The sequence below is a fragment of the Mercenaria mercenaria genome, chromosome 6 (genome assembly GCF_021730395.1).
Source record: "Mercenaria mercenaria strain notata chromosome 6, MADL_Memer_1, whole genome shotgun sequence".
Classification (NCBI taxonomy): Eukaryota; Metazoa; Mollusca; class Bivalvia; order Venerida; family Veneridae; genus Mercenaria; species Mercenaria mercenaria.
The window spans coordinates 60,475,739-60,540,027 of NC_069366.1; the positions used below are offsets into that span (position 1 = coordinate 60,475,739).

The 64,289-nt window shown below is 35.1% G+C and overlaps 2 protein-coding genes and 1 long non-coding RNA gene across 3 annotated transcripts; 1 reads left to right on the top strand and 2 right to left on the bottom strand.

The window, feature by feature from the left end:
- Positions 1-22,466: 22,466 nt before the first annotated feature.
- LOC128558057 (uncharacterized) lies at positions 22,467-23,296 on the top strand. Its single transcript, XM_053546843.1, has one exon. It carries the CDS (start codon positions 22,467-22,469, stop codon positions 23,250-23,252), a length of 786 nt encoding a protein of 261 aa, XP_053402818.1. The 3' UTR covers positions 23,253-23,296.
- Positions 23,297-24,305: 1,009 nt separating this feature from the next.
- On the bottom strand, positions 24,306-26,149 carry LOC123550446 (uncharacterized). The gene is made up of 3 exons (XM_045338875.2): positions 25,949-26,149; positions 25,551-25,735; positions 24,306-25,386 (listed from the first exon to the last, which is right to left on the bottom strand). Exons 1-3 carry the CDS (start codon positions 26,147-26,149, stop codon positions 24,306-24,308), a joined length of 1,467 nt encoding a protein of 488 aa, XP_045194810.2.
- An 11,916-nt stretch (positions 26,150-38,065) lies between these two features.
- LOC128557783 (uncharacterized) lies at positions 38,066-42,104 on the bottom strand. The gene is made up of 4 exons (XR_008371383.1): positions 41,962-42,104; positions 39,553-39,645; positions 39,270-39,354; positions 38,066-38,230 (listed from the first exon to the last, which is right to left on the bottom strand). It is a non-coding gene; the product is annotated as an uncharacterized LOC128557783 (long non-coding RNA).
- Positions 42,105-64,289: the final 22,185 nt, after the last annotated feature.

Genomic DNA, 64,289 nt, shown 5'->3' on the forward strand with positions numbered 1-64,289 from the left:
GGGATCCGATCATGGGTATACACCGTAAGTTCCATACCAGTGAAAAAAAATCTCAAACTGAATACATCACAAATATTATGCTACTAATTAGTTATCGAGTATTATCTTTAACCGAGGTCAAACTGTGAACAACAAATTTGACACGAGGTGACACGTTAATTGCCGATAATTACTGGCCATTCGATCATAACAATAGGGGATTACACCTTTGTTTATCAGTTTTAATTGAGAAGCTCATGTCATTTTGTCGTTCTTGTGGTGAAGTCACGCGAAACTTAGCAACCACGTGCTTCTCAAAATCGGGTACCTTCGGCGATTATTGCCTAAAAATAATTGGTTTTGGAAGAAAAATGGCCGCTGAAAGGGGTCAAATACGGCGGTCGGGAGGCAATTTCGGTGGCCGCTGGCCGCGGACGGCAGGTGGCCGCTGAATAAAATGATAAAATAGAGGAAAATCCATCGGGGGCATCATAAAATGGCCGCTGAACGGAGGTGACCGCTGATCGGAGGTGACCGTTAGTACAGGTTAGACTGTACATCAATTTTATTTCACTGATAAATTCAGTATTTCACAGAAAAGCATAAAATAAACATTAAATTTTGTATTCTGTTTACTTTTTAAAGACAATTATTGTAAATCATAGAGTAACTACATGTTAACAAATTTTCAAATCATCTCACTTTTATCAAAGGAAATCTCAACGAAAACAAGCTTATTTGGAAAATATAAGGAGAATATTTGTTTGTTTCAGTGTAAGATCGAAATATATTTCACCGAGTCAACATCATATGCAATATATTCACGAGTGGCGCATCCACAAGAGAAAATGTAGATTATCGTTTTCAAGAGTGAAATATATTTCGATCTTACACTGAAACAAACAAAATTTCTTTTTATTTTATACCTTTTTAATGTTTTTCAGCAAATTATATCCAGTTTACCCTTGCGATGTCACGTGCATCGCAATATGACGTCATGAAGTCACGATGTCTTTGTAGAAAAACTGTCAAATAGTTCTATGACGTTTCCAGATTTCTTTTAGATTTTATTACGATGGAACGTAGGTATATCTATATGAGCCTGTATATATGTACATTAGAATCTTAACTGTATATTTTGCAAGGATTATCTATAATTCATATTCTTTCGCATTCAAGTGTAGTTTTGTACCAGTGAAAAATAAAAATGATATTTTCACTGTTTGAAACAGTGAAAATGTCAATTTTATGTCACTGATAAATTTCAGCATTTCACTGAAAAGCAAAAAAGATTTTTTTAATTGAGTTTTTATTCCAATAATTACGTCTCCGGAGATAAATGTCATTATATTTCAATAAAATAAATCAGGCGTTATTAAACATTAGAATAGTAAGATTAAAAGAAAAAAAAATAGAGGATATTTGTTTGTTTTAGTGTAAGATCGAAATATATTTCACCGAGTGAACACTATAATGCAATATTTTCACGAGTGGCGCAGCCACGAGTGAAAATGTAAATTATGGTGTTCACGAGTGAAATATATTTCGATCTTACACTAAAACAAACAAATTTTCTATTTATTTTATGCATTTTTAATGGTTTTAACCAAATTATATCCAGTTTGTCCGCGCAACGTCACGTGCATCGTATCTTGACGTCATAATACCGTGACGTCAGAATATCTTTGTAGGAAAAATGTAAATAGTTCTATTATGTTTCTTGATTTGTTTTACATTTATTTATAAAAGAATTTAAATATTTATGATCCTGTTATTATCTTTATACATTTATACCTTTACGAACGTACATTTTGCAAGGAATTTTCTTTAATTTATAATTCATATTCTTTCGCATTCAAGTGTAGTTCCGTACCAGTGAAAAATAAAAATGATATTTTCACTGTTTGAAACAGTGAAAATATCAATTTTATTTCACTGATAAATTTCAGTATTCCACTGAAGAGCATAAAATAAATAAATATAACCATCTAAAGGCAATCTTTGAATCATCATATTTACTTACAAATAATATATCATAAAATTCCTGGTGACCACACGCTCCTTCCTTTAAAACTTCATGTTGATTATCTGTAACTGGTGTTGTGTTCAACAAGAAGAAAATATTCGGTAGGAATTTCTGGTACGGGATATTCAAGTCACATGTTGGCCGGGAGTCTTTGTTACATAGGTAGCAATACACATTAGCATACACTTTGTTTTCCATATAGACTGTCAGCGCACCTATGAAATGAAAATGATTATATTTGTAAATAATTATCAAGAATGTAAACTATTTATATTTTGAGAAAGGAAGATAGAAATTAGTAGGCTACTGTCTTTTGACATCAGTGCTATAAGGCTGAAAGGGGGCGTGGTTTACCGAACCCATACCAACCATATCTGCCGAGCCCGTGATAACGTCGATATCAAAATACAATAGTCTGTGCTTCTATTTATCCGACTTTCTCCGAACGAAACCTATAGTTTACGAATGCGGATGTACGGTATGGGCACGGTACGGGATTAGAAACAACTGTGACTCAATGCAGAGTTGGAGCGCCGGTATAAATTACAGACTCCAGTATATGTCGGATTGAAGCAATTTGAACTAAAAGTACTTTAAATGTATATATTTTGTAACCATGGTGATACTTACCCTAACCTCTAGTCAGTATATTATACATATTATACATTAAATGCATGAAACATTCAATAATTTGCGAATTTTTGCCGTACGCGACATTAGATAATCACTTCCGGGCATGCGCAGAAGACCGCTCCAACTCTGAAATGAGCTACATCGATTAGAAACACAACCAAATTGGCACGGTGTTGGGGTAAATATCGACCCGTCCGGAAAAACTGTAGCGAGCGCCTTTAATGCAGATTTTGAAAATTTTAATGATGAACAAAAATGAATGTTTGTACTCTCCAATGTTAACTTTGCTAAGCTAACTGCCAAAACCTGTTATTATATTCTTCAAGTACGTTTTGAGACACTATACAATGGGACCCCATTGGAAATAAGTGATTGATTTTACTTTGATGGGTCATCCCAGGTATTAAGATCATATCTTTATTCTATTTAATAGATCATAAAGTATAATTGACGTAATCTTTCATGTATTAATTAGCATATCTATTTTAAGATGTTTATAACATTATAATCAATTCATTTTAATCTATATTAGCTATTGTATACATGTTTTTTATTGCATTAGTTTTATATAATGTTTTATGATCTTATGCTTGAATAAATTTGAATTTAACAATATCCCAATATCAGAGATACAAGTTGTATGAAGGTTTAGTAACAATATCACAATATCAGAGATACAAGCCGTATGAAGGTTTAGTAACAGTATCCCAATATCAGAGATACAAGCTGTGTGAAGGTTTAGTAACAGTATCCCAATATCAGAGATACAAGTTGTATGAAGGTTTAGTAACAGTATCCCGATATCAGAGATACAAGCTGTGTGAAGGTTTAGTAACAGTATCCCAATATCAGAGATACAAGTTGTATGAAGGTTTAGTAACATTATCCCAATATCAGAGATAAATACTCGTTCGATATTTCTGGCTACCAGTATACTTTGTAAACTCTAAATTTTAGAGACATATTAGTCAATTTAATTTCCACTCACTTTGGATATAACTATACTTTTTAGCTCGACTTTTCGAAGGAAATGTATCTAGCAATTGCACTCGCCCCACTACACCAGAAGAAACAATTCCCATAACTCTGATTGGAATTTTGACAGAGTTATGCCCCTTTTTAACTTAAAATTTTTGGTTAAACTCTTTGATAACATCAAATATCTTTGTTACTATCAAGTTATTGACTTGAAACTTAAAATGGAAACGAATCCCATAACTCTGATTTGAATTTTGACAGAGTAATGCCCCTTTTTAACTTTTTTTTGGTTAAAAGATTTTATTAACTTTTTACTGGCAAAGCTCTAATTCGGTGTCAGACACTGAGATAAGTCGAGCCTGCTGTCTTACGGACAGCCCTTGTTATACTTTAATATCTTTATACTGTAACTGGGATATGGGTATCTATGCCTTCATACAGTATGTTAGAATATTTGGGTTAAAATTAGAAGTGAACCATCTCTTGTAACTCAAATTTATGACTGGCAACACATGTATTTTATATATGTTTTATGTACTATCTATTTGTATTGTGTTGATGAGATGTAAATAAACTAAATAAACTGTATTTGTTTATTTTGCGTCGCAAAATAATGCAAACAGATTGTCCCTTAAGGTATACAGACACTAAATAGGATAAGGCGCGAAAAAATGGCATAATGGCGGATTCAAATAGTTCTCAGTTTTTCTTTTGCTCTGTACAAAGAAGTATAAAATATATTTATTTTTTTAGCTCTTTGCTCTGTAGCGCTATATGGAAATTTGTCAATTTCAAAGCAGGCCAGTTATTCGGTGTGTTCATGCCTTTAGATATGCGGCCATATTTATTATATTTGTATCTTGTATAAGAACCAGCACTATACTATAGAAACCAATGGATACCTCAAGTTAAAATTCTGTTCCGTTGCATTAAATAATAAGTGAAGAATTTCTTCACTTATTTTTCTGTGGATTACAAAATGATTATATGTACACTTGTACTTACTTTTGTCGTTCGCACACATTTCCTGTAGTTCCTTGGTGGTATTATCCGGATATCGATCCTGTGTGTTGACATCTGGACAACTGGATATCAAGCGTTTCTCCTCGTGACAAACTGCATATTTCCATTGTGTTATGTTTGGTCGTATGAACGGAAGGGAACAAGACTTCATCAATTTATATGCCAAGAAGGATGCATTATGATTATCCAAAAATGCTTCTTTAATGCAAAACCAATCAATTAAAATTTTCCAGGCAATTACATCAACTTCACCATGACAAGCTGCACAGTGTCTGTTTTTGTACACAATTTTACCGTTGTCTGAAGAAACAAAAGGTATATCCTCCAAAGATTCAGGCTCATCAATTTCACATTTATTTCTGGTTTGTTGATCCGAATAACTTTCAGGACATGTAGCACGCACATAGAAACTTTGAGTACTTGATCTGTATCGTGCCGATCTGTATCGCGCAGTTTTCGCATATTTAATCGAAGGTAAACAGGCTTGCCTGATTGCATGTCCAGGTATGTCTGCGATCATGTCCCTATCGCTACAACATGTCCCCTTTTCAAGGCAAATGTCAGCACATTCACAGGGTCGGCAACATGAATCACTTGGAAGAGAATTGTTACTTCTTATAGAACATGTATTTGCTCCTCCGCAGACATCTTTCACGTAGTCGGCGATATCGGAGTAAGCATTGTAGAAAACACAAATGAAAATAATGACGCGTATCGAAAATACAACCATGATTTATAGTTTATGTATCAGTCTGAAAAATGTCTACATGCCTGATTTGTTCACTTCCGGTCCCAGTAATTAAGAAGTTTTAAATATCATTGGGCTTGAAATATCAAGACACATGTATATATATCCCACTAGTAGAAAATCCTTGCGCATAGAATTCAGCGCCATCTAAAAGCAGTCCGTCAGAAAATCGTGATGATAATCGATATGCTGAAATGTTTGCATTTAAAACGTCATGTTTAGCTGGTACAAGTACATTTTACGCGTGAACAACGAGAGTTTGTGAAAATTGTAACGTTCTGAATTAAGACCTCATTAAATTAATCCTAGACCTAACTGTATCCGTATAAATACGTGGGTCGTGTTACAATAATTCATATATCATCATCAAACAAAACGTATGGCAACTTTGCAAACATAATGCAGGAAGAAACTGAAATCTGCTGAGTGTTATATAGATCTATAATCAATATAAACGTGCTAAACGTTTTTCGTTAGGTTTATCAACTTCCATTCGATGGGGCCCTGCAGGTGACGCTGCAAAAATGAAGAATAAACAATGTATAATAAGTCATTTAATCATTAACCTGCTGTTATATTTTCAGGCGTCAAGATGATTTATAACTGAATTGCATACATTTATATTAGGATACATGATTTTTTAAAAAAAGTTGAAAGGCCCTTTACTGTCTTAATTATCAAAACACGTTTATTAAACAACCTAAGATTGCATCAGATACTCACAAGAACCTTTTTATATATAAGAACTTTCAATTTTATTTCTTTTGTTTTTCTAATTCTAGCAATGGCTTTATAAGCGTTTGACTAGACATTCACTATGTCTTTTCAGAATGAAAAAGATTTTTACATTTTAACGGAACTGGCCTCCAGATCGTTCGACAACAACAACAAAAAATTTTTTTAGACATCTGGAAATAAATGCTATTTTTCTTAAGAAGGCTTTAAAACTTAATTACTGACAAACTATATGTTACGGAAACACATGAGAATTTGCAGTTTTTACTACTTTTTACGAGCGTTTGTAACGCTTTACGTCTCGATTATAAATATCTGTATTTAGAAGTTATAAGTCACTATAACGCTATTGGTTACGACGACTGAAAAATTGTCTTTATTGCCGCGGCGGACCAGGGTTCGATTCCCGACGCGATCATCTTTTTATTTTATTTAGTATTTTTGAAATATTTTAGAAACAAAAACTGATATTCTAATGTTCATAATATGACCAAACTTCAATTTGAAAGAAAGATTACTTTTAGCCAAATCTGGAGGTCAGTGCCTTTAAAATGGTACAGAAGTAGTCTTTGAATTAAATTTACTGGATCTATTTAGATATTGCAACCTAACGTGTTTCACCTTTGTATAAATTAGAGTGTACAAGTAAATAACATTTCTGTGTTCAAGTTCTTCAAGTCTTTAGAAGTAATTATACTGAACTAGCAAATTAGACAAGGACTTTAATTTGTTTGTTTGTTTGTTGTTTTTTTAGCGCCGTGTTTAACAGTTTTTCAATTTTTCTGTCTTTCTTTGGTGGAGCTTTACAGAATGTTATATATATATACACAATAAAAACGTTCATAGGGGCCTCCGTGGCCGAGTGATTAAGGTCGCTGACATCAAATCACTTGCCCTTACCGATATGGGTTCGAGCCTAACTCGGGGCGTTGAATTCTTCATGTGAGGAAGCCATCCAGCTGGCTTACGGATAATCGGTAGTTCTACCCAAGTGCCAATAATGCACGCAGGGGCATCTGGGATCTTCCTCCACCATCAACGCTGGAAAGCCGCCATATGACCTATAATTGTGTAGGGGCGACCTTAACCCCAACAAAAATAAAAACATTCAGTAAGATTATTTTTTATTTATCAGTATTTCGGCGAACAGTTCATATTCTTACAAGTCTTACAGCGCCAATTCTATACGTATTTCTTTGTAGTTAGGCATACAAGGAGTAATTTATATTACTGCATGAGTCAGTGTTTTTGAAATTCTAAGTATATATGTGACAAAATCTTAAGTATAATCCACAAAGTCAAGTGTTAACTTTTAAAGTACCTTTCACATGCTGTTACATGTATATTAGAATTTATTTATAACCCCGATGCCGTAAAATAGTAATATTCAAACAACTGTTTCCATTAGGTGCTCCATTATGCAGTAAATACAGCAAGACATGATAGAGTATGATCAGCTGCTGAATATTTACCCTCTATTCAATAGAAAGGTGTGGGTTTCACTAATTAATATTGCATGAAACTGGGACACATGTAAAAACACGTGCTTTATTACGACAATATGGAGACAAAAAGAAACAACATTATTGTCTCATCAATATCGTTTTGATGTCTATATTATATTTAGCTGCTAATAAGTTTCGGCACTCTTTCATTAATTTTCCATCTGTGGCTGCTAATTCAATTCAGCATTAATTATCACTGACGCAAAGCGTATCCGATACGCAGACAAGGTGCTAATGACATATATTGTTATGTAATATGTGACGAAACTGTGGTAATATTACAGAACAGAACAGCATAGATTTTATTTCTCACAAAAACAATTACAGTTTCTAGTGACAAGCTATAACATTTAATATTCATTTGATAACAAAGAATACAGATGTGTCCAAATGTATGAATGGAAAATATTTTCGTATGGATATACATAATTAACAACAGTTTGATGTTTGTCGATATCAGTTTACAATTAAATATATACAGTCTAAAGCTAATAATTATTTCTACCAGCATCACCTTCATTATACAATATGTTTAATATCTACACTTTTTATCCGTATATTGAACAGAAACGAATATTACACAAGTGCTATACTTGATCTGCCAAAAACTCACGATATGTCTTATGATCTGGCATATCACACATTCACTCTAGTGTTTTATAAATAGTAGCCTTATAGCACAAAAACAATAAACTTTATTATAACCGAACCTGTTGCTTACTGCATGACCTCAGTCTGCTTTGGCAAATTCAAGTACTCGAATACTAAAACATGTACAATCTTGCTTTAGAGCAGAAGTTATATTTACAAATGACACAAACATAATTATAAATAAAATAAATTATATTACAGTCTAAATGTGCATATTTCAAGTGCTTCCTGGATGAATTTAGCTAACATATATAGTTCTGATTTATTTTTGGTGGATAACAGTTGGGTGAATTTAAACATACTTGTTCTAGATCTATATTAGCGTTTGATGTATTAACGTCTCACTTGTTCATACGGGAAACATTTAAATACAAATGAAATTCAACTTCTATATCATTGCTGTTACATATTTGACAAAACCTTAAATTTCTATCTATTCTATCTCGTCCATATCTTCAGTCTCAGACTATAAGCAGACACTCGAAGTTTTGTAAGTGCAATACGCAGATTGCGAGACACAATATTATCTATATATGGTTTCAGTTCTAATGATTCTTTACACTTTTATACAGAGTTAATACTTCCATACTAATAGACATTTACCAATTAAGTCTACAGTGTGCCCATACTTTGACGTCATTTTATGGCTAAGACGGCAAGCCAAATTCCGTCGATTCGATTCTTCAAAGTGGCGTAAGTTCTTTATTTCTTGATCAAATATGACCAAATCAAGCGCAGGCTAAGGAAAAAAGTGAGTACTTCACTCACAAGTAAACGGTTTTATCAACAGATGAACAGTTTTGGCCTGAAAACGGGAAAACTGTTTTGTTTAGAGAAAATGAGCATGGTAAGACGGCAAGCAAGGGCCCTTTTTGACAGAAAAACGGATGATTGTACACATCAGAGGTGTCGCACGTATTACCGATTCACAGGAATTTAATGCTGGCTCTGTTGGAGGCCTTAATTGACAAAAATGTAGCCGAATTATTTAAAAACTTTTTAAAAATCCAAAATATGCTAAGACGGCAAGTCCGCTAAGACGGCAAGTCATTTTTATACTAATATCGTCTATGGAGTCGCACTTCTATATAAGTGGTCACCGGATGTTTACCAATAGCAGATCATTCTTCTTCTTGTCAAAACTATAGGTAAACATCAAAGAACCGTTATATAAGTGAAGCCATATGATGTTTTGAACTACCTTATATGCCTTTTTTTTGTACAGTTGCTAAATTGTGAGGCTTAATAGATAAATTAAACGAGAATTATGATTTGCTCCAGCAGGATTGGCATATAAGTGAGAACTGTTCTAGAAAGGTTAAGAATTCAAAAGCTACACATGTATACCATCTTGGATGTACCTCTGCGTGTCGGTCTTTAAGATTAAAGTATGTTAAAGCGGTTCGAAAACTAAAGAACAAATATACAGTATGCAGCAGGCAACAACAAAAATACACATTTTTGACCTAATCAATACTACTTTATATGTTCAAAAGTCTGTTGTACATATGTTTGAGTGAATGTTTTCTTGACAAATCGTTACGTATTAAAAATAAGGCTACTTATTAAGAACAGCCATTCTGTGTACTTCCACAAATCAAAAACACAATTTTCAGATATATAGAATAATGTTTTGACAAATAAGAATCTTATGCTTAACTCAGTCTATAAGCTAGAAGACATGCTTTAAAAAGTATTTCTATGTAGCTGTGTTCAAAGTATTGAGTAGAATAGAAAAATCTTATTTTTTCCCCAAAATTTAACACGATATCACGTATTAAAATAGAAATGGAAACTCCACAGGTCGCTCAACACAACAAAAACGAAAATGTTGCAGGCTAGGTTTGATTGAGCCTGTTCGTGGATGGTAGTGGAAATGCATGCTACCGTCCACGCCCTCTAGCCCCGGCTTGACCAGAGCTCAACATTTACACATGCGAAAAGTACAAAAAGCAATTTAGAGACATCCGCAGATGTATTCAAACGATGATGAACATGGAACCTTCACGTGATACACGTGTTGAGGCGTGTAATTCCATGAAGAGCGGCGTTTGGTCCCCAGATAAAGTAAAGGGTTTGCCCCAAACGAGAAAACAATGGGCAGAACTAAACAAACTAGAATTTAGGAAGGGGATCTGAGGTTATGGAACCTGCGTTTCACAGGAACAGTCAAAAGACAAAATTAAAAAGCAGACACCATATCCAAGGGGTGATTAAACAATACCCAAGGCTATGAAAGCTGGAGTATTGGAACCACCCACAAATACACCAACTTTCACAATTCTTGGAGAAAGGGTTGTATAATTCTACACATTTCTGCAAAATCAACTACTTGTTTAGCCGAGCCTAATAAAATAAAATGTACTGATGTCATGACTTAACGACCTGTGAAGTTTCCACTTTTTTCTATTTTAAGTAATCTTGACACCAAAACATAAAAAATGTTGCAACCCTACTTCTTTAATTCATGGGTTGTTGTCTTTAAACTCCACTACCTTGTTAAAATGTTTGTACAAACGACCGACCCTGCTTCGACAACAGTAGAAGTCAGTGGGGTCCGCCAAACTGGAAACTACCCAAAGATCCTGCTGTTTTGAGATAAGAAAAAGAACCATACACATGAAAATCATCGGGAGAAGACGCAAATGCCCCGTTGATATGCTTTGATTCAATTTTGCTTAAAAGAAATCAAACAGTTCCATTTATCGGGCACACATACTTAGAAACTTCACATCAGGCAAACATCAACATTTGATATACTAAGATAAGATTTATTAATTGAGTCGGAAAGTCAAAATACAAGTAACATTAGCTCTGATGAGATTTTTAACCGACTAGGAATTCTCGTTATGTACTGTTATGATTCTATTTTGCTTCATAATCTATTTTAAAAACTCTGTAGCTTTTACTCTGTTTTATTAACGTTTATCAAAATGACAACTTTCATGTAAATTTTTCAATTCAGTAACAATTATAATAATCCGAGACTGATGTAATGTTGTTAAAAGTCATAGTAAAGTACCCCTAACATCTAAATGTATTCAGTATTTGCAAGGAATGTCAATTATTTATCTTGTAAGTATTAATATAGGATATTACATTAAATATCGAGACAAATAGGTAGGTTAACCAAGCGTGTACTTGCATCACGACCATTTTCCTTAAAGCCCTGCTCCCGTCCTACCTTTTAACTTGAATTGTCACTGAAAAAGCCTGAAAATACTGACTATTAACAGTGACGTCTGTCAAAATAGAGTCTATTGTATATGAAATTCTATATGAAATACCTGTGGTTTTGCGTGCTAAAGGTAGGCACGTGGCCGTTAACTGTTACCTATTGTAATCATGGGTTGCATACACACAAAAGAATGTGAATAGCCGCGGAGCAGGGCTTTTACCTGTCACGTGTAGCTTTCCATGTAACAGTGGAGCACTGTAGCAATTAATATACTACATATATAATTATTTATAAAAAGGAAATCTTAAACAAATATTTTGACTCAGCCTTACAGAGATTTTAAAACGATAAAGCAAAATGTTAAATAATAACTAATATGAATCAGTCGTTATAAAAGCTGTACAAAAATAAGGGTAAAATAAGAATAAAGGGAAGTAATTCAGAAAGAAAATCTATTTTTAAATTAAATAAAGCAGTTTATCATTTAACTTACTCATACACAGTGATCTCTCTTGTCATTCGAATCAGGACAGGTAGAAAAAATCGCATACAGATCTATATCCTATACAACTTGAAAAAATGATTCAGATCAAAATTATGCTGTTTTATTACTGACGAGTGCATTATGTATTAAAGATAAACTAGAGAAATCTTTCTTATACGTTTTGAACTATTTTTTCATGGCATATTTTTATGCGCTTCGGTCACGTCTGAGGTTTTTCTGAATTGTTTTAAAGGAATGCACCTTCGCTTTTCAACTTAGTCGTGCTCGATGGATCAACAGACTTAAAACATAATTTTAATACGAAATGACGCATTCTTTAACCTTATTGTATTTACATATGTATGAAAATATCAACCGACTGTAGAACAATGTTCAGAAAACATCAATAAGAATATCTGTCGATTAGCCCGAAAAAACGGGCAAAAACCTTACTGCGGATTAATCTGTCTTTCAGTGAAAATGGTTAGGCTGATATTTTTGCAAGTTCTGGAATACGGTATATTATAGGTCTCAACCACTTCGTGGGTTCAACCTAAAAATCAATTTAGCAACATCCGATGATGTATTCATCCGGCGATGCAGATGGTAATTTCAATGGTAGTGTGTAATTCCACCAAAACGGTGTATGGTCCAAAGTAAATTAAAATAATTGTTTTACCTTAATGAGAAAACAGTGAGGATAAACCGTTCATATCTCTTTTGCCCGGCACTAGTGATTTAAGGAGAAGATGAAAGATGATCAATGAATGTCACTGAACTTTTATGTAAGTGTTCATTGAAGGTTCCATGTTCACCGCCGTTTGAATACATCTGCGGATGTCTCTAAATTGCTTTTTGTACTTTTAGCATGTGTAAATGTTGAGTTCTTCTCAACCCGGGGCTAGAGGGTGTGGACGGTAGCATGCATTTCCACTGCCGTCCATGAACAGGCTCAGTCAAACCGAGCCTGCAACATTTTCGTTTTTGTCGTGTTGGGCGATCTGTAAAGTTTCCACTTTTCTCTATTTTATTTCACAAGCATTGATATAACATAGTCAAAATGTTATTGGCGGACGGATTGATAGAAGGATGGACGGCCTGTAACCACGGAAGTTTTGAATTACGTAAGTTGGTGCAACCAGGTATATCTAATAAAAATGACTTGCCGTCTTAGCGGACTTGCCGTCTTAGCATATTTTGGATTTTTAAAAGTTTTTAAATAATTCGGCTACATTTTGTCAATTAAGGCCTCCAACAGAGCCAGCATTAAATTCCTGTGAATCGGTAATACGTGCGACTTCTTTGATGTGTACAATCATCCGTTTTTCTGTCAAAAAGGGCTCTTGCTTGCCGTCTTACCATGCTCATTTTCTCTAAACAAAACAGTTTTCCCGTTTTCAGGCCAAAACTGTTCATCTGTTGATAAAACCGTTTACTTGTGAGTGAAGTACTCACTTTTTTCCTTAGCCTGCACTTTATTTGGTCATATTTGATCAAGAAATAAATAACTTACGCCACTTCGAAGAATCGAATCGACGGAATTTGGCTTGCCGTCTTAGCCATAAAATGACGTCAAAGTCACGTGGTATGGGCACACTGTCTACGTGGACTGTGAACACCTAAGACGATCGTTTTTTCAAGGGGACCGTCTCGACATGATAATTTTAATTTATGTGTGGTAGGAAAACATTCCAATAATGATGGTAAGGTCTGGCTTATTATGTTACCGCACAGGATAAGATTTGGATTTGTCTGTCCGTCTGTCTGTTCGCTAGAGAGGTGTTTTGTTATGCATATCGCAAAAAGTATTTGATCTAGCGTCATAACACATTCCCGAAAGGTTCTTCAATATTATAAGTTGCGCATCTGCGACAAAGTTGAAAAAATGAGCTTATCTGTTCGCAATGTATCCGTATTCCATCGTCGTCGTCGTCGTCCGAAATGAAAATAAATCTTAACTGGGTTAGCTGGGATCAAAATGTAGGTCAGCAGGTAAAACATTGTGAAAACTGTAGAAAACGTAATATCTTGCGTCTCCATTACTTTGTTGTTATTATACACTCGAAGGAACGTATTTTGGTGTTCGTCTGACCGTCTGTGTGTCCGTCTTAGGAGTCAAAGGTCATATAACTTTGTTTCGAGTGCGATGTGTTACTCTTAAACTGCTGAAGGATTTAAAAAAAATCTTGGCACAAATGTTCACCACATTGAGACGACGTGCAGAGCACATAGCTCGCTTCAAGGTAAAGGTCACACTTAGAGGTTAAAGGTCACATGACTTTGTTTTGTGTTTATGTTGCTTTGCATTGCGGTGCTCTTGTTTTTATTTGGCAGATTCTTTTTTTTGTTCACTTACAATATTTTTTTTATTGAATTACTTCCCTTTTATGTTACTAGAAATAGGTTATATTGTAGCTTTTTTATTATTAGCCGTAGGTAAAAACCGAGACCACTTTTCTTTGGTACAACATGGATGGTACCTGCAAAGTTAAGGTGTATTTTGACACATTTGTACCTGTTAATAATTTTAGTGGACTAAGAGTTTTTCGGGGAATTTCTTCCCTTTGTTGTCATTTTCCTTAGGACTTCAACAGTAAAGTTCTTTAAATTTTGCTCTCATCCTCTGATATTTGACTTTATCAAAACTTTTGGGGCCTCCGTGGCCGAGTGGTTAAGGTTGCTGACTTCAAATCACTTACCCTTCATCGATGTGGGTTCGAGCCTTACTCGGGGCGTTGAATTCTTCATGTGAGGAAGCCATCCAGCTGGCTTACGGAAGGTCGGTGGTTCCACCCAGGTGCTCGCTCGTGATGAAAAAATTGCACGGAGGGGCACCTGGGGTCTTCCTCCACCATTAAAGCTGGAAAGTCGCCATATGACCTATTATGTGTCGGTGCGACGTTAAATCAAAAAAAAAAAAAGATTATCAAAATCTTTTACCAAAAATTCTAAGTTAAAAAGGGACATAACTCTGTCAAAATTCAAACACAGTTATGAGGATTGTTTTTCCTGGTGTAGACTTTGATAGTAAATAACTATTTTAAGTTTAAAGTCAATAGCTTTGATAGTAACAGAGACATTTGACTTTATCAAAAACTTGAACCAAAAATTCTAATTTAAAAGGGGCATTATTCTGTCAAAGTTCAAATCAGAGTTATACGGATTGTTTCTCCCGGTGTAGACTTTGATATCTAATAAATATTTTTTTAAGTTTCAGGTCAATAGCTTTGGTAGTAACAGATATATTTGACTTTATCAAGAACTTAAACAAAACATTCTAAGTTAAAAAGGGCATAATTATGTCAAAATTCAAATCAGAGTTATAGGGATTATTTCTCCAGGTGTAGACGTTTATAGTAAATAAGTATTTTAAGTTTCAAGTCAATAGCTTTAATAGTAACAGAGATATTTGACTTTATCAAAAACTTTAACCATAAATTCTAAGTTAAAAGGGGCATAATTCTATCCAAATTCAATGAGAGTTATGAGGAATATTTTTCCTGATGAAGACTTCGATAGTAATTAACTATTATAAGTTTCAAGTCACTAGCTTTGATAGTAACAGAGATATTTGACTTTATCAAAAACTATAACCAAAAATTCTATATTAGAAAGGGGCATAATTCTGTAAAAATTCAATCAGAGTTATGGGGATTGTTCTTCCTTGTGTAGACTTTGATAGTAAATAAGTATTTTAAGTTTCAAGTCAATAGCTTTGACAGTAACAGAGATATTTGACTTCATCAAAAATTTTAACCAACGGAGACGCCGACGACGACGCCGGAGCGAATGCAATAGTTCTACTTTTTCTTCGAAAAGTCGAGCTAAAACAGGCACATCCAAATTTTATATCACCTACCGCATAGTGATGATATAATAACTCAAACCCTGTTGTCGTTATAAACTCTTTTTCATATCACGCATAATATAATTAAACTATGTTGAGACGGTCCCCTTTAAAACTCTATCGCCTTAGGTGTCCACAGTCCATGTAGACTTAATCCGTAAATGTCTAATAAGACCAGTTCGCCATTCTTGCGTAAATTCGTCTATCAGATAATAATGATAATAATACAAAATGGAACGCAGAATATGATTATTGCCCGTTTTTTTTTTTTTTTTTTTTTTTTTTTTTTTTTTTGGGGGGGGGGGGTTTAATGAGCACACTAAAGAGTATGATTCTCGTACGAGGGATGTTCAAAAATTGAAGTTTTGCGCCTATTTCGACAAGAAATTTAAGTTAAATGTATATCACCAATATGGAATTTTCTGCAGATGTGGCAGCTATCCAGTAATACCAGCAACATGTCAACTTTTTTCCTACCGCAACTGATTCACATTCTGCATTATATTTATGTCCTATTTGGATAGATATATGAGCTGACACACCGGTACAATTAAGACGTTAGTTAATCATGTCTGATTATAATACTGGAGAAAGACACCAGGTGCACTTTCATGCATTATATAGGTCCCGTCGGCACCTAGGATTTTAGGGCAAACAATCTATCTTTTGAACCATGTTAAAGAATCTACATTCCTCCATCCGCCCTTTCACAGTCATATTCATTAGTTTGTGTTCAGACCTTGCTTTGTTCAAATTTTGTATTTTGTATAAACATGTCCCTTCTCTTCTCAAAATACCAGATAATTAGAGCTAAAATAGATCAGTCAGAATTTATACGAGAAATTAATAAAAAAAATACTAAAAAGATAATCTAGTTATAGTAGCCCGACTACATATTAATGTCCCCTTGGGGCAAAGTTTTCCTTCCATTAAATAAAGAACGTAAACACTATATATAAAACATAAGAACATCCTGGCAATAAACGGTATGGTAATTGATTCAAACGTAACTATTAATGGTAAATTCAAACATTTTAATGAATCAAAATCAGTTCACCCTTGTACAATGGCAAATGCGGTCAATACAGTGAGGTTCATTTCCTGCCTTACATGTCGTACACTCGGCCTGGTCTGTGCATGGCACACCTAAAATATACAAAATACAGTGAGGTTCATTCCCTGCCGTACATGTCGTTCACTCGGCCAGGTCTGTTCAGGCACACCTGAAATTATGCTTAAAGAGGTAATGTTCTTTTCCGAGTCCACACATCAACCGTTGTTCCTCGTAAATAATACAATTTTTGAATTCCATTTTTGTTTAACTGACACACAAAACGAGCCATGTTGGAATTATCAAATAATCTTTTATTTTAATTCTAACGTGTAATGCTAATGCGGCTATTTAACGTCATAGAGTAGAAAAATACCACCAAACACGAAAAACTATTACAATTTTAATATACCGACGTTTCGCCGAAAGGCTTCATCAGGGTAAAACATAAATTGGACGTAACGTCAGCGTGAAAAATAGTGTCAACGCGCTTAACAACGTTACATACTTTTTTACTATTTAACGTATTAATCGACGTCATAACATTCTCTCACCGGTCTGTGTGTCATCCATTGATTATTGCAGAATATGCAATGCTTGACTTCATACTTTGCTTATTTGAAAGAAAAATTGAGCAACATGGAAAACATAAACTTGAAACTTAAAGATTAAAAGATCCAAGTATAAGCTATGCAAAATATTCAGCAATAATTTGATATTTATCTAGAGCACTTAATAAAACTCATCATCAGTACGTTCATCAAGTGTAAAAAAGTTAACGATATTACATGTTGCACATCAGTCATTGGAATGGACTGTAACAGTTACTATGTTTACCTCCAATCCGCTAGTGACATTTCCACGTCGCTATATACGCTCTGTTACGACGTATGCGTATCCTTACCAATAACTACTGGGAAGTATACATATGCTAGGAGGAACACTGATTTATCCTTACCCATAAGTACTGGGAAGTATACATATGCTAGGAGGATCACTGATTTATCCTTACCCATATCTACTGAGAGGTATACATATGCTAGGAGGATCACTGATTTATCCTTACCCATATCTACTGGGAGGTATACATATGCTAGGAGGATCACTGATTTATCTTTACCCATATCTACTGGGAGGTATACATATGCTAGGAGGATCACTGATTTATCTATACTCATATCTACTGGGAAGTATACATATGCTAGGAGGATCACTGATTTATCCTTACCCATAACTACTGGGAAGTATACATATGCTAGGAGGGATCAACTGATATATTATCCTTTACCCATAACCTACTGGGAGGTATACATATGCTAGGAGGATCACTGATTTATCCATACCCACTGGGAGGTATACATATGCTAGGAGGATCACTGATTTATCCATACCCATATCTACTGGGAGGTATACATATGCTAGGAGGATCACTGATTTATCCTTACCCATATCTACTGGGAGGTATACATATGCTAGGAGGATCACTGATTTATCCATACCCATATCTACTGGGAAGTATACATATGCTAGGAGGATCACTGATTTATCCTTACCCATAACTACTGGGAGGTATACATATGCTAGGAGGATCACTGATTTATCCTTACCCATAACTACTGGGAGGTATACATATGCTAGGAGGATCACTGATTTATCCATACCCATATCTACTGGGAGGTATACATATGCTAGGAGGATCACTGATTTATCCATACCCATATCTACTGGGAGGTATACATATGCTAGGAGGATCACTGATTTATCCTTACCCATAACTACTGGGAGGTATACATATGCTAGGAGGATCACTGATTTATCTTTACCCATATCTACTGGGAGGTATACATATGCTAGGAGGATCACTGATTTATCCTTACCCATATCTACTGGGAGGTATACATATGCTAGGAGGATCACTGATTTATCCTTACCCATAACTACTGGGAGGTATACATATGCTAGGAGGATCACTGATTTATCTTTACCCGTATCTACTGGGAGGTATACATATGCTAGGAGGATCACTGATTTATCTTTACCCATATCTACTGGGAGGTATACATATGCTAGGAGGATCACTGATTTATCCTTACCCGTATCTACTGGGAGGTATACATATGCTAGGAGGATCACTGATTTATCCTTACCCGTATCTACTGGGAAGTATACATATGCTAGGAGGATCAGAGGTTATGCTTATCCACATGTACTGGGAAATATACATACAATGGGAGGATCAGAGGGTTTTTACTTACCAACATCTACTGGGAAGAATATACATGCGCATAATTGAATGTTAGGATAGCAGACAACACGAGAACCTTGCGTACAGTTTGTTATTTTATTTTGGATGCATGTTTGTGTATCAGTACACTTCTCTGCATAAACAAGACCTGAAAAGATAAGGCAATTACAATATGCTATATCTAGAATAAATAGAGGATATTTGTTTGTTTTGAGTGAATATGGAATAGATCTATATCTCGCAGCGCGAGTGAAAATGTGAAAATTTTCTCACTTCGAGGGGAGATATATTCTATATTCACGAAAAACAAACAAATTTTCTTTTTATTTTATGCTTAATTATGCTGAGATGTACATTTTGCAACAATTTTAATCTCACCGCGGGAAACAGACGAGCGTAAACAGACATGACGTCAGACCTGTTGTGACGTTAGAAAGACGCACACAACATAAAGTTCCGTTTTATTTTATATTTTTGCTATATAACGTTATGAATTTCGTATCAAGTAAAATAATTTGAATCGAGAAATATACTATAAAGAACAAAGTGCGACTACAATTTTCATCCTGTTTTAAGCAAATGATTTAAAATTCATACACAATGTATGAGGGGATGGAGCTATATCTCTCACAGTGTGAAAATATAGATTTCGTATTTTCACAGTGTGAGTGATGAGATATGACAATATTTAACTGATATATAGAGGATATGTGTTTGTTTTAGTGAATATGGAATATATCTCACTGAGAAGTGAGAAATTTTCAAATATTTTCACGAGCGCGCGTTATTTCACTGAGAAAACTCTATAATTCACTGGAAAACATAAAATAAATGAAAATATTTAACTGATAGAATACAGTATTTCATTAGTTAGCATAAAATAAAATACAGTATTTCATCAGTTAGCATAAAATAAATATTCCTAGCTACTAGTAGTCTATCAACCATACAAACGATATGCTGGAACAAACACTTTACAATTTCATTGGCAAAACCTATACATAAAATATATTTTGTGCCATTGTGTGCTTCGCCGTTTCTCTTTATGCATGTCCGGGGTTTTAAAAAGCCATTGAGTCTATAATGTCATGGTTCCATTGGTTTTGATATATATAATCTATTTGTAGTACAGCAAATAAATTTCTCGGATTTTCATTGGCTAACGAATTTTCCCTTTAGCAGGCCCCTCTACACAGGCAGTTTATACGGAAAGTGAATCTCGATCTTAATTAGGCCGCTTTTCAGTTTACATTAGAAATAATACGACGGGCGTCTTTCGATTGGAAAATTAATTCACTGATGTTCCTTATAATGCGATGGTTTTATATCTACCATGGAGTTATTTCACCTAAAATAAAGTTTATTTAAGAAATAATTCATAGCTAAACTGTGTTTTAACACTATTTATACACGATGGGCGGTTATACATCGACAGTAATAATTTCACGTGGGCGTAGCCCGAGTAAATTATTTGTTACGACGTATAACCACCGGAGTACGTATTTTATTGTAAAATTTAGATCAAATGCGATAAAACTGTTTCTTCGCGGATGTATGGCGATAACTATACACAACCTCATATGCAATGACTATACCGACCCATTTATTGTGCTGCAATGAGCAGTACACAACCTTATCTGCAATGACTATACCGACCCAATTATTGTGCTGCAACAAACAATACACATCCATATATGCAATAACTATACACAACCTTATATGCAATGACCATACACAACCTTATATGCAATGACTATACCGACCCAACCAAATAATTGTGCTGCAACAAGCAATACACATCCCTATATGCAATAACTATACACAACCTTATATGCAATGACTAGACCGACCCATTTATTGTGCTGCAATAAGCAGTACACAACCTTATATGCAATAACTATACACAACCTTATACGCAATAACTATACCGACCCAATTGTTGTGCTGCACCAAGCAATTCATATCCTTATCTGCAATGACTACACCGATCCAATTATTGTGATGCAACAAGCAATACACATCCTCATTTGCAATAACTATACACAACCTTATATGCAATGACTATACACAAACGTATATGCAACGACTATACCGACCCAATTATTGTGCTGCAACAAGCAATACACAACCTGATATGAAATAACTATACCGACCCAATTATTGTGCTGCAACAAGCAATAGGCCCTTCTTAATATTATCTCATGAATATTGAATGAGATTCCCAGAACGAGGCTTAGATGGGTCAGTTGTAAACATTACACTGATTACTGATAAGCAGAATGGCAGCTTCATATAGTGATTGTGATACTAGTTTAATTCCTGATATAACATTTTCTTTTGTTGAAGATTATATAAGAACCAACAAGTTTTCTTCAGGTCAGAAGTCAATTAACAAAGGATACAAATATTATAGTGAAAGTTACATACACTGTTTAAAAGGTAAGAACAAATTTCTATTTTCGTTTTGTTGATTCTAGTATACCTGTATAAACCTGAATCATCAATACACATCCTATTTCTAAACAAACTGTAACTAATTGGTCAATTCATACAGCTGTAAAAGTGACCAGTCAATAGTTCTGATTATATGCACTGATCCCATACACTGATAATTAGTGCCAGAAAATTGCACTTTTATTGCTAATTGGATAACACTGTAACCATGAAAAAAAATGTTAAGATTAGTCAGAACCATTCTGTACCATATTATTTCTAATATTACTTCAGTGGCACCAACACAGACTGGCTGCAAGATTACAGGGAGATGCCACAAATCACAACGAAAGTCAGAGGAACCCTACAGAATTCAAGTAATAAATTTAATAAATAGAATTATTAAAAGTATATCGCTGAAATATTTGTCAAAAATAAACTCTATTGTATAGTAAGACTCACGCATAGAAAATAAATATACATGTAAAAGTCTTTCTTTATTTTAGGTAGAGTTTTTGGTTGGAGCTGTGGCCCTACAGTTCATAGCGCTAAATGTGACTGTGCAATAGGTGTGAATGCATGCTGCGGGCATATCACAGGACTGCTGTACCAGATTGCCAACATAAAAATGCTCGGCATTAAAGCTTTACCAGAGGATATCGCAAAGACGTCTATGCCACAACATTTCACATTCCTCGAGGACAGAAAATTGCAGGTAAAGCAGTGCAAGATATTGAAGTGAGAGGGTATTCAAAGATCAAAGAACCAGGTTCAAGCAACGAAGAGGTAAAAACTATCAGGTCTACTCTGTATAATGCTATTCGCGGGGAACCTACGAACTGGCTGAGAAAAGTGCAACTCTAGCAGCAGCAGATCCTCATTTGCTGGTTTTACCTGCCCTCAACAGGCACCCAAAACTGTCTTGTCATCCAAATTTGGACAAGTGCTTCATGGGTCAGTGCTTAGCTACCCAGCAAAAATGCGATAATGACTTCATTATAAATGTAGTAGATGGTGTGTGTTTCCCTAAATTTCCTGTTGGTAATTTTATGCAAAATAATGATGTTGCCAATCTAAGTCAAGAACAAGATATTAAATTAAAAGGACTACAGTTGAGCTATGGAGACATAAATAAATTCGAGGAAAAGACACGGTTACAAAGCCAAAGTCCTCTTTGGTTTAGAATTCGAGAACACCGAATAACAGCTTCCAATATTGGTCGAGTATATAAGAGGCGAAAAGATGATGAAAAGCTAGCAAAGCAATTAAAATCAACAAGGCGAGTAGTAACAGCAGCAATGAAACGTGGTGTAGCTTGTGAACCACAGGCAGCCAAAAGGTATGCTGAAGTGTGTGAAAACCGTGTAAACCTTTACCCTTGCGGTGTTGTAGTGAGTTTTTGGGCACCCTGGTTAGCTGCAAGTCCAGACAGGAAGGTCTATGACCCGACAAGAAATCCACCATTTGGGCTGTTGGAAATCAAATGCCCTCAAGTTACAAGTGTTTTAGAGGCCGCATGTTTAAAAAAAGATGTAACAGGACAATTAGCTTTAAACAGAAATCATGATTACTACTATCAAGTGTTGGCACAGTTAGCTTGTACGGGTCTAGAATGGTGTGACTTTTTTGTTTGGACAGAAAATGATCATCATATGGAAGCAGTTTACTTTAACCAGGATGTCTGGAATACAGTGAAAAACAAAGTAGACAAATTCTATTTCAACCATTTTATTTGACAAGTCAGTTCGATTTCCAGGCATTAACAATTGGGCCTTTAAAATTAGAAAGTAGAGATAGTACCTAAGTTTTTCAAATCACAGGTTTGAAGTTAAAAAGCTTTGAAATGAAGACAAAGGTCCATATATTTCTCAAAAACAGAAATATAGACAATATTTTAACCAGAAGTGTGGAGTTATGAGCATTTAATATTTTCATGTTAACGAAAATTTTGTGATCAAGGAAATGTAACTCTTCTTGAACATGGAGAGCATAAACATCAAAGGGACATAATATAGTCAATATTTTCTAATTGGGTGCATTTGATTTAACATTCAACTTTGATCTGGATTGCTAAATAATGATCCATGATACTGTGTGCTAAAAATTTAGAACATCTGGAACAGTCTATTAACAGCAAAACAATGCTTTAGCAGAATCTAAATAGTTAAGCTCTAACTGGGACTCGAACCCAGGACCTCTCACACTTAAGGTAGACACTCTACCACTTCCCTATAACAGCAGTAGCTAATAGCTATGCAGTTTAATTGCTGGATTACATTGCGTGAACTGGAACAATAATCGGTGAACTCCGGATTATCGGCGTATTCGCTTTGTTACCTAACGGCAATTTTTGTGTAAAGAAAAAATATAATCTAATGCTGCCAACGTCATAATCGGTCAAATCTGCCCAAATTTCTCTGACGTGTTGTTCAGAGTATGAACTTACTAACTGGTAGTACCAGTGAAATATTACTTGCACTGAATTTCCATATTTGCCCTTTTTGCAGCTGTCGAACGGCAAAGACGGTGTGTTTTGGCCAAATATAAGTAATAATTTTCCCAGTTTTGAGAGGATTTCAATTGATGTGAAATTACAGTTACAAACTAAATACCTTTCTGCAACACATGGAGTCATTAGCATTCACTGTCAATCAGTATTATGACTAAGATCGACTGTCATTCATTCATTTCAAAGTTTCATAGACAGAGTCCGTTGTTTACATTTTTTTATCGTAACCGGTGCACTTGTAAAAATCACTTTAGTTTGAAAAATCAAAGTATGCAAAGAGCTATGGTACGGTCTCTATAGAAAGGAGACAAGCTACAGTCCAAAGCTGGTTTGCCGATCCCAGTAGTGACAATGGAACAGGAACATCAAACAGATGATACTCTTTAATTCTCCTATTCATTCGTTCGATATGAATTCTTAATTTTGCAATTTGTTCCGTTTCCTTTATTTCATGTTGTGTAAATTGCCTCTTCGAACTTAAAAATGGTGGAATATTTAAAGTTGCTTGTTTTTCATTCAAAAGATTTTTAATTGTAAATCCTTTGTCGGCCATCACATCATCTCCTGGCTCGATGAGATCCAGTAAACCAGACAGTCTAGTGATTTCTACATCCGATATGCATCCTGTAAACAATGATGACACAAATGTTACTGCTCCATGAGGTGCAATCCCAAGAAGGCATTTAAGAGTGCAAGCACTTTTATATGTTGAATACATCTGGGAATTTAGTACAAGAGAAGATGGCTGTTGTGTTTTAATTTCCGTGCAGTCTATTATAATCCTAGTTTTGGGGTATACATCCTTAAAACACTGTGGCATATTTGCATTTATAACTTCCCTTGAAAGATATATTGGTATTCGTCCCAGAGTCAAATATAGGTAGTTTGCCCATGTAACAACTTTTCGACTCACTGTTTGAATCGTAGAATTAAAACGTACACTCAAATCTTGTTCTAAGAGACCAACCCTCAACCTACACAAAAACATAAAAAATTCGTCAATTAACAACATGCTTCTTTTCCTTCCTGCAAGACTAATGGTTTCTCCTGCTTCATAGTATTTACTCAACATATTCCTTGCTGATGGTTCAATACACTGAAAAAATGTTACAAACATCATGTATGAAGAAAATCCTGTATAAAACTGAATCATAGTGTCATCATTTGAAAATCGATTAACATTGAAGCGTTCAAGTTTCAGTTGACTTTCTAAAGCAGCACATTCATAATTTTTCTGGTTCAACTGATCCTTTAATTTTGATATTTCTTCTTCTTGTTCTACATAGAGTGGAACTGCAGTCAATGTTTCTTCTCCACTCGTAGATGGTTCTGTCGAACTTGTCATTGTTTCACATTTTTGTCTGAAAATAAAATAATTGATACATGTAAGATTTTTTAACAGAATTTGAAAAAAAACTCCTCATTTCATATCTGAAAGCTTAAATCACTGAAGTACAATACAAAACAGAATGGATGACAAGAAAATTGTGAAGCAATAATTTAATTATTTTTCAATTATAGGTACCTTTTAGATTTAGGTCCTGGAGGTGTTACTAGTGTTCTTTTTAAAATTCTTCTTGGTTCTGTGTCATCTGTCCATTCGAAAATGCTAGGTACTGCATCCTTCTTAAGCCTCTTTTTAAGGGGTGTCCAGCCTGTATAGTCCTCCTTTTTAAAGTGTTTTGAACAAACAACTGTTGACTTTGAGATCTGTTAAAAAAGAAATCCATGGTATCAAGAATAAATACGGTAAAATCATTATGTTGGAAATGTAAATTTCAAAAAAATACAATTTACTCTTTTTAGGCTTATAACCTTTTAAAATTAAATCTTATTCTTTTTTTTTCATTTAAATTTTATTTGACTGCAAAATTTCATTTAATGAAATAAAAGATGTATAATAATAAACAATATGGTACATACCTGGAAATTAGGACCCACATCTCGTCTGATTTTAACCACCCAATTCTTTTTAATTCCTTCATCTTTTGGAAATTTATGAAAGCTTAGATTGAAATCATATCTGCCATTTGAACTACACTTTGGAACACAACAATGGTAATTGTTGCTTTTGTTAATTTTCTCTATCTGATTGATAACAGTATTCTCACTGGAAGTAGCCATATTGATCTGAGATAATGTTTACATCTGACCCATCTAAGCCTCGTTCTGGCATTGGAATGTAAACTATGCATATAATTTGAGAAGGGGCTATACTCAACCTTAAATGCAATAACCATACCGACCCAATTATTGTGCTGCAACAAGCAATACACAACCTTATATGCAACGAATATACCGATCCAACTATTGTGCTGCAACAAGCAATACACAACCTTATCTGCAATAACTATACCGACGAAATTACTATGCTGCAACAAGCAGTACACAACCTTATATGCAATGAATATACCGATCCAATTATTGTGCTGCAACAAGCAATACACAACCTTATCTGCAATAACTTTACCGACCAAATTACTATGCTGCAACAAGCAGTACACAACCTCATATGCAATGCCTATACCGACCCAATTGCTATGCTGCAACATGCAACAAACAACCTTATCTGCAATAACTATACCGACCCAATTATTGTGCTGCAACAAGCAGTACACAACCTCATATGCAATGCCTATACCGACCCAATTGCTAAGCTGCAACACACAACCTTATATGCAATAAATATACCGACCCAATTATTGTGCTGCAACATGCAACACACAACCTTATATGTAATGAATATACCGACCCAATTTTTGTGCTGCAACAAGCAATACACAACCCTATATGCAATGAATATACAGACCCAATTATTGTGCTGCAACAAGCAATACACAACCTTATATGCAATGAATATACCGACCCAATTATTGTGCTGCAACAAGCAATACACATCCTTATATGCAATGACTATACCGACCCAATTACTATGCTGCAACAAGTAATACACAACTTTATCTGCAATAACTATACCGACCCAATTATTGTGCTGCAACAAGCAATCTACAACCTTATCTGCAAAAACTATACCGACCCAATAATTGTGCTGCAACAAGCTATACACAACCTTATCTGCAAAAACTATACCGACCCAATGATTGTGCTGACCACAATCAATACACATTCTTATATGCAATAACTGTACATAACCTTATATGCAATGGCTAACCACAGCCTTATATGCAACGTCTATACCGACCCAATTATTGTACTGCAACAAGCAATACACAGCCTTATTTGCAATAACTATACCGACCCAATTACTATGCTGCAACATGCAACACACAACCTTATCTGCAATAACTATACCGACCCAATTACTATGCTGCAACATGCAACACACAACCTTATCTGCAATAACTATACCGACCCAATTACTATGCTGCAACATGCAACACACAACCTTATCTGCAATAACTATACCGACCCAATTACTATGCTGCAACATGCAACACACAACCTTATCTGCAATAACTATACCGACCCAATTACTATGCTGCAACATGCAACACACAACCTTATCTGCAATAACTATACCGACCCAATTTCTATGCTGCAACATGCAACACACAACCTTATCTGCAATAACTATACCGACCCAATTACTATACTGCAACATGCAACACACAACCTTATCTGCAATAACTATACCGACCCAATTGCTATACTGCGACAAGCAATCGCCAGCATTTTCAGCAATTACAGTTTCGAGCCAGTTAATGAAATCATGCAAATGATATGCTGGTCTATTTACATTCTTGCATAAAAACTACTTTTTCACTGGATCCGCTCAGGTATAAACGGGAGAAAAATCGTGTGCAAACGCGGCAATTCACGTGCTGTTAATACATGATTTTTATTTTTGAAATGCTTTGCCAGGGATGTATGTATGTATTTCTGCGCAGACTGATATTTGACATCTGCATCTTGTTTCTTCCATAATAACCCCCTCTTGTAGCATTATAGATACAATGTAATCCATAGTATGTTTAGCTGTATCAGTTTCCAACCCTAAACGTACTGCCCCCATAAATGTACCCACTAGCTTCTGTTAGAGTTTACTTCCTTTACAAAGCGTCTGTTAAATAAGTTAAATAAATAAGTATCGCGTGTAACTTATGCTATTGCCCGTTTTCAGGTATTATATTAATGATTTTTGTTAGTATCAGTCAGTTTGTTTTTACCTGATTTTTCGCAGAAATCATATAATAAACCTCGAGAGCTAGTCACTAGCTTCGTACTCATCCGTACTCTAAGTGTGTTCGTACTCAAAATAATTCGAATATAAAGTTGTTGTTCTTAAAATTGTGTTCCTGCTAATCAAATTTTTAAGATATATGCAAAATTATGTGTAATGTAACGTTTGTAATAACTAAAAATAAAAATAAGATGCTCAAAAACCCTCAAATCACGTTTTTAGTAGTGTTTGTTTTGTGTATTGACGCCTGCAGAAGCCATTTGGATATGTTTGTGACCTCGACCTTCGGTCTCGGTCACAAACAATTCCGCGGGATTCTGCAGACGTTAATACACAAAAAAAAACGTGTATTATCCCTACATTCTCCCCATTCGTTCTATTGAAAATGACGTTCATTTTGCAAGAACCGCAAAAGGAAAGGCACAAAAGTTACGATAACGCTGCTTTATGATAACGTGCCCCTTGTTTTGACGACGTCCCCATATAGCTAGGGAAGAACGTTACTTAGAAGACGTCGTAATTGTTCTGTCTAGTGAACAAAATGACCGGGAAGCTGATTATAATGTTAAATACAACACAATAAGTGCATTTTATCATAAAACCTTGTTTAAAAATGGAAAGGAATAAGAAATGAATTTATTTTTTCATAGTCCATGCGAAGTAAACGACAGAATAACATCGGCAAATTAAATATGAATCGCTCGGTCGATTAATTGATTTGCCGATCCTAATTTGTCGTTCAATTCGCATGAACTTCCATAGAGAAATTCGTTTCTTAATAATACGTAGCCAGGTTGTGAAACCAAATAAACCTTTAATACAGAAACAGAAATGCAATAATTATAGGTTATTAGCTTTGTATCGGGAAATATGCACGAGTTCTCAGCGGAAATATTGCGCAACTTTAGGAGCGCAATATTCTTCCGCTGAAGAATGAGTGCATATTTACCGATGCAAAGATAATAACCTTTTTATTACATACACATCTACACGTATAAATATAATGTAAATATCATAAATTTGTCCAATAGCCTGAATAGGATTGACAATACTGCACTAAATAGAAAAAAATAGTGCAAGAACAAACACTGAATTACGTCACGCACCCGATATGAAATTCAGGCGTCAGTGTATGGAAAAATATTGACGTTTCCGGTACCAGTGTAACTTAACGGGGAATAGGAAGGTGTATGTAATAACTATATCTACCCAGTTTGTGAAACCTTACAAAAGAAGAACACAAAATATGATATGCAGTAACTATACCTAGCCAGTCTGTGAAACCACACAAACGAAGAATACAAAAAAAAATGATATGTAATATAGATATCTAACTATACCTAGCCAGTTGGTGAAACCACACAAACGAAGAATACAGAAACTGATATGCAATAACTATATCTAGACCGTTTGTGAAACCATGCAAACGAAGAATTCATAAACTGATATGCAATAAAAAATACCTTACCAGTTTGTGAAACCACACAAACGAAGAATACAGAAACTGAAATGCAATAACTATATCGACTAGTTTGTGATACCACACAAACGAAGAATACAGAAAATGATATGCAATAACTATATCGAGCTGGGTTGTGAAACCACACAAACGAAGAATACAGAAACTGATATGCAATAACTATATTGAGCTAGTTTGTGAAACCACACAAACGAAGAATACAGAAACGGATATGCAATAACTATATCGAGCTTGTTTGTGAAACCACACAAACGAAGAATACAGAAACTAATATGCAATAACTATATCGAGCCAGTTTGTGAAACCACACAAAAGAAGAATACAGAAAATGATATGCAATAACTATATCGAGCCAGTTTGTGAAACCACACAAACGAAGAATACAGAAAATGATATGCAATAACTATACCTAGATAGTTTGTGAAACCACACTAACGAAGAATACAGAAACTGATATGCAATAACTATATCGAGCTACACAGAAAATGATATGCAATAACTATACCTAACTAGTTTGTGAAACCACACAAGCGAAGAATACAGAAAATGATATGTGATAACTATATCGAGCCAGTTTGTGAAACCACATAAACGAAGAATACAGAAACAGATATACAATAACTATATCGAGCCAGTTTGTGAAACCACAAAATCGAATAATACAGAAACGGATATGCAATAACTATATCGAGCCAGTTTGTGAAACCACACAAACGAAGAATACAGAAAATGATATGCAATAACTATATCGAGCAAGTTTGTGAAACCACACAAACGAAGAATACAGAAAATGATATGCAATAACTATACCTAGCTAATTTGTGAAACCACACTAACGAAGAATACAAAAACTGATATGCAATAACTATATCGAGCTACACAGAAAATGATATGCACTAACTATACCTAGCCAGTTTGTGAAACCACACAAGCGAAGAATACAGAAAATGATATGTGATAACTATATTGAGCCAGTTTGTGAAACCACATAAACGAAGAATACAGAAACAGATATGCAATAACTATATCGAGCCAGTTTGTGAAACCACAAAATCGAAGAATACAGAGACTGATATGTAATAACTATATCGAGCAAGTTTGTGAAACCACATAAACGAAGAATACAGAAACAGATATGCAATATTTATATCGAGCTAGTTTGTGAAACCACACAAAGGAAGAATACAGAAACTGATATGCAATAACTATATCTACCCAGTTTGTGAAACCACACAAACGAAGAATACAGAAAATGATATGCAATAACTATATCGAGCCAGTTTGTGAAACCACACAAACGAAGAATACAGAAAATGATATGCAATAACTATATTTACCCAGTTTGTGAAACCACACAAACGAAGAATACAGAAAATGATATGCAATAACTATATTTACCCAGTTTGTGAGACCACACAATAGAAGAATACAGAAAATGATATGCAATAACTATATCTACCCAGTTTGTGAAACCACACAAACGAAGAATACAGAAACTGAATGCAATAACTATATCTACACAGTTTGTGAAACCACACAAAAGAAGAATACAGAAAATGATATGCAATAACTATATCGAGCCAGTTTGTGAAACCATATAAACGAAGAATACAGAAACAGATATGCAATAACTATATCGAGCCAGTTTGTGAAACCACAAAATCGAAGAATACAGAAACTGATATGTAATAACTATATCGAGCTAGTTTGTGAAACCACACAAATGAAGAATACAGAAACTGATATGCAATAACTATATCTACCCAGTTTGTGAAACCACACAAACGAAGAATACAGAAAATGATATGCAATAACTATATCGAGCCAGTTTGTGAAACCACACAAACGAAGAATATAGAAAATGATATGCAATAACTATATCTACCCAGTGTGTAAAACCACACAATCGAAGAATACAGAAAATGATATGCAATAACTATATCGAGCCAGTTTGTGAAACCACACAAACGAAGAATACAGAAACTGATATGCAATAACTATATCTACCCAGTTTGTGAAACCACACAAACGAAGAATACAGAAAATGATATGCAATAACTATATCGAGCCAGTTTGTGAAACCACACAAATGAAGAATACAGAAACTGAAATGCAATAACTATATTTACCCAGTTTGTGAAAATACACAAACGAAGAATACAGAAACAGATATGCAATAAAAATACCTTGATAGTTTGTGAAACCACACAAGCGAAGAATACAGAAACTGAAATGCAATAAAAAATACATTGATAGTTTGTGAAACCACACAAACGAAGAATACAGAAACTGATATTCAATAAAAAAAATACATTGCCAGTATGTGAAACCACACAAATGAAGAATACAGAAAATGATATTCAATAACTATACCTAGCCAGTTCGTGAAACCACACAAACGAAGAATACAGAAACTGATACAAGTAAGCAATAACTATACCTAGCTAGTTTGTGAAACTAAACAAACGAAAATACAGAAACAGATATGCAATAAAAAATACCTTGCCAGTCAAGTTGTGAAACCACACAAACGAAGAATACAGAAACTGATATGCAATAACTATACCTAGATTGTTTGTGAAACCACACATACGAAGAATACATAAACTGATATGCAATAGAAATACCTTGCCAGTTTGTGAAATCTCACAGACCAAGAATGAAGAAACTGATATGCAACTACTAAATACGTAAAAAGTTTATATTTGCATCCGCCCTATTCTTTTTCATTGAAGATTTTGACGTTCGTTTTGTATGAACAGTAAAATGAAAGGCACTAAAGTTACGACAACGCTGCTTAGTGATAATGGGCTGCTGTTTTGACGGCGTCCTTGTATAGCCAAGGAGAACGTTCCTTAGATGACGTCGCAGTTGTTCCGTCTGGTGAACAGAATGGCCGGGAAGCTGATTCTAAAGTTAAATACAAAAAAGAATGTGTGCAATATATAATATAACCTTGTTTAAAAATGGAAAGGAAATATAATGTAAATATAAGAAATTAATTATTTTTTTCGGAGTTAGCGCGATTCGTGTTCAAATTGCCGCTTCTATTCTATTGTTCATTTCGCATGAACTCTGACAAAACATACAGTACAATCGCGATCCTACGAAAAGCCAAGAGACCGGCCGTTTTTTTCGTAATATCGCATTTTCGTTCATTTTTAAAAGTGAAACTACACAAAAACCAAGAATACAGAAACTTAGTACATGCAATATCTAAACTAGCCAGTTTGTGAAACCACATACACCAACAATACAGAAACTGATATACAATAATTTATCTCTAGTTTACGAGACATCACAAACCAAGACGTGGCCTACAGAAACTGATATGCAATTACTATACTAATTAGGAAACCACGCAAAGGAATTACTCAAACAAACAACACAACTATCTGTCATAATCATACTGAATCAGTTTATGACTATCAAACAATTTCAGCCATAAACCTTGAGATACTTTTATAAGCTACGAAGAAACAAGTATATATTCTACCTGCAACAATAACCGCTGCAATTATGATGAATTGACGCATAATTATTTCAGAGTATGACAATAATTATTACCTTCAGAACCTGTCTTCCTGACTTTTATGTGTGTATCTGAGGGTTGGTTGTTAGGTATATATATATATAAAAGAAAAAAATAAGACAAATTACCTGTGAGATAGAGATAAAAATGCATTTTTTATGTTTAACCCAGAACAGAAGACAAATTAAGTTTTCGAGCGTAGCAAGCGAGAAAAAATATGCATATTTTTCAGCCGGAACAAAAGATTAATTATTAGTGTGAGCGTAGCGAGCGAGAAAAAATGCATATTTCATATTCTTCACTCAGAATAAAAGACAGATTATGTACCCAAGTGTAGCGAGCGAGAAAAAATGTATATTTTGCAATTATTTTACCCAGAACATAAGACAAATTACCTATGTTCCGAGCGTCCCGGTGTATTAACATTAATTAGCACAATTTAAGTTGGATCTTTAATGTAGGTAAGATTTCTTCTGACAATTATTGTCAACGGCTTCCCAGGCTAGTCCGGATCCAGAAATACCTTTATTTGATGCAGCGAGGCAACAGTTTAGAAAGAATGTGTCACCAGCGAGACACATAGCTCCCAGCGTGAGTGGGAGTCAGGGTGTTCTCCCCCTGCAAAAGTTTGAAATATAGTTATGTAATGGTGGCATCTGATAGATTTTTGGTCTGAATTTTGAGAAAATATGTTTATTATACAGCTTCTTCTTACTGTGCTATTTACGATAAAAAGGATGAAAGTGAACAAGTAAAGTAATCAATGATGACTGTTTTATTTTGCAGTATAACAAATTCATGCATGTTCACACAAATAAAAGTGTTATGTATATGAGCAAGACACAATAATGCGTAGACAGTTGTGCTAAAAAAGGAAGCAAACTCTTCCACTTATCGGTATAGTTTGACTATATTCCTTCACGGAGGTTGCAAAGCGAACTAGAATGATGTCGACAAAAATGTTTCATTCAATAATTTATAATAACGACGGGTCAATAATGTTATTAAGGAAAAATATATAGAAGTTAAACAACTGAACAAGAAAAAATGCGCATGTCTATATAATGTTTATGATGCTTAAAAAGTTTTATTTGAAATGAAGAGAAGGAAAGTACAATATAGTTGTCATTCGTCGTTAAAGAAGGGCCACAACTCCAAACAAAATAATCGATCATAAAAGTCGGGGCAACATGTACATATTTATTTCATGCTTCTGATGTATACCTAGTTTCAATTCAGTTGGATGGATCTGTTCGACTAAGGTTCACGAGTTCACGATGTGATGAATTAGTTCAAGATCAAATAGGGCAACAACTCCAGAAAAACAAGAGGACCATGATGGTCCTGAATCGCTCACCTGTCCCAACATGACCCAGTTTTGAACTGAGTATGACGTCGTTTTTTTCCTATTATTTGACATAGTGACCTAGTTTTTGAGCTCATGTGACCCAGTTTTGAATCTGACCTAGATATCATCAAGATGAACATTCAGACCAACTTCCATACAGATCCCATGAAAAATATTGCCTCTAGAGAGGTCACAACGTTTTTTTCATTATTTGACCTGCTGACCTAGTTATTGATGGCATGTGACCCAGTTTCAAACTTGACCTAGATATCATCAAAGTGAACATTCTGACCAACTTTCATGAAGATCCATTCAAAAGTATGGCCTCTAGAGAGGTCACAAGGTTTTTCTATTTTTAGACCTAATGACCTAGTTTTTTACCACAGCTAACCCAGTTTCGAAACTGACCTAGATATCATCAAGATGAACATTCAGACCAACTTTCATGCAGATCCCATGAAAAATATGGCCTCTAGAGAGGTCACAAGGTTTTTCTATTATTTGACCTACTGACCTAGTTTTTGATGGCACATAACCCAGTTTCGAACTTGACCTAGATATCATCAAGGTGAACATTCTGACCAATTTTCATGAAGATCTTGTGAAAAATATGGCTTCTAGAGAGGTCAAAAGGTTTTTCTATTTTTAGACCTACTGACCTAGTTTTTAATCACAGTTGACCCAGTTTCGAACTTGGCCTAGATATCATCAAGATGAACATTCAGACCAACCTTCATACAGATCCCATGAAAAATATGGCCTCTAGAGAGGTCACAAGGTTTTTTCATTATTTGATCTACTGACCTAGTTATTAATGGCACGTAAACCAGTTTCGAACTTGACCTAGATATCATCAAGGTGAACATTCTGACCAATTTTCATGAAGATCCATTCAAAAGTATGACCTCTAGAGAGGTGACAAGGTTTTTCTATTTTTAGACCTAATGACCTAGGTTTTGACCGCAGCTGACCCAGTTTCGAACTTGATCTAGATATCATCAAGATGAACATTCAGACCAACTTTCATACAGATCCCATGAAAAATATGGCCTCTAGAGAGGTCACAAGGTTTTTCTATTATTTGACCTACTGACCTAGTTTTTGAAGGCACGTGACCCAGTTTCAAACTTGACCTAGATATTATCAAGATGAACATCCTGACCAATTTTCATGAAGATCTTGTGAAAAATACGGCCTCTAGAGAGGTCACAAGGTTTTTCTATTATTTGACCTACTGACCTAGTTTTTGAAGGCACGTGACCCAGTTTCAAACTTGACCCAGATATCATTAAGGTGAACATTCTGACTAATTTTCATGAAGATCTTGTGAAAAATATGGCCTCTAGAGAGGTCACAAGGTTTTTCTATTTTTAGACCTACTGACCTAGTTTTTGACCGCACGTGACCCAGTTTCAAACTTGACCTAGATATCATCAAGATGAACATTCTGACCAATTTTCATAAAGATCCCATGAAAAATGTGACCTCTAGAGAGGTCACAAGCAAAAGTTTACGCACGGACGCACGGACGGACGACGGACGACGGACGCTGCGCGATCACAAAAGCTCACACTGTCACTTTGTGACATGTGAGCTAAAAACAACAACAACAATTTGTAATAGAGTTAGCAACGTACCCTGCCTAAGGACATTTTCATCATACATACTGTATGCCAAGACAGCATCTTGACATGAACAAAACAAAACAAGAGTGCCAGGATGTTAAATATATGCTCGTCAGGTAGATGATATAATAAAACATTTTCTGTACAAAACTATAAGTTTGGTAGACAGAAAGCCAAAACAATGACATATTCAATTCTAACAACCAGGATAAAAAGTTTCAAGAATAATCATTTTATATAGTAGCAACAAAGGGAAGTAAGTTTTGATTTTTTAAGTCCACAAAAAAACTCCTTACCAGGAACATTTATTTATTTATTTGGGTTTTACGGCGCACCAACACAGTATAGGTTATATGGCGCCAATTACCAGGAACAGGTACCTTAAAATACACCTAAAATTTGAAAATAACACAGAAAAATGGTCTTGATTTTTCCCTACGGTCAATTATAAAAAGTATATATATATATATATTGTTTATAGTGACAACAAAGAGAAGTTAATATCTGAAAAAAAATCTAAGTCCACACAAAAGTACTTATCAGGTAGCCTTAGGTCAAAATACATCAAACATTGGATGTAACATGCCTGTTGTACTACAGAAAAGTAGTCCCAATTTTCTCCTAGAGCTAATATTAACCCTTACCCTGCTGAATTTCTATAATGAACTTGTCCATTTTTCAATTTGGACAGTACCATTAACTGTTAAAAGGGATGCTTACCAAAAATATACTGATTGAATGGCGAACAGTGCTGATCATCATCAGACTGCATGGATGTGCAGGCTGATCATGATCTACCCTGGTCGCAAAGACAGAATAAATCATGTTCAGCATGATAAGGGCTAATAGAATAGAACTTTACAGTAATAGCTATTTATTGTAACAGCAAAGGATTAGGGTCCTGGTTCTTACTCATGACACACCATCTCATGATGATGAACATTTTTGCCATTGTACATCAAAATCCCTCCATGCATGAACAAGAAATGCTACGGACAAAGTCATTTTTGTATCCGACCTTTGGCCTCAAAGTGTGACCTTCGAGCTAGGGTCTTGGTCTTGGGCATGACACCTCGTTTCATTATGGTGAACATTTATGCCAAGTTATCTAAAAGTCCCTTCATGGATCGCAGAGTTATTGACCAGACACCAAAAAGACTCTATTAACCTTTGACCTCTAAGTGTGACCTTGACCTTGGAGCAAGGGTTTGGGTCTTGCGCATAACACGTTGTCTCTTTATGGTGAACATTTATGCCGAGTAATTTCAAAATCCTTTTATGTATGGCAGTTATTGACCAGACAGAAACAGACCCTTTTAACCTTTGACATCTAAGTGTAACCTTGACTTAGGAGCTAGTGGTCTGGGTCTAGCAAACTTACATTGAAACACCCAGAAACATTTTCTATAAAACAAGTATGAAAGTGTTACACTTTTTCTACAAAACTATTTTATAAAGTTACAATTTTTATGTAGAACTATGCTCAGAGAAGTTGAAGATTAATCAAAGTCCACACTTTTAACTTCCATATTCATAATATCATTAACAGTTGTGAGGCTAAAAAGTATTTTGTAAATTAATAAAAAGCAAGTTCTTCATACATGACAATTATTTCTTTTTCCCTAATTCTTGATATTTCTTCTCTGATTTCCCCAATGTGTTTGGAAATAAGATTAAACCTTTTGTTTTATCCCTGTAGCCATGTTACAATTTTTGTGTAGAATTATGCTCATAAGATTGAAAAAGAAATGTTGCACTGGACACATATCTTCCAGAAGAGTACACATTTTTTAACTTCCATATGCATTATGCAAAAGGCAATTGTTAGATTTCAGTGTATTTTGCAAATTAGGCAGTTCTTCATACATGATGCATTCTTTTCTTTCTCTTTAATACTTGATATTTCTATTTCTCTGATTCTGGAAATATGGTAGTACATTCTGCACATGTATGATCCATCAAATAGTTCAGTTTTTGTTGACCAGTGCTTTAAACAATTGTGGCCCTTCAGATGATCATCTGAAATGGATAAAATTAGCCATTTTTACACCTGTATAAATTTTACATGTCTTATATGTTCATAAAAACACAAAATTTTAGAATGTAAAATCTTACAATTATAATATTATCAGTCTGACAGACATTATCAAGAAAATGTCATTAAGAAGTGGAAAAACAGTATCTTACACAAGTAATAAAGTTTAAGAAATACAGCTTTGAATTCAAACAGATGATATATATTAGTCTGTTGTCTTCATGCATTCCATTTTCAACTAACACTATATATAGGCACATGATCACTTCATGTCCATAATGTATACTAAATTTCTTATGCATTGTTTGAAACTGTGAGTAGGCATACACAATATACAAATGTATTTGTGATATTTTAAAGGACATCACTCAATAAAAAGTAACCTGAAATGAAGTCTTGCAATATTATGTGCATGCCTACTTCATGTTGATAGTTTCATATCAACTTACTTTTGCACTGTGACACAGTATGAAAACTGTAGGAGGAGATGAAATATAATTCTTACAATATAAAAAGGGGCATAAGACTCCAAATTTAGATTTTAGGCTAAAATAGATAAAGGCCTTCACATTTAAGGTAAAAGTGTATTACAAGTTTCAAGGGCATTGGATAGAAAGTGGGGAAGGAGCTGAGCACATAAAGAACAAAAGAAAAGAAACTGTAACTGTTTCATTTAATTCAAGATTCTAAAAGGACCATAACTTTAGAAAACTGTCATCAGATGTAAAATCCACTATAGTATGTGTATAATTCTGCTGCTTGGCCATGAAGTATACCATGATCCATTTCAATATGATGGAATCTGCAGAAAGACAGTTTTAATGCAAAAGGTATGAAGGAAGCTATGATATGACAATTTAAAAAAGAAAATGACATAATAACTGAAGAAACAAATAATCAAATTTGATAGTCCTGACAATATGTGCAAGTCCACTTCATGCTGATGTACCAAGTTTCATTTGAACTGATAAATAGTAATTACATAAAACAAATTAATAAATGCAGCTCTAAACTATCCTGTACCTTTCGATGTCTACTGTTCATAGTCTAGCCAAAGCTCCAGAACTGGCTGCATTGAGGGCATTTTGTTCACCATATCATACTGTAACTAAAAAAAAGCCCAACATGTACATTTATATATAATTTTTTCTTTCACAATTAACTGTGATTTCTCTATAAATTTCTGACACTTCACATTAAAAACAATTTAAAAGTACAATGAACATAATTCTAAAATCAGTTATTATAGTTTGTAAAATAAATGCTGAATGCCATATCTATTTTCAAAGCACTTTTAAACACCTACCTGTACAAAATGGTGTGTAAATTGGCAGTCTTCTTCTTGGCAATTTTAGCATTCATTGTCCCATTATTTCTTTGAATAAATTTATATCTTCATCTGAAATAAGTATAGTATAGTATAAAAAAAAACTATGAGGACACATATTGGTGGTTTTCAAAATAATGAAGCAAAAGTGTGACATAGGGGTTGGAAATTCAAACCTGTTTCTTTTGGGGGTCACCTATTTTGTATGATAGCAAATAATTCAAATTTCAAGGAAATATACAACTTTGGGAAAGTGTTGAGAAATACCAATCTGATAATATTTTGAACAGCCTTCAGTTCATAAGGTCAGAGAATTTCCGGTAAGATGGGTGATAAATATTGCAGTGTTTTATGACAAGGAAATATGTATAACAGTAAACTTTTTCAACATATATGAATAGGTGTTTGTGTATAATTTGAAACTTATTTAATAAATGTTTGTGGATTTTGGTTTTTAAAATCACCCTTTCTGCACAAATCTGACATAAAAATAAAATTTTACCTAGAAAAGTTGCTGAATGAAAAATAATTAACATATTATTATAAAACCTATTTTTCTCACATTTTGCAGGGTTATAAACCACATTCCAAATTTCAAAAATGTCTGGGGATTTTAATTTCTAAAATTGTCAACTCAAAATTGAGTTATTTAAGAGATGCACAGGGGACACATACTAAAAATCAGTGTAATATTCATTAAGTATTAGTTTTTCTGTTCAAAACAAGATTAATGGTGATCATCTTAAGACAAAAACCTATTGAACAATTAGTTTATTCCACAAAATAAGTACAAAACTGAAAATTTTCACAACACAAACATGAAAATTCAGCCACATGTAATGCTTTAAATGAAAAAAAGTGACTTTAAACACAATTAACACATTGAAATCATTTAGTTTACATGCACTGCTTATTCAGAGTAGAAAAATGACAAAATGCCATGCATGGTAAAATGGAATGGTAAAATTCATACATACTTTATAATACTAGTAATTTTAAGAAGATACACAGGGGACAAATGGCAGCAAAATATATATTCATGGAATATGTTCATAGTAAGTAAAATTCTTTCAACTACACAATACTCGCTACTGAATATTTACATATGTAGGTAAACTTTAATTAAAATTGATGTTTCCCCTTTTAAACCTGAAAATTGCCAACTTGAGAAAAATGCAAATAATAAAATTTAAATTGTCCTGGGATTCTTATATAATGCTTAATTATCAAGTAATGCCTGCATTTAACTTACACACTGCTAAGAATATAGAACTGCCACAACATATTACAGTATAAATGCTATGATAACTGATGAATGTCAAAAAAAGGTGCACAGGGGATATCACTTTGGCTTAATATGTGAAGCTGAAAGCTGCTTTTGTAACCATTGTAACTTCCACTTAGAGGGAAATAAAAGAAAAAAGCCCATTTTATTTAAAGAATACTTACAATGGACATTTTTGGGTGTATAGACATATATGAAAATTCTGAGAAAGTTGATTTATAAAACAATAAAATCATAAGGTGTCTTCAAATCTGTAAGGATAAAGATCTTAGAAAAACATTATGACCTAAGAAAAGTAACGGGGTTATGAAATTGTAGTGTTCAACTTTTAAATTTATCACTATTTTTTTATGAAGGGGCTTCCATCACAAGACATGAACTATTGGTAAGAATAAAATGTAGTTAATGAAAAGAAGTATTCTGTTTTAAATGTGCAGAGTTTAGATTTCATAAAAAAAGCCAAAACTGTGACAATTAAGTTTGGTTTGAAAAAGTAAAACTCAGTTGAAACTATCCTTCATGCAAAATGTCACACTTTTGGTGCAGAGGGGACAACATTAGCTATATACTTTAACACAACTTTAAAAATGCTTGAGTCATTTATCTGAAATTGCACACATTTCATATGATTTGCCCCAAAAGACATTCTAAAACTGAACTGAATTAAAGTAAGGTGAAAAAGAAGAAAAAGCTTCATTTATTTTGAAAACCACCCATACAAGGAAATCAGCATTGGATCTATATATGGAATCTTGACAAGTGTGAATTTATGTATCTTAAAACTACTCATGTAGCTTCATTTCTTTATGCTGATTCTGTAGTTCTACAGCACAGTTGATTTATGAAGTTGAACAATTCATGCATGCCATGTAAAATAAATAATTATGATAGTATTTATTAATCACATCTTGCTGTAATATAGTACTGTATGTTATTTCATTCCATTGTATAAATTTGTTGATATTTTGGTGCATGATCATACTTCATTCAGACCCTTGACCTTGTCAGCTATGCAGAGGTGTCCTTTCTTTGGCTTATTTATAGACATTGTTCATTTTTTTTACAAAATTATTGTAGAATATATATAGAACATTGACATTTACCTAGCTGTACTGTTGGTCGACATCATGTATTCCTGTTGAACAAGAAATGTCAATGTGAACGCCCAGCACAGGTTCAAAAAGTTTGCAAATGACATTGTTTCCATGGTGCAGTTATTTATTCATCTGAAACAAACGCATGACGGATTAAATGCACAGTAGACCTTGATTCTAATTAATGTTACTTTAGAAATATTGATGGTTTTTGCCGGGTGATTCAGAACGTCCAATCAGACATATCTTATGGCATAAATGCAGAGTCTATGTTCAAATTATGTCAATTCGAATGCAAAAAGTACATCAACGTTTCTTTCCATGACAATGATCTATTCTGATCGATTCATCATCTATGAAACAGTGCGTTAATTCTGCATCGACTCTATTTCAAGATCTGAGAATGATTTGTTGTTGATCTACCAGTGGATCTAATGATAATCTATGGTGGCAGTGATATTTATGCAGGCATATGCAGTGTTCAGTTCTCCGCCCAAAAATAGGCAAATCATTCTCAGATCTTGAAATAGAGTCGACCGATTATCAGCCTTACTTTGAACTCGTTGCAAAAATAATTGATTTATATAAATCTATATAACTTTGCACTTACCATTGTTCCTAGTCCCAGAACAACTCGACCTGTCAAAATATGTAAACACGAGGGAGGCCTTTTGACAGGACAGTCATGTAAACTTCCGAAGGAAATAGTCCAAATTTATTCCAGTTACTTCCATATGCGATATTATCGTGAATTATAATTATATGCATAATGTATCGCATATAGATTTAAGCATAAATTTAATGTTTGTGAATCCTGTGCTTTAACTGTTTTCACGCTAAGCGCCGAAAATTATGAAATCCATAAGACCATGTGCTCAGCCTGATCACATTTCTACGCACTAACACATTTTTGTGTGAAAAAATATGCCGAAATTTACGTTTTATTCTGTCAATTACTTTGTGACTGCAACCGTTTCTAGAAATAAAATTGACACATTTGACTTTTATGTGTATTGCCCTTGTAATGATATTATGGATTTTTGTCATAGATACGCATGTTTATCTCAAATTAATTGTGAAATGATGATGTCATCATGAAAAAAAAGAGAAAATAAAAATTATCTGAAATTACCGACTCTAAAAGGCACTTTCATCAAATTTATATAAAAATTGATTGCTCGCAGGAAGTAGATATATTATCTAGGTACGTTTTGGTCACAATTTTAGGCAGAATAATGCTTGAATGTAGCAGCTGTCGATTTTGAAAAAATATGACCACCTAAAAATATTTTTTTCTGTCTTCTGTCCGGATTTTCTGGAATAAGTTGGCATTTGTTTTTCAAGATATATACTTCAAAGGAGAGCTTAATCATTTTCAATAGGCATTTCATTCATCAAATTATGTAATTCTTCAGTAAAAATTCGCAAAATAGTTGTAAAGACAAGCACTAAAATGTCGATATTTTGGCTATAGGATGTACCTTAAAGAGCTGCGTATCCTGCTGGCTATGTCGCATCCTTCCCATAATCTAGCACTGTCTGTATGTAAGCTCTGTAAGGGTTGTAGTTACACGTTATGGTGGCTTTGTTTTGTAGGGTGACCTCTGTTGTGGGAAACAACGCTTGAAGAAACAAGTTGGCGGGTCCAACTTTCTCAGTCGTGAGAGCAGTACCATCCGATTTTTCTACTTTCAATCTCACATAGATCTGCGAATTTCTTAAGTCTAGATAATCCATTGAATTCTGTCCGCTGATTTTAAACTCGAATGGACTCTCATCCGACACCTGCGATAGAGGTCTAATTTCATCATAGTAAACATCAGTCACGCTAGTTTGTGTGCTTGGAAGGTCAAACAATGCTAGCTCAGATACAAGTCCTTCTTTAAATTTCTCGTCGTTAAAAACTGACATTCCTAGTTTATTTCAAATATATCCTTTTTACGATTCACTCTAGGATTCTTATGTCCTTTTCTAGAGAACTTCTTTTTCGTGTTACCGCTCCCACGTTGACGCTTAACTCCTTTATGAGATTTTTTGCCGGTTCTCTTGCGTTTGGTCCCACCTCGTCGCCGTCTGCTTGAAGACTGAAGCATGTTAACAACACTAGATGGATTTATATCCTCTCACTCTAGCTCTGATTTAGCTTGTGCTGTGGTTTGTTCTGCCGGCAGAACCGCTTTTATAGGATACAGTTTATCATCCGCAACTTTTGATTCGTCTACAGGAATGACAGATAGGCGACGTCCACCTCCAAACTGATTTAATGTTGTTTTCCCGCTGCTTACTCTTTCGAAAAAATCGACCCATTTCTGAGGATTCGGAACGTATAATTTCATTCTTTTTGATAAAACGGATACTGTTTTAAATGAAGTGTTAGATGCAGCGGCGACTTCAAATCTGACGCATATGTACCATTCCCAAGTTTTATATAGATTTGAAATTCTCTCACTTCCTTTCGTTTAACGGGTAGATAGTAAGTGTTATCAATTGTATAATCCCAACTGTTCCTTTTGTTTTTATCCAATCGTTTTAACAACGGTTGCTCCTCTCCGTGCACAATACTTTCTTTACAAAGATCGGTGTAAATGTAAAGAGCACTAGTCGTTTCAGACTTACACTTTGAGTCGTCCGCAGCATAGAATTCCGTAAGTGCGACTTTCCAGTTGCCGTGTAGAGTCAATGGAAAATTCAAATGAACTTTAAATCGGTACACCGCGTTATCCGAAAAGTAAGCATCACTTTCAGCACTTTTAACGTAAATGTAACGTTCCATGTTTTCTTGATGATGTATTTAGATCAGACTTTATGCTCCCTTAACTGTTTCTTCTTTGTAACGCTTCAGGTTTCTCCAATACGCCCGAGCTTCATAAATTGCAGAATCTATGCTTGAGGAGAATTGTTTCAAAGTTCGCCATTGCAAATGATTAAGTTCCACACCGATAATGGTGGCTGTAGCGTTGACGAATTGCCTTATATCCACAAACACATATCCGTCTTTGTTACAGACTGTGGCATAAAGACGGTCCTGCAAATAAAACTGTTTGACAAATATGCAACCTGTTCTGTTAATTTCCGGTTTGATACCATCATCGCTTATAGGCAAGACGCAATCCCGCTGCGACATTATAATAAATCCGGGAACGCTACAAGTCATTGTCAAAATTAAAATTCCTATCCATTTGATAATCGTAATGTGGCATCTGAGATTCTTGTCCTTGAGGGTAAGATCCTCAACCAAACTTAAAATCTCTGAAGCAGCCGGCTCGGCCATCATGCTCATTGAGACTCCATCATCTTGATCGTTAACCTCAACATCTCGTGGTTCGTTCTTAATGCTCATTATTTCAAACGTAGTCGTTTCTTGCGATTAAATGTCTCGCAAAATAGAGTAAAAAATAATTTATTACATCCACGTTCTGTGTGTTCACTTAACGTCTTCACTCACGTCTCTGGCATCGCTCGCATCAATCCAGCAATTAAATGTCTTCGGGAATCCTTGCCATTCTACATAATATTGTAGTTTCTTGTTTCTTTTCCTTTTTTTCAAGATGCGCTCAATGAACCATAAGCTGTTTTCATCTTTGTTTACCTTTTGAAGTTCAACGGCGTAAAACAAACCTACAATTTTTTCAGCTTTCAAATCAGTCAGCTTGTACATGGGAATGCCTTGCTTCAGAAGTCTTCCCACTACTTTGAACACCTCTGTGGTGTACTGCTCTTGATAAGCGCGCTGAAACGGTTGTTTGGTGAAGCTAATGCGCACCAGATCACCTGTCTTAAATTGAAACTTCGGCTTTGTTTTCTTTCCGTTGGTTTTCTTCAAGTACATTTGCGCCCACACGTCAGCCTCGTTATCCTTGTTAACAGCATTCGGTGATAAACCGTTTAAACCGCGATGCGAAGTTGCGTTGTAACTATCAACCACATTTTGTAGTTCATCGATATATCGATAGGTCCTCTCGTGTCGCATCATTCTGTACAACCTTTCTTTCAAAGTCCTTTGCACTCTCTCAACAAAATTGCTTTTCGGCGCGTTATTCGTCGTAAAAACGTAGATGCCACTGTCTTTCATAAACCTCTTAAACCACTGGTTGGAGAACTCACTGCCTCTATCTGCAGAAATTTTCTTAATTTTGATTGGCGCAACATCATTCAGGATGTCTTTCATAGCGGCTAAAACCGCTTTTGCTGTCTTATTTTTCAGCGGTCTCACCCAAAGTTTTCTCGAGAGTATATCAATGACGCAAAGCAAAAGAACGCACACCATCATTCTCATCGGCTAGATTCATCATCGATAACAGATCTATATCCAACTGCTCTCCGATATTCGTCACGCGTACGTTGGTCGTCTTAAATCTGTGACGTCGTGGCTTCTGCAGCGAATAGGCGTCTTGATCATTCAACCACTGTTTAATGTAGGCGATCGTAAATATTCCGGGGTGCTTTTTATTAACAACGTCAAACAGTTTCTTTACACCCGCGTAAGCTGCAGGGTTTTTCGCTTCAAAATAATACCGTTGTAAAATTTCGTTCTTTTCCTTATCGTTCATTTTCACTTACAGCTGTAACGGACTAAAAAGATTTTAATAACGACCACCGGTGAGTAAACGAAATTTCTCCTCCCGTTCTCCAATGAAACATTATTTTATACACCTTCTGATTATCTACAACGAATTCCTTCCACGCTCTCCAATTAATAGCGTACAAGTTGATGATACATTCTCGACTTTCCACAACGTTGCTGACACGAGACCTGAACTTTTCAAACGTGGATAGGTCAACTAACCATTGTCTTATTTTCCGCTCATTGTTCAAGTAAAAATAAAAATCCTCGGGTAAAATGGAGTACAAAGCCACTTCATAAAGTTCGAAGTTCAGGATATGTATCAACGAAATATACGGTTTCCTCACAAAATCGTCATAAATCCTCTTACACAAAGCCGGAGATACGACCCGTCTCTCACTAGATTCCATGTGTAGTCGCTGCACTCACACCGCAATATAAGCCGCTGAGAAATCAAAATCTCGTTTTATAGAGGCGTTTTAAAGATATCACGCGGTATGAAACGTGAAAAGGGTAATCACCGCATTGACATGTGTAAAGGGCAAAAACCACATTGATGCGTGTAAAGGGCAAAAACCACATAGACACGTGTGCACGCGCGCGCGTGATCACGTGTAAAGGGCAAAATCCGCATAGTCACGTGCAAAGGGCAAACTCCGCATAGTCACGTGCAAAGGGCAAAATCCACATAGACACGTGTAAAGGGCAAAATCCACATAGTCACATGAAAAGGGAAAAATCCACATGTGGACATTGCCCTCCGCATAATATACTTACTCACAACATGCCCACTCAGAGTTACCAAACAGTATGATTAAAGTCCATGAGACCGCTAGCAAAAGCCAACTTAAATACCAAGAAAACGCTACTAAGCAACAGACAGATTTGTTGAAAGCTATGTCTGAGCTTACCGCCAAAGTTGATCAATCATTGTCTCCCTCTCCGTGTAGTCCCGGAAGAAATAAGTCTCGGGAAACCTGTCCGGGTTGATCAGGTAGTCCTAGTCGGAATAGGGGAGGCTGCTTTAATTGTGGGGGAAGTCATTGGCTGAAGAATCGTATTTTGCCTAGATCTTCAGGGAGATGCTTTAATTGTCAGGGAGATCAACTGAGAAGAGATTGCCCTGAACTGAAGGAGCAGAGTGATATGATGTAAGATATTAAACCAGGGAGGTTACCATTTTGTATAGTGTATGTTCTCAAGGATCTATTTCTCCCTGCATTTACCACATGGTTGGCAGGGAATGTCCAGGCCATTTTGAGTATTCACCAGGTCACCTACTGGAAATAATTAATTCCCGATAGTGTGTTAATGCTGGAGTCAAATGCTCAGTATGTTGTCCTATGGGGGTTTTCAGATTTGGCAGCCCCCATTTGTTAGGCATTTTGTCCCATGGGTTTTTTAGATTTGGCAGCCCACATTTGTTGGTCATTTTGTCCATGGGGTTTTCAGATTTGGCAGCCCACATTTGTTGGGCATTTTGTCCTATGGGGTTTTCAGATTTGGCGGCCCACATTTGTTCGGCATTTTGTCCTGTGGTGTTTTCAGATTTGGCAGCCCACATTTGTTCGGCATTTTGTCCCATGGGGTTTTCAGATTTGGCGGCCCACATTTGTTGGGCATTTTGCCCATGGGGTTTTCCGATTTGGCAGCCCACATTTGTTGGGCATTTTGTCCTATGGGGTTTTCAGATTTGACAGCCCACATTTGTTGGGCAGTTTGTCCCATGGTGTATGCAGATTTGGCAGCCCACATTTGTTGGGCACGACTGCCCAGACAGTGGCAGAAATTATTGGAACGTGCACAACGGGTGTTTTGACCCTCACAGCCAAAAAAACTCGGGCCCTTTATTTCCATTGGAAGAGCGGACAGTTTCGTTATTTCCTGTAACTTTGGTGTAAGAGAAAGTTTCCCTTGATCTCAGTAATTTAATTAAGCAGTGTTTATTCACTGTGTATTTGGTGTAGAGGAAAGATTCATTTATTAGATATTTGTAGATGAATATTTACATTTATAACCAATATCTGGTATGGATGTATATACCTATGTTCTGTTTCGTTTATTTGATAAATGTCCAAAAAAAAATATTACAGTTTACTCTATAAATCACAATACAATTAAATAATCAACATATGTGCGACTGTTATAACGCAAAGAAATCAACAAGCTATAGCATATTCTTCAAAGGTGTTGCTGCCGGTATAAAATGTAAGTCATAGCAAAAACATTGCGGCAGCCATCTTGGCGGCCGTTTTTTTAAATAAACTTGGTACGTTTCGTCTAAATATATATTTCGTACTTTATACATTGTTTTGATAATGAAACTATAGTAGGATGTATACAAAACTGAAGATGATTATCAATTTATTTTTTATTTTACCTGTTATTAGATATACATTGTATTCTATATTGAATTACCCCACCCACTTATAAATATATATATTATCAATAATTTGAATGTATCCTTTAACAAAATAATAATGTTATTACAATTTATTATCACTTGTTCAACACGGGATTGCATTGTGTAAGGAACAACAGTAAATAGAGGAATACAAACAAAGTATATTGACCGTATGTTCAAGAAAATAGTATTCATCAAATTTAAGTCCATATAAAATTGGTATAAAATGTGTCAAAAAGTTGTATTTCATATCGATAAATGCATATAATTTTGCAGATTTATAACTTTAACATTTTTATAATAACTTCAAATTAATTTACAACAGTTAAATGCTTTTATTTTGCAATTTTATGCATTGGGTATCATTTTCATGTATCAGCGGCCATGTTGGCGGCCATCTTGAATTTGAGGACTTTGCCCAGTGACTAGAAACTGGCATCAGGCAGTTCTGAAAACTAAATATTCTGACGAACATTTTGGTATGCAGAAGTTGATGTGCACATTCATAGACCCTACTACCAGTTTAAGCACTTATTGCCATATTTGCCAGATCGGTATATATTGTAATGATGCTGTTTGTGCATGCGAAAGAAGCATGTTCTTTAATGCATATTACTTTTGCTGTTTTCGTTGCGTCTATTCAGTTTTCTTTACTTCTATTTCTTACCTTTGTTTTGTCTTTGCAGTTAGCTGTAGAATTTGAAAATATAACGAATATGTGAAATAATATTCAGGAGGGCGAATTCATTTTTAAACTGGCTGATGTAAAGTTATTGAACAAAATTAAAAAACGGTTTAATGCGGTGGGTGACGGTTAGAAGTTAACGTAAAGAGGGATAAAGGGTGGATTATGTGTGCTGTAGTGAAAGTGGGGAGCGGTCGCGACGGCGACGGTGCTTTCAGGAGTATGATTTGTTTTAATTCTTCTGTTGAAAAATGCGATTTTACATTTAACGAAAGTATATGGTAAATGAAAGGAACGGACGCAAATTCAGTTGAAGTGTAACTTCAATCATGTGAAGTCACATTGTATAAAGAATATCATAACCATTGTAACATAATAATTATATGCCTTATTTTAAAAACATCCGGCATATACAAAATCTAATTTGTTCTCGCATTCGTAAGCATTTTTAAAAATGATTTATTGCTTCATTTGGATCCGTTGACAATTTTATGACTTTGATCCTTTTTATCCCCCTGACAGATAGTTAACTACTGTTTGACTCAACCTGTGAGGCACAACTGTCTTCTTATTGACAGTTTATGTCATTAAGAAAGCTTGAAATTATTTTCCGAATCAGTTGAACACCGTAAATACAATTAACGCGCTACTGTGACATTTTACGCTTAAGGCAAAGAAAAATATCTTTTAAGTATGCGTAAGCAAATCAAATTAAATAAAATCTACTCCTTAATTGTTAGCAAAAGCAAATCGCAAATTTAAATCTTATTTTCTTTTGTGTTGATAAATTGATTGGTGGAATCATGCCGCTGATAATAAATAAGTAGGTAAATGTTTTATTAACGTGACATGTGCATAGGTATTAAAATACATATACACAAAATAATACAGCACCGGGCTAAATGTGCCTAAAAGTCACCAAAAATCATATACATGTAATTGTCTTAAATTAAATATTGCGAACATGCTTTACCCTAAAAGTATATTCTGTGGTTCATGTTCAGAAACAAATCAACTATCAGCTGAGAAATATATATCACTGAAATGTGCAGACAACAATAAATTAGAACGTCGTTTTTAACTAATGAATAAAACCAATGTATGTAAACGATGAAACAAAAGAATTTGAAGTATACATGTTCAGAAAAACGTTTGATCATAATGTTAAAAGTATATTCTATAAGTTTCTGTGGTTAACTTGCTTTCTTAATAGCTGCCGTTCACATTTTAAGTGCAATAAAGGGAATTTATAGTTTCGATGAGATTTCACTAATTGACGATATCAGATTTTATTGACTTGTTACAAAAATTCAGCCTTAACACAAACCCGTAATAGATGATAAAGTATCTATTGAATAAAACGATTCAGATTTTTCACGGTTATCGTTTCTTTTCTCGCTTCTCAGGCGCAATAATCTCTCGTTTCTAGGCTGATCACTATCAAATAGAATGTAAGCCTCCGCTGGTCTATCACAAGTAGTCCATATATAAATAGTACTAATCTTTTTTCCTTTCCTAGTGCATTTTCTCGACAGCAACGTGCTTACTTTTACCCTACCATGTTTCAGTATGTATCACTTTGCATTCTATTGAAATCGGCATGTTCCTATCGCATTCTGGGTAAAAATGGCGGCGTAAGAATTTAATGTCTCGAAAAGAGAAATTGAAAGAAGCGAAAAGTAGTAAATTCAGTGGGTTGTATTTACCGAACTGTAGTTTTCTTATATAAAAGTTAACACCCCCTTTTCTTTTTTCTTTTTTTTTTTTTTTGTAAAGAAGCGATCTAGTTCTTTATGGGAATATAAGTCTCTGAAAATCTGATATGCTAGAAAATGTCGAAAAGCCGTTATGAAGTAAATGAATTTTATATGAAATAATGAAGAGCTGGATTTAGTGGTGTTCAGCCTATAACACGGTTCTCGTTTAACGGTGCGCATGCGTATTTCATTTACACGTTTCTCTTTGTTGCACACGGTTATCGTATCACGTGGCATACAGACACTAAATAGAAAAATGGCGCGAAAAAATAAAGGTAGTCGCATAATGGCGGACACAAATAGTCCTTAGTTTTTTTGCTCTGTAGAGCTGTTTTCCTTATTTTCTTTGCATTTTGTTTGCTAAAATCACATGACAGATCTATGCTTGACATGTAGGTAGCATTTTCATAATGAAATAACATCATGACAAAATTTTTCATGGAAACTTAGATCATACACCACCAGTATAATTTGGGGTCTCATTTTTTAGCTGATTTTGCAGTTTGTGTGTTTGACTGAAATTATTTTTCTTGCATCAAACATGACCCCCACTTTTCTTTTGATTTTTAGTTAGCCCTGACAATATTCTTCAAGAAAATGTAAGTTACAGAAATTTAAAATGGGTTCTGATGTGTGCTGCGGTCATTGGAAATAGGTCAGTTTTATATAGAATGAAGAACAACAACTATTTAGTGTGTTATAACCTATACTTACCTAACGGATACCGCCTCTTTTCCCGAAAGCGCGGAAATTTATCGCAAGCGCCACTGTAGTTAAATACAATTTACCCAGGAATCCGGAGATGTTATACTAATATTCGAACCCGACTAGATACAGTGTTCCACGAAGAGGGAAAGTATTAATTTCTTACGGAGAGTGGCTACTGTTAAGAAACTGAAAAAGAGGTTGTGTAAGCAGGCCGCCATGACATAATTGAAGGTTATTGAGAAATGGCGAAAGCCCAACACAGTTAATGGTTATCAAATGCATATGTGTAATAACTTATTTAATAACTTATTTACTTCATGTCCGTACACTTTGTACGTCACATTGACATTAACTTGACTGTGTATATTTCATACCAACAATACAGAATAAGCTGGAATAATTATTGTTTGTTTTTGGGTTTTCCGCCTGTTTTCAGCAACATTTCAACTTTAAAAGGCACTAAACTCTTTCCCCACAGTAACTTGCGACTGTTCCATTAAAATTAGTCATGGACAGCGTTAACTTTCCGTGACAATTTCGGACAACAAACCTGTGACCGCTCGAATGACGGGCGAACGCTCCAACCAGTGTGCCCTTCGGTCCGACATGAGGGATGGGAGTATTTTTTGACTGGATTAATTAGACATGAGACTTTTTTCTTAGGGTCAATTAGTTTTTAAAACGGGGAATTATTCTAAAATCTGGTTTGAACATATTTCTAAACAATGGTTTAAAATATTCATTTCAAAAATGAAAGTTAACATTTTGGGAATGGCTTTCTTTCTTTTTCTATTTATTGATAGTGCCGTTTAAAACAGAATCTGAGTGATCATGTGTCTAGGGAAGCGGATTCTAAATTAACTTTTCTATCTATCTATCTATCTATCTATCTATTTATCTATCAATTCTATCTATCTATCTATAGATAGTGCCATTTTAAATCAGACTCTGGGCGATCCATGACCTAGTGGTTTATTGATAGTGCCATTTTAAATCAGACTCTGGGCGATCCATGACCTAATGGTTAAGGTCGCTGACTTTAGAGTACTTGCCACGCATCAATGTTGGTTCGAGCCTCACTCGGGGCGTTGAATTCTTCATGTGAGGAAGCCATCCAGCTAGCTTACTGAAGGTCGGTGGTTCTACCCAGGTGCCCGCTCGTGATGAAATAATGCAAGGAGTTGCACCTTGGGTCTTCCTCAACCATCAAAGCTGGAAAGTCGCCATATGACCTATAATTGTATCGGTGCAACGCGAAACCCAACAAAATAAATAAATTGTTTCAAGCTAAAGTTGATAGTGACATCAATTAAGCAGCTATATCCCTAAGTTTTAAAACAATACATAGTCTTTCTTACCCAAACACATATCAACATCACAAATAAAGTTGCTATAAATTTCTTGTAAATATGTGCCCTAACAACTACACGATTACGACTAAACAAACTAAATGTGTTTGTATATCCATTCTTTGAAAAAATATATGGAACCTACCTCCGATCTGATACATAATGGTTTAATTATCCAGAAATAATGGGGAAACAATTGCCACAGAAACGCTTAAAAACCTTGTTGCCTTAAAATGACGTTAATGGTTGTCAGTTACCGCGCAAAATTAATAGCTCTTATTATGGAAATACGTAATTATTTCTGTGTATTTTCTTTATTTGAACTTTTTTAAACGGCCATTATTTGCGGGAATATTTTAACGAGTCTTTTGCTTTCAAACTCAAAAATGATCAGTACTTTGTTTCTTCGGAATGTAAGAAAGTGGTTGACGGTAACTGGTGTTATTGGAAATATAGTTGGGTGATAGGGTACTAATTACGGCCATTTTCAAAGTAGAAATTAGCTAGTTTGATATGTTATACCTATTTTTTCAGTTTCCGTTGATAATCTGTTACTTACTTGCTAAAATTAACCTTTAAAAATTTTCAAGCTCTAATAGAAATTTGTAGTTTCTTGAAATAAATCGAGGTTAACATGGAAACGAAGCCTGTGACATATACATCTAAATGTAAAATTCAAAAGCGTTGGCAAAGGTCTACTTAAGGAACGCAGCGTTTATTTGCATTAACAATATCCATAAGAATAATAACAGTATTCATAGCGATTTTTCCATAAATTGTCAGACAAGGGGTACTGCTGTAAAAATTTTAAACCTTGAAATTTGTTTAAATCAATACAAACAACACGAAAATATTACTAACGTTAGAAATAAGATGCTTTAAAGCTTCATTAACTTTATAGAAAGATGATTTTATTTGATATTTTTTTATAGGAAATTACGATAAAGAGCAAGACATAAGCTATTTTAAACACTTTGAACTTTAAGAAAAATCGGATTCCATGTAAAGTGCTTAATATCTTTTATATTACATTGCCCAGATAATCAATGTTGGCCATGAACAGAATGACACTGAAGCCGTCGAAAAATTCGTTTTCATACATAGTTGTAAAATAAAATACAATTTGTACTTGAAGGAACAGAGATAAACGGAATTGATATTGTAGCAGTTAAAACATTAAATTGCACGAAATACAGAAAATCTACCTTAGTAACACGGTATCCTACGTCCTTAAATTTGATTTATAGGCTTATTGATTCTATGTATTGCGACAAACTCCCGGAAAGGTGTTCTTTGCAACAAGAAAGGGACATGTAAGTTACTTTCATATAATGAAATAATAGTGAAATACTAGACATTCTTATAGATATACAGAAAAGCAAAACAATGAGACTAGACATTTTATTAAAAATACATTATATATTCGACTTAAAAGATTTTTTTCTCCGTTTTCATTATTCTGTACACTAGTAAGTAATTTCAAAATCCTTTGATTAATGGCAAAGTTACGAACCGGACACGAACCATACCCTATTAACGTTCGACTTCTAAGTGTGACATTGATCTTGTAGCTAGGGATCTGGGTCTTATTCAAGAAACGTCGTTAATATTTATGCCAAGCTATTTCAAAATCCCTTCATGGATGGCAGAGTTGCAGCCAGGAAAAGGATTTTCAAAGTTACGGTCGGACGGACGGACTATGCGATTTTAATATGCCCACCTTCGTGGATATAAAAATCAAAGACCTTACTGTAGTGTAAATAAAAAGATATTTACATAAACACCGTTTAAAGATGTAAGGGAGTTATTTATAAATAAATAAAAAGCCAAAATTATCAAATGTTTGTGTTAAAATTCACGAAGTAGATATATACTTAATAACTTAATAATAACAAAATATAATAAGCCGCATTAGCTCTACTGGGTTTAATTCGTGCACTAGTCACTGGAGTTATTCTGCTGTTCTGCTATTCTGCTGGAGTTATTCTGCATTCTGCTATTCTGCTGAATATTCTAATACGTTCTGCTAGTCACGAAAGATTTGACATGTTCCTGCTAGTCATAGTATTCTGCGTTCTGTAGGCTGAGTTATTCTGCTGTTCTGCTAGTCAGCTGGAGTTATTCTGCTGTTCTGCTATTCTGCTGGAGTTATTCTGCTGTTCTGCTATTCTGCTAACTTCACACAGATGTCTACCTACGCCTCTGACCCGTGACATTCCGTGCAAAGCATGGTTGTAAAAACATGTACACAACTGACTAGTCCTTAGTTTCTGAGTAGTAATCATGTTAGGTCTTGAGCTATGTAACTGTAACCTTCATTCTTGATCAATTGTTGCAAAACAATATTGGGATTGGTTTTTGTCTTGCGGTTTTCTTGGTCGTGCCCATAGGGGCTCTGACTTAAGATAGGTTGTTGAGTGCATTTGTGTGGTTGTGCCTTCGGTTTGCTTTAGTTTTGTGTTTTGATTTGTTTGTCTTTTGCTTTTGCGCTGTTGTTGGGGCCTTTCTCGGCGGGGGATTTGTTTTCGTTGTGTTGTTTAAAGGCGAATGTTCATTTCCTAGGGAAGCATATTAGCACTCCAGCAGGTCAATAATTAATAGTCATCTGCAAATTGGATACTCAGTTAGTGGTCAGCCAGATATATTTATCTTGCATATTTATTACCATCACATGTGTTTTATGGTTTGCTTTGATGTTATCAGTCTTTTCTTTTTTCAAGATAAAAAGAGATTAAGGAAACGATGATTTTTGCTGCTGTAGTATTATTTTCTTTGCAATGCCATTCTTGCTATTAATTCTTTGAGGTCGTGTAGTCACAGTTAGTAAACTTCGTCAATAGTATATAACTACTGAAACAAAATGCAAGTACCAAGTTGGTTAAAGTTCAATTTGTTATTAATGCATTTAATAAAAAATAGCATGATGTAATCAACTATTAATTATATCAAATAATTATGAGATTACTGTATGTATACGCTGGTCAATATCAAATCGTAAATGTTATGTTCGCTGTCTGCAAATGTTCCGTATATACCATTTTTTAAGTTGAATCAAAATATCGTACTGGATCATAAGTCGACGTATACTTTTGAGGATGAGACGGGGCGGTTCAACCTTTGAATTGGAATCACGCCGACTGGTAGGCATTTGATTCCGTGTCCATGTTAATAATGCAATACTATTTGGTATTCCTTTTTACAATATTATGACGGCAAATTTTGTATCTTTATAAATAAATATGTTCTTATGAATTTTATTTCAGAATAAATTTGCAGTATAAAATCCATAGAATGAATTCAATACATTGTACACTCAAAGTGGACACCATATAATGTGTTGGTATGAAACCTGGCCTGGGATTACAACAAAAATTACTCTCACTCAAGAGAGTGAGTTTCAAATATACAAAATGCGCTATTGCAAATGTAGATAAGAAAGACCTACGGAAATGTTATAAGTGTACTGAAAATAAATTTTGGTACCTTTTTGCTTGGTTTACTAGTCATGAGGTGTCTAGATGTAATTATTCAAACTGAGAGCCACATTCTGCACCTAGACTCTGGTAAATTACAGTTATACTATATAATTACAATGTACTGAACTATACTTAAAAATGTAAAAGACCAATGTAACAATCACATATTCTTGCTCTCAAAATAGTGTCATTATGCACCTCAAAAGAGGTCATTTCACATTTTATTCTTGCAGGATTACATGTACTAGATTATTAATGACAACTCCGTAGGTCAATTTGGAATTTTCAAAACTGGGTATTAATTGAAAAAAAAAATGAATAAACTATCAAATAAACAATAATGAGAACAAACTATTTCTGATAAAAACCTAAATATTCGTCTCTGTAGAAATTGTTCTTGAAATCCATAGAATAAAATGGAAATATCTCACATATTAGTGAACAGTTTGGTCCTTGATCCCAAGCGTTATGGCTGGGTACATACTGACTACTTTGACAATTACCAGTTAGTATATCAATGTACTTTTGTTGTTCATGAAAAATATATAGTAAACATGTATAGTACATATTCCTGACTGAGAGATAATCACAGCAGGCCAGATGGTCAAGCTGGAAATGGATGGTCATGTTTGCTTCCAGTAATCACTGGGTAATAAAACAAATGAAACGATGATTCTTAATAACCTGACAATTAGCTACATGCTATGACAACCTACCGCTACCAACATCCCCCTTTAAGTTGTTGGAAGTGCGAGGTTGGCATGCCCTGAACGCGTTTGAGCCCCCGGTTTCCTTCCTTTATTTGGGTTTCTGACCGTTCCGGGGCGGTTTTCGGCTGGTTGTTTTTTCTGTCTTGTGTTGTCTGTTGCGTGTGTTTTCTTGTTTGTTGTGGGCGTTTTTCCTCCGCCCCACTCCCCCTGTTGGCCTCTCTTTTTCCTTACGTTTGCACTGCTGTTTGCGTCCCCTCCGCCTTTACTTTTGGTGAGTTTTCTTGGCTCCCCTTTGTTTTTGTGGCCGGGTTCTTCCGGGACGGTGCGTGATTGTTTTTTCTGCGTATGTGGGTGCGTTTGTGTGCTTGTGGGTCTGTAGCGGTGCCCTACTGTTTTCTTGTGTGTTGATTGTTCGTTTTTTCTGTGTTGTTTGTTTGGTTGGTTGTGCTTGTGTGTTTATCTTTGGTGCATGGGTGTCTGCGCTGTTGTGGTTTGCCGTGTGGCGGCTGTAAAAAAGTCTACCCGTACTTGGATTCAGTGTTGTTATATTTTCTGGTCCTTTGGGATCACGGAGTCCATTCAACATATGTGTAATAGAGTTCCGCTTAAGCCGGTGCTAGGAGGTGTGAGAGGTGTTGCACATTTCATAACCTCTCATGAACAGACTCAATCAAACCCAGTCTGCTATTATTCTTCTTGGTTGCATTTTTTGCTTCCAAAGGATCTTTTTACAGATTTTATTAACTATCACAACAGCAATCTTTTAAGTGCCGTGTTGCGGCTGTAAAAAGTCTCCCCGTATTTGGATTCAGTGTTGTTATATTTTCTGGTCCTTTGGGATCATGGAGTCCATTCAACATATGTGTAATAAGGTTCCGCTTAAGCCGGTGCTAGGGGGCGTGAGAGGTGTTGTACATTTCATAACCTCTCATGAACATATTCAATCAAACCGAGTCTGCTATTATTCTTCTTGGTTGCATTCTTTGCTTCCAAAGGATGTTTTTTACAGATTGTATTTGCATTGATGTGCGGCTGTTTCTGGAAAAAATGGCGTTCCTTTGTGTGTTCGTCCTTGTTCGGCTTTCCCTTTCGGGTTCCTTCTCCCCTCCTCCCACCGCCACCTCCGGCCCCGTTTCGCCCCTTGCCGTTCCTTCCATTCCGTTGGTATTTCGCATAATCTAATATTGACTTGTTGGATGTTTGAAGCAACCCGTCTGAAATATTTTTCCATTAAAGCTTCTTTTTGTTGTCGGCCTACTGTGTAAATGCGTGGCTCTGGGGCAGGGTTTTTGATGCTCTGTGCTTCCGAGAAATCTACCCTTACCTATTATCTTTTTTTAAATTTAATGAATATAGTTAATAAGGTTTTACGTCTTTGGGTGAGTGGAAACCTCTTTTCAATCTTTATCATGTTTATATAACTCTGATCCCAAAGCAATAGGAGCCAGCTACTGACCACAGGCACTTGTCCTATGAAGATTGGCGATTGTAAGTCAAATCATTCTTGAGTTATTCAACGGAAACCGTTTTCAGTCTCTAGGTTACTGTGACCTTGACCGTTAACCTACTGACCACCGAATTAATAAAGGTCATTATATACTGACCACAAGCATTTATTATTTGAAATTGACAATTTTAGGCCAAAGTGTTGTTTACATAGTAGAAACATTTTTCGGTATCATGCAACTATCCTTTAAAGTTGTATTACTCTTGCGACCACCCACAATGTAATGGACAACATCTCTTATTTTATAGCTCTATTTTTTCTTGGTCAACCAGGCCGTGCTGTTCATGTCAATAAAGAGGAACATGCAACATGCAGATTATTTGTTGCATTATTATACGGACGGAAAAACATTTCGTGGAAGTACTCATAGAGCTCATATATTTACCCTTAACGAAAGGAGACCTTGGATGTCTTCCGCAAATAGAAGATTCCTTTAGACTTCATGTTTTACGAGCGACATATCAGATATCTGTTTATAAGTCTTCATATGTATCGAGTTTCATATTACCGACCCAATACAACATGGACGTCATCTATGCAGTGGCCATTTTGTCTTAACAATGATGATTAAGCCTTCAAAGCCAGACTTTAAGTGCTTGATAAATGGTATCTGCGCCAAATCTAATATAAAATACACTGTTTCCTCCTTGTGCAAGGCAGTGCCCGAAAAGTGTCGCAGAAAAAAACACTCAGTCTGTTTGACACAGAATTAGACGAATTTGGCTGATACTAGTGTATAAGTTGCGAATAAGACTTATTGGAATGTTGTAGTCTAAAATGACATATTCAAATTTAAAAATTTAAAACAACATAACGTTTTTATTTAATAAGATTACCATTTACGCTGGTAGTGTAAGTTGTAATTATACAGTATGAGATAAAATCCATTTTGTGGTGTAGCCGTAAAGTATAAATTGGGAAAAAAGTTACGCAAAAGAATGTATTAATGGTTACTTAAATTGCATGTACAGATGTTACTATTTGTCATTAATACTGCAGGAATATGTTACTAACATTGAGATGGACCACGTATAAATAAAATTCAAATCACTATTTTAGCCTTTAGTAAATGTTTTCTAAAATGATATGACACCTTGTATAGATACTCGGTCAATGGTACTTTCGTGAAATTCGTCAATTCGTGAAAAAAATACAACACGTTTAATTCTGGCGTCATGTAATAAAACACTAACTGGGAGCTTGCCTATTAATAGTCAAACTTATTTGTTGTTTGTTATCCAGACCTAGAGCAATATACTAAATAATTTATAAATAATGACCAACAAGCCATTCAGTAAGTTTATATTTTAGATTATACATATGGCAAGCCAGTTGTCCAATAATTACGTGAACCCCGATTCACGGTCGAAAAACTAGGATTAACGATCGATAAACTAGGTTTTTCGAACGTAAAACTAGGTTTTTCAAATACTAACCTATATTTTCGAGTGAAAACATCAAATACCGGGCGTAAACTATAGTTTACGCTCGTGAACCCAGGTTTACGTTCGATAAACTAGGTTTCTCGATTGAACTATGAATTTCGGTCGTTATCCTATATTTACGACCGTAAACTTGGGTTTACGAACCTGAACCTACGTTTACGAGCGTGAACTATGGTTTACGACGTTATCCTATGTTTTCGCTCGAAAAAATAGGTAAGTATTTGAAAAACCTGGTTTTACGTTTGAAAAACCTGGTTTATTGAACGTAAACCTAAGTTCACGCTCGTTAACCCAAGTTCACGTTCATAAACATAGGTTCACGCTCGAAAATATAGGTTCAGGTCCGTAAACCATGGTTCACGGTCGTAAACATAGGTTCACGTCCGTAAACATAGGTTCATGGCCGTAAACCCATGTTCACGCCCGAAGTTCATTGTTGATTCTATTATCCTTATATATCGACCGTAAACCACGGTTTACGTTTGATAAACTAGGTTTCTCGATTGAACTATGAGTTTCGGTCGTTATCCTATGTTTACGATCGTTATCCTATGTTTACGCTCGTAAACCCCGGTTCACGCTCGTAAACATAGTTTACCGTGAACTGGGGTTTACAATCGTGAACCTACATTTACGAGCGTGAACTATGGTTCACGGTGTTATCCTATGTTTTCGCTCGAAAATATAGGTTAGTATTCGAAAAACCTAGTTTTACGTTCGAAAAACCTTGTTTATCGATCCTTAATCCTAGTTTTTCGACCGTGAAATAGGGTTCACGTAATTATTGGACAATTGGCTTGCCATATAGTTACAAATCGATAAACACGGTTATACGAAGGTAAACTTTAGTTCACGGCCGTAAACCTAGGTTCACGCTCATAAATATAGGTTCACGACCGTAAACATAGGTTTACGGCCGAAATTGATAGTTGATTTCATAATCCTAGTATATCAATCGTAAACCATGGTTTACGTTTGATAAACTAGGTTTCTCGATTGAACTATGAATTTCGGTCGTTATCCTATGTTTACGACCGTAAACTTGGGTTTACGAACGTGAACCTACGTTTACGAGCGTGAACTATGGTTTACGACGTTACCCTATGTTTTCGCTCGAAAAAATAGGTTAGTATTTGAAAAACCTGGTTTTACGTTTGAAAAACCTGGTTTATCGAACGTAAACCTAAGTTCATGCTCGTAAACCCATGTTCACGTGCGAAAACATAGGTTCACGCTCGAAAATACGGTCGTAAACATAGGTTCAGGCCGTAAACCCATGTTCACGCCCGAAAATCATTGTTGATTCTATAATCTTAATATATCGACCGTAAACTATGGTTTACGTTTGATAAACTAGGTTTCTCGATTGAACTCTGAGTTTCTGTCGTTATCCTATGTTTACGATCGTTATCCTATGTTTACGCTCGTAAACCCCGGTTCACGCTCGTAAACCATAGTTTACGAACGTGAACCTATGTTTACGACCGTGAACTGGGGTTTACAATCGTGAACCTACATTTACGAGCGTAAACTATGGTTCACGGCGTTATCCTATGTTTTCGCTCGAAAATATAGGTTAGTATTCGAAAAACCTAGTTTTACGTTCGAAAAACCTAGTTTATCGATCGTTAATCCTAGTTTACCGACCGTGAACTAGGGTTCGCGTAATTTTTGGACAATTGGCTTGCCATATATCCAAGACATATACTAGCACTTTACTGTTCTGAGAAAAGATGTTCATGATGACCCTTTATTGCTCACTAGTTTGACTTGCCCTGTGAATCATCAGGATAAACAATTTGACTAAGTTTCATGACGATAGGGTAATAAATATGGCCTCATGAGTGTCAATAAGCTTTTCGTTTGATTTGAGTGGTGACCAATTATGACCCAGTCCCAGACTTGGCCAAGGAATCATCAAAATAAACATTCTTACCAAGTTTCATGAAGACAAGGTCATAAATATGACCTCTAGAGTGTAAACAAGGTTTTCCTTTGATTTCAGCAGGCTACCTAGTTTTTGATCCCACATGTCCAGTTTCAAACTTTGCATAGGAATCATCAAGAAGAACATTCTGACTAAGTTTCATCAAGATTGGATCATTAATATGGCCTCTATGGTGTTATCAAGCTTTTCTGACCTAATTTTTGACCCCACATAATCCAATTTCGAACTTGACCTAAAGATCATCAAGATACAAGTTTATTTGTGAAATTTAGGCGACCGGCCCATACACAACCAATTCCATTATGTGAATGAAAGTATATAATCCTGTATGGGGAATGAAATAATAATAATCTCAATTTTGAGTGATTGTCTACTGTTTAACTATATACCTTTTTGAATATATAATAGACTGTATAATTATACAATAATTGACATTCCTGCATAAAAAGTACATTTTTTACTTTATCTGCCCATGTATTAACGGGAGAAAAATCGTGTGCAAACAAGGCAATTCACGTGCTATTAATACATGCTGTTTATTTTTAAATGCTTTGTCAGGAATATATATATGTATTTCTGCGCAGACTGACATCTGGCAGAATCGATTGTCCACTTGCTCTAAGACTATGACATGAGAATCTGAATGCAGCTAAAGACTTTCTGAATGTACTAATGTTGACACAAGCTATATAGTTTTCTTTTCCATGTCGTACTTAAAAATCTTTGTAGCAAGACAATTTAACACTATTGCAACATTGATTTCTCCAATTGTGTAGATATTGATCCTTCAGCGTTTGAACATATTTAGTGAAAAACAATTGGTGGTTTTCGACATACTGTGCTTCCCATATATACCCAAAACCATTTTTGTTAAGATTCTTCCTAACTCATGTATTCAAGTTTTCATATCCCAGTCGATCAAAGTGAAGAAGCATAATTATTATAACATAGTTTTATATATCTATTATTGCCAGCTTTAAGTATATGTAACTGGTACTTTATACAGCTCTTGTGTGCATAAATGTACATAGGAAAACTTCCTAGATCACCAATAACGTCATGTTACATGATCCTATGCTTATATTCAAATAACGCTTACAACCATACATATGTATATATTTCGTTTTAGGTACATTTATCGAATTTCAAAGTTTATATGTATTACAAAATTTTCTAAAATGTTAAGTTGGCGCTGTTGTCCAATTATAGTCTCAGCTAAAAGTGCAACATCATCCGCAAACATAAGCAGAAATATTTCAGTAAAATCAGAAAATAATTAAATACCTCTAAAACCATCATTTAATTCGTTTATAAAGAGAGAAAATAATATTGGGCTCAAACTACAGCCCTGACTTAATTCAGTTGGGATAAACATTCTATGCAAGTTTGTATCAGATCAAAACATAAGTGAAACCTCTATATGGCTGATATGGCAAAATAGAAAATGTTAAACTCTAAAACCCATGATGGAATCAAACTGGTTTTATAACTGAACCGAGATCGTATTGTGACTTAAGTAGTAAGTAAGTCTAGTCAAGGGTATTTATATAATGCCATTTCTATCGTGTTCATTATGTAACAGTTAACAAGTTCTGGCTTTTTCTGGCATGTTCGTACTTCCGCGCTTCTCCATTGTGATTTCGCGCTTTGCCATCCTGATCCCGCCCTTAGCGTATCGCCTGCTGATGATGCGTGAAACATGAAATCACGATGGCGAAGCGCGGAACATTTCATGCGTTAACATTTGCATTGGGTAGACATTGTAACAGCAATATTGGATCATA

What these genes read in the sequence shown, in the direction of transcription:
- LOC128558057 (XM_053546843.1), top strand. Translation starts at nt 22,467, where the DNA reads ATGGGTCAGTGCTTAGCTACCCAGCAAAAATGCGATAATGACTTCATT.
- LOC123550446 (XM_045338875.2), bottom strand. Translation starts at nt 26,149, where the DNA reads ATGGCTACTTCCAGTGAGAATACTGTTATCAATCAGATAGAGAAAATT. An exon ending in ATGTGGGTCCTAATTTCCAG is followed by an intron (nt 25,736 to 25,948) that starts GTATGTACCATA and finishes CTTTTTTAACAG; the next exon opens with ATCTCAAAGTCAACAGTTGT. An exon ending in CCAGGACCTAAATCTAAAAG is followed by an intron (nt 25,387 to 25,550) that starts GTACCTATAATT and finishes TTTTATTTTCAG; the next exon opens with ACAAAAATGTGAAACAATGA.